The 60,948-nt window shown below is 42.4% G+C and overlaps 2 protein-coding genes across 3 annotated transcripts in view; both read left to right on the forward strand.

Moving 5' to 3' along the window:
• Nucleotides 1-8,677, forward strand: part of TAGLN3 (transgelin 3) — a 12,886-nt gene extending 4,209 nt beyond the window's left edge. For both annotated transcript variants that reach the window (XM_084802256.1, XM_084802255.1), the window contains 2 exons: nucleotides 6,908-7,010; nucleotides 8,215-8,677. In XM_084802256.1, the coding sequence (XP_084658382.1) occupies nucleotides 6,908-7,010; nucleotides 8,215-8,356 (245 nt within the window). In that variant the 3' untranslated portion in view covers nucleotides 8,357-8,677. The remainder of the gene's footprint in view (nucleotides 1-6,907; nucleotides 7,011-8,214) is intronic.
• Nucleotides 8,678-28,670: 19,993 nt separating this feature from the next.
• TMPRSS7 (transmembrane serine protease 7) lies at nucleotides 28,671-60,735 on the forward strand. The gene is made up of 17 exons (XM_084801991.1): nucleotides 28,671-28,886; nucleotides 32,519-32,649; nucleotides 34,339-34,406; nucleotides 35,466-35,659; nucleotides 37,383-37,421; nucleotides 38,341-38,569; nucleotides 40,384-40,514; nucleotides 41,757-41,869; nucleotides 43,971-44,077; nucleotides 48,086-48,222; nucleotides 49,635-49,742; nucleotides 52,790-52,900; nucleotides 53,700-53,816; nucleotides 54,651-54,822; nucleotides 56,324-56,592; nucleotides 58,870-59,006; nucleotides 60,495-60,735. Exons 2-17 carry the CDS (start codon nucleotides 32,557-32,559, stop codon nucleotides 60,663-60,665), a joined length of 2,196 nt encoding a protein of 731 aa, XP_084658117.1. The 5' UTR covers nucleotides 28,671-28,886; nucleotides 32,519-32,556; the 3' UTR covers nucleotides 60,666-60,735.
• Nucleotides 60,736-60,948: the final 213 nt, after the last annotated feature.

The following is a 60,948-nucleotide window of genomic DNA, read 5'->3' on the forward strand; positions in this document are numbered from 1 at the left end:
CTCCTGGACAGGAGGAGACTTGCTATTTTCCAGGGCCATTGTCTGAAGTGCAGGCAGGAGCTGCTCACTGCACTTTGGGGTGTAGGAGTAGAGAGCAGGTTGTTTTGAACAGAGAAGTGGGTGGGGTGGCGTTGGTGGCAGAGACCGTGGCGTGGACATGTGAGGCTTCTGGCCCTTGCTGCTGCAGCTATTTGTGATGCACGATGTGGGTGATGACTAAACTGTAATCAAAGAGCAGGGTCGGTGTGTGTTTATGCGACATGCCTGTGTGAGAATGTGCACTGTCACAGAGATAACAGGCATCAGGCAACCATCTGCATAGCCTGTCACAGTCGCTCTGACTGGGGTTGCAATTCTGCCCCCACCTTTCAGTTACTCCTGCTGATTCGGGATTCCCTGCGCCACAACTGTGGTGGCTGTGGCTGCTGTGGGTCTACCCCCTCCACTTCCTAGACACTTCCCTTCCTCCTCTGCAGGTGCTTTATGCTTGGCTGCTCTCAGTACCCCATTTCCTTTGCTTGGCATGTGCTTCCTAAGCACGACTCTGTTGGTCCACAGTAGTCCAGTGCCTTTCCAAGCTGCTTCTGTATTGCAGACCAGTAAAGCTGCAGGAGCCCAGGCTTGCCAAATGCCTTCTCGTTTAAATGTCAGTATCTCATGCAGGCATGGCCCCAGAAGCACCCATCACCCATGAACCACCCTCTGTAGATACATTGTTTGGAAGAGGCTTGGGATCGATAAAGATTCTTCCAAAAGAAACCTAGGTGACAGCTCGATCATGGAGATATTCAGATAATGCTACCAAAGCCTATTGGAGAAGGGCCAAAGTGAGCATCTTTATTGGTGATGGGGAAAGGTGAGGACCATTGAAAGGGATGGGAAGGAACTGGAGACGTTTTCTCTGTGAGGAGAAAAAGTAAATGATCTGGCAGGTTCCTTTTAGATTTGTCACAGAGGCCTGTATAGGACAGGGGTGGGGCTGTCTCAGCTCTGCCTCACAAGGAAGGATGCTACAGACAAGCCTGTAGGATCTTTGCTATGAATACTAAAGGGGTGATTGGAGAAAGGTAGCATCAATAAACCATATCTGTATGTGCATAGTAGGAAGAAATCATGCAAATGTGAGTGAGTATTCTGGTCTGAGGTCTGGTCAGAAAGACTTCAGTGAGACTATCTTGGGAGATGCCATGAAGCCCAGGCTCCCAAGTCAGAAACTAGACAAACTGGACCAAACCTATGTGCCACAACTCATCAGTTAAAAAATGTCTAAGCTTTGAATTTCTCCTGCACCAAATGGGGATAATAAAACCTATTTCATAGAATTGATCTGAGGAACAAAGGAGGTGATGTGTCAGATGTGCTCAGGTGGGTGACTGATAAATTGTAGTACAAGGAATGTCACTGGACAGCCCGTTCTAGGACTAATAAAAAGGGTGGAGACTGGAAAGACACAGATTCCTTTTTAAAAGATGGGCTTGATTAATAACCACACTTATGGGCTGATAGGGTTGCCTGGATGACCTTCACCTTCTCAGCCATTCATACTTTATCGACTTTTCCATTTAGTTGTCATTGAACTTGCCATCTTTTCCAATGATACATTGCACTGCCAGTTCCAGACCCAGTAAACCTTGGTAGAATGAAAATAGCATGGGTTTTAGAATAGATATGGCGACACCCTTCTTTCCAGTGCATCCCCGTTGTGTGACTCTGTTTATGGCTTTCAACTGCTGGGAGAGCCTTACTTCTCTTCTGTGTATTGGTCTGGCAACCTCAACCCCTAGAGGCATTGTATGGAAGAAACATGTTAAGTCTCTAGCACAATGTATGATTCCGAGTTGCCTAATCAATGTTGACTTTTCTTCTGCTTCTGTGAGCTCATCGACGATGACCTTTGGGGCCTCTTTGTATAACCACTTACTGTCAAATGTTAAGGATTCTAAAATGTCAGAGCAGACACTACTCAAAGAGCAATCAACCTGATTATTCTTCTCCACAATTGCACTGATGGAGGATAATGGATGCTTGGTTTTGTGTTGTCTGTTCCCGCCGCCTGATGATGGCTGTCTGGAGGTGTTGCTTACACGGAAGTGTAAAGCCTGGAAGTGTAGGGGACTGTCTCAGGAGGTGTCACTACATGTGCTTTGCCTCAACAGCAGATGCGGGAGACACATTTCACCTGGCCTGAGATGATTCGGGGGGTACTGCAAAGCACCTGCTAGTGACCCTGAGATACTACAAATGCCCGCTCTTCCACCTTCCTTGTCCATTGCAGCGTCCTCAGCTGAATTTACTTGGAAGGGCTGCTGGCAGTTGTATTTTTCTGAGCTTTTCTTTTCACGGTGGTCACCGAGCTCTAGCGTGCATCATAGCCACACCGTATGACTGAGAGACACATTTCTGACATGTTAAGTCTGCGACAAGGTCAAGGATTTGTATTTCTTACCAATTTTGTAGCTGCTGCTGCTTCCCCTGGCCTGAGAACCCCACCTAGAAAGCTGCTCCCTCACAGCTTCCCGTCCTTCTGGCTAGAATGCAAGCAACAACAACAACAACAACAACAAAAAGCCATAAAATCCAGAAAGAGTGCTCAGTCAACCTTCTGACAGTTCTCCCTGGACTGTAGCAATATTTTCTCAGGGAGATAGGAAATGACTTTTCTTTTACCATTGCTTTCTCTGTGGTGTATATATTAAAACAAAACAAAACAAAACAAAACAAAAAAAAAACAGCTGGTAAGAGTTACCAGACTGGATTGAGATCAATAGAAAATAGTATTTATGAAAGAAATAATTTAAGACTGGCTTTCAGTGTTAAAAGTACAAACAGAAGATAGTATCAAACATCACTTTTCCAGTTGAAGGACTTTTCCATTGCTTTTGTTCCCCCCTCCCTTTTCTTCTCATTTCCCCATACCATCAAGGCCATCTGGTTGGTATAGGTGTTATAGGTTTTATCATTTCTAAACCTTCACTGATGCAGTGTTAGCACCCAAGGCCTCCCGCTCTACAGTAGGGCTCACTCTTACTTTTGTACATCCTGTGAATTTGGACAAATGTGTATGATATAATGCAGCACTCATTCACTACCATAAAAATCCTCTGTGGCCCATCATTTTACCCTTTTGCATTATCTGTCCCAGTAATCACTGCTCTTCTTAGTGTCTCCTTGGTTTGGCTTTTTCTAGGGTGTCACTTAGCAGGACACAATGTGTGATCTGTTCAGATTCTGTTATCTCTCTTTTTTAAAAAATCAAGTCTGATACTAATTTCATGTGATGAAGAAATAGAAGAAAAGAAAAGGGCAGCCTGTTAGTACAAGCTTGGCTTCCTCACCTGTGGCACATTCCTTCTCATGTTCGGTGTCCTGCTCTTAGGTCATCACCAGAACTGTCTTCCTGATGGGATGCTTGCAAGTAGAAACTTGTCAACATCTGGACACTCTGTCTTCTAGGACTGTATGTCTTTATTTTCTTGGGTGCATAATATTGAGCAGAAGTATCTGCCAAAGGGTCCAGCATGGCTTTCAGGAAGCAACTCGATCCTAAGTTGGCAGACATCCAGCTTTGATCAAAGTGCTGCTAATGATTGGTCTTATTCCTTTGGTTTTGTGGAATATGTCTCTGAAGGAAGGAGCTAGTGCTTAACAAAATTTTATGTAATTTTTAGCGTGTGTCAGACATGATATTAAAAAAAAAATAGAACCAAAAGTTTAGAGTGAGGTTCACATATCCTTCTGACTGTGTACGAATTGTCTTGGGAGATTGCCGCAGAATGCGGATGTTTAAGGGGGCCTAGGTTACTCTGATGGTCAGGCTAGCTTGGGAGTCACCAGACAAAGCCTGTGTTTTTCAGACTGTGGATTATTTACTAAGATTGTTGTAATGTAGACTCCTGGTACTCTCCAAATCAATTTCTCATGGGAAAAACAAGCCCTCAATATTCAAAATTCATATGCTTCCTTTGGAGAAACCCCTCTCTCCCACTCTGTTCGCTGCCATAGATAAATAACAAAGCTTGGGAGGGTGCTCTGAAGCAAGCTGGATATGGCCATTTTTTTTTTTATTTTACTTTTTGCACTTGCATCATTTTGAATTAAGAAGCTTGGCTATGACTCAGCAGTTTATGACATAGTACTTTTGTTGTTTTATACCCAGCGCACTGCACAGATCTTCCTTGACCTCACTGTTCCTTAACACATTTATATATTTGACCCCTGTTGACAGGAATCAGATTCTATAAGTGGCCCCAATTCCTGACAGCTGCTCCTTCCATCTAACACAACTCACTTGGTCTCAGTTCCTACGCTGGAAAGAGGCCAGTTTGGACAAGAACTATCTTTCCCATCTCATCAGTCCAAGAATTCTGAAATTCTTCACAAAAGTCTCTACCAGAAACTATACCAGACACAATAAGAAAATGGGCTGTGAGCTGGCTAAAAGAGAAGACTTCTGGTCACTGAATTATTTATGATCTTGGTAATTAACCTGATTAGCATATAGGTTCCAAGTATTTTTTGAAGTTATTTCAGTGAATATATACCAAAATTATTTCGGACAAAAATACTCAAATAACTTATGACCATTTAGGGGATGGCGGCCTTAATCTTATGGTACCCAAGATCAATGCCCAGATTTAGATTATCTGTGTTACCAATGGCCTGACTCCTTTGGTTACCTCTGATCACTGGTTCCTGCCAAGGGACATGGTTCCCCACACATCTCAAAAAGAGGAAGAGATGGGGGACGGCAGTGAAGTGGAGTGACAGTCCAACAGGAGCTAGAGCTGGGCTCTGTTTTACCTGCTGGGTGATTTTGAGAGTGGTAACAGATCTCCCTGAGTTAGCCTTGCTGTTCCCCAAGATGGGAAGGAGTGATCCCCACTCTGTAAAGTTAAGATTGCACCTGGTAAGGCATGTAGCCCATAATTTACATTAAGTCTCTTGCTTTGCAAACTTTCTCTAGAAAATGAACATCTTAGTTTGTTCTTGTCAAATGATGCCTCGCTCCCTCAGATGTGTTGTCTTGCTCAGTCAACAGTCACTTCCTTGTCTGCTGGACTGAAAGGAGGGTGGCAGTGTTGATCCTGTGTTTCCAGGTTCCTGCATCTCTAACCTTTGCCTGTAGCTCAGTCCTTTCTGAGTTTCTGAGTGAGCACATTAGCCAGCTACTTGTAAAGAAAGCCCACATTACGGTGGAAGAAAGGTTGCAGTTTCACCTGTTGCTTCCGGGTAACGTTTATGGCTGACTTCGACACAGCCGCACATCCTGTACATACCAGATCTGCTCCTTCAACTGTCAGAACTGTATTCCTGTGCTCTGTGTAAGAACTGGGCTGATTGGCAGACTCTAGCTAAGACTTCCTGTACTTACTCATTTGGTTCTAGGTTCTCTTTAATAGCTGCCCATGTAAAAGCACACCCACCTGCTTCCCTTTGAATGTTACTACTACAAGTCTATTTTTTTTTTAAAGCAGCCTGTTCTATGGTGACAGTTGCAGAAAGGCATTTCATCTGTGGAAGAGAAAAGTTCTCCTAACAGTGATCCCTGCGTTTCTTCTCTCCAAATTCATAGTCTTTCTTATACCAGTCCCCTTCCGACCACAAAGGGGTCTCCATCCTCTGGTACCGCAGCTGTTCGCCAAGGCTGAGAGAGTCTCCCTGGCAACGTTTCTTCCATGTACCTATCAGCCATCCTCACTGGCCTCAAACTCAGGCCAGCACCAGGCTGGAGCGAGTGCTAGGGCGTGGATGGGGGAAGCCGTGTGAGGGAAAGAGAAAGGAGACTCTTTTCTGTCTTCTTGGAATACATGAATATCCTGAACAGGACTTCCTTGAAGACCATAATTGTTGATTTCATTACAGGTCATGCTCCGTTCTCTCACTCCGTGGGCCTTTCCCCCGGCAATTTTGCATTCCCTAATGGCTGAGCTGTAGGAAGCAGACCAATGAGAGCACAGATGGCGCACCGCGTCTGACAAGAGCCTTTGGACATCTGCTCTTACCTTTCTCAAGCTCTCACCGGCCCTGCCCCCTCTCTCCTTCGTGCTTTTCATTCCTGCTTTGTGCAAACCTTTGGTCTGCTTCTAAGTTGCAGCCCACGCACACAGGTAGCACCTTCTCTAGCTTGAGACTTGCCAATCATCTTAAACGAAGGAAAGGAGAGAGGGTGGAAGGAGCTGGGTGATTTGAAGGCTCAACTGCCTTCTCTATGGGGGGAATCTTGCAACCACGTCCCTACTCCTTATGCATGACTATGCCATTACTTCCGCCACCCCCCCCCAGGTTCTGCTCTCTCTCTCTCACATAGCCCAGTGATTTATCGTCTCCATTAGTGCCTTTCATGCATCACACAATACAGGGCTGTCACTTGTGACTGGAGTGCTTTCTGTGTTGATGTGCTTTTCCCATTTGCCCGTGGACCAGAGCGCAGAGTGAATACTCAATGTAATGAACATGAGTGATTTTTAGAGTCTGCTAAGCCAGATAGACTTAAAGTGAGGAGCCCCCCCGGGGTCTGGAGCAGAATTACTGCAAGCAACCAATTTCTCTGCAGTTTCCCTTTCTCTGTCCACTCATGAGGAAAGTGCTCTTCTGCAGGCCCATCACCCTGGGCCTCCTGAGCAGATCACATAGCTTGCTGAAGCCATGAAGGCCTGGCCCAAGGCCAGGGGTGGATCTGTATGTATGTGAGCTGCAAATGTTTGGACATACACTCGAATGAGAAGGGCCCTCTGGTGTAAATACAAGAGTTAACAGGGTTGGGAGTGGGTTTTACATGAGGGCCACTCAGGGAGTCTTATTGAATGTTTGCCCCTTGATTGTAGGCATGCGCAGGCTCCTATACAGCTCCTCCTCCCACAACTCATGGCCCTGACACACTTGGCTTTAATCTGTCCTTTGATTCCAGGGAAGGACATGGCAGCTGTGCAGAGGACTCTGATGGCTCTAGGCAGCGTTGCTGTTACCAAGGACGATGGCTGCTACCGGGGAGAGCCATCCTGGTTTCACAGGTAAGTCCTTCCCTGCCTCCCACAGATGGACAGAGGAAGGGCCAGATACCCTGGCTACCAGACACTGTCTCCAAAGAAGCAAACACTTCTGGTCCCACAACAGAGCCCACTGAGCAAGGAAGACTGATTCTAGCCAACATCCAACCGGAGCAGGGCTCTTGGTTTTCCTGTTAGTTCCCGGCATCCCCTCTCTCTTGTTCCTCTCCTTCTTTCATCTTTTTAATTCTCTTTTATGCATCTAATGAAGATTAAATGCATCCCTTCCTTGCTTCTCTAAAGTGTCCTGCTCTGGGTTATAAATTATATGATTATTTCAGTCTACTGAAAGGGCCTTTTGGAACCTTTTTCTTAAGTGATCTCTTGGCAGTGAGAGTAGAGACAGAGCCGTGCAGACCGAGGAGTTTGGTGGCAGATGAAAGGAAGGCTTGTAGCAGTAATTCACTTAATTCTTTTTCCTGATCCTTTTTTTTTCTCATCCTGGAGAAATATAGAAGGAACTAACTTATGTCATTTAGATGACCTTGACCTAAAATCCTCTCTGAAACTCGTTAGAGTCCTGGCCTTAGTCTTAGAATTATTAAGATGACCTATCACGATCTGTATGCTGCAAATCCAAATTTATTTACAATTCAGCTCTTTATCACAATTTGGTGTCCTCTGGACAGGAAATTGAAGTCGCTCTTTGGAAATCCCTAGATTGATTGGGCGGCAAAACAGAGATTAATCGTCAGCCCTGTGTGGGAATCAGGGAACGGGACTAATGGCGAGTGTTGTAGGAGGAGGCACCTGAAAGGGTGAGCAGGTAAAGGCTGAAGGGGAAGATGAAGAGAGAGAGAGAGAGGAGCTGAGAAGGAACTTTCCAGAAGGGCAGCCATAGATTCTCCTTCCTTCCTTCCTTCCTCCCTTCCTTCCTTCCTTCCTTCTTTCCTTCTTCCCTCTTTCTTTCTTACTTTCCTTTTTTTTCTTTTCTAGAAACTCTAAGAATCATCTTGGTTCCTAAGGGATAGGGAACTTGTGTGTACTTGTCAGCCACAACTCAGGATAACACAGAGCTCATAGTGGGTCGTAGCTCATGATAAAGTTGTAGGCCAGGGTGGAGGCTTCTGGTGTGTTTCATTGCCTCAGACAGAGCCTGTGTAACCGTAACATGAGAAGGATTTGAAACTGTCCCATGACATAATCCCATCTCACTCTTTCTGTCCAGGAAAGCCCAGCAGAATCGGAGAGGATTTTCAGAGGAGCAACTTCGCCAGGGACAGAATGTCATAGGCCTGCAGATGGGCAGTAACAAGGGTGCCTCCCAGGCGGGCATGACGGGGTATGGCATGCCCAGGCAGATCATGTAAGATGCCAGTCATTGCCCCCTGGTAGAGAGGACGAATGCTCCACACCACAGTCCGTGACAAAGAAATAGGTAGTCACCTCTCCACCTTCTCTTTCTCAAAGCCTTCTGTCCCCTGTTCTTGCAAGTGCTGCATTTCTGCCGAGAAGCCACGCTGCCCACTGCTGCCACCTTTTGTTCATTTAGAACTATGCAAAGACTCCGCTTCATCTCTCTGACCTCCTGTGCCCTAAGGTCTCTGTTTGTTTGGTTATTTATTTATTTATTTGCCAAAAAATTCTTTCCTTGACTTACAGAACAAACCTAATAAACAAATTAGTCTGTGTTCCAGAGTGTAACTTCATTCTCTGTCAGGGGCGTTGCAGATCAGAATGGTTCCTTCCTTTTCCATTCAAGGGGTAGTAGAGATGAAATTGGCATAAGCAGTATAAAATGGATTAACTATGAGGAAGCTTTTGCAAGGTTATTATGTTTTTCTTGGTGATTTCAACAGAAAATTTAGAAACAGCTTTTCCCACTATCAGTCTTAAACTTAGGAGTTCACAAACACTGCCTTTGACCTATGCATGTTCCTTTAAATTCCTACTGTGTACTTATAATGTTAGACCTTGTAAGCAAGATAAGCATCTGGGACTCTTGCATAGATACCAGGAAATAGCAAATGGATGCATGGATGGATGGATGGATGGATGGATGGATGGATGGTCTTCTCAAACAATAGTTTAAAAAACAAGCAGCTTTTTGCTTCTCTTGTATGAGTTTTTCTCATACAGGATGGATCTCTGACATATGCTAACATTTATACCACCTGCCCCCCACAAACACACATTGGCCAGGAATGATACAGTATGCGGTATTAATCTCTACCCATTGTTTGTTAGGCCCAAACCCCCAAAATTCTTGAAAATTGCTAAAGATTGACATCTGTCTAACATGAATGAATTCTCCAAGAGCCACCCCCCACCAAAATGGGGTGAAAATTAACAGAGAAAATGAGCTTCTAGACTGTCAGTTCACCCTATACTTTATAAAATGTAGTTAGTAAGATAAATACAGTATCTTTCACTATATAATTAACTAATAGCAGATTAAAAAATGAGACTGTATAATATTACCACTCTAAATATTTGGGTACTAGTTTTTCACACTGAGTTCTTTGCAGTTCTAGGTGATCCTAGAGGCTTCTGTGTAAACCTTCTTAACTACACAGGGAGCCCCTGTGGTAGGTTCATGGCTTTTATTGGGTTGTCTATGGTGTCATTTAAATGTGGCAAGTCCTTCCCCTAGCCCGACCTTGGGATTGTCAGATCAGAAAGGAAGGGAACTGAAGGATCCCCCTAAGGTGAAATAAACCTAAGAGGAAATCGCTAGAGAAAAAGTCAGTTAGGTCTCTATGTGGGCGTGGATGTAGGCAGTCTGGGAAATACTCTTCATCATGGAGGGGCAGTTGGAAGAAAGACTTGCATCTGCAGAAAGAAAACTTTCTGCTCACTCTAATTTGTACTCACAGCCAAGATAATATATGACCTCAGCGACAGTTCAGTGAAGCCAGCAGAGACTTTCTAGGGATGTGAGCACTGCTTTGTACACAGGAAGAGTCATTTAGAGTAAGGCAAGTAGATGTTCCAACAGTGGCAAGGGGAAAACATTGGAAACATAAAATGGTAGTCCATTATGAAGGAAAAAAACCCTCCATTATAGAAATTAACAAAAATAAAATGAATAAAATAAGGTATGCTAGGCTGGATGCCAAGAACAAACTAGTAAATTAGAATACCAAGAAAACGTTCCTCATGACAATTTATAAATAGATGGTAAGTTATGAAATAAATATTAAAAAATAATAGACAACAGTCATGGATTTAGAATCTCAAAAGGGAGAAAAGTCAATTAAGGAAGCAAATGTAATCAATTAGTTTATTTATTTTATTCACAGATGTTTTGCCTACATGAATATCTATACACCAGTGGCATGCCGCAGAGAAATTTTTGAAAAATAAGACTTTACCAGAGGTTTTTTTTTTTCTTCCTAGGCAAGAATTGTTTAAAAAGATTTATAGTTCAGGCACGGGTGGAGGATGAGGATACATGACCACAGCTATTCCAGGGTAGTATTGTAGAAAAATGTTTGACCATTGAAAGTAGAAAATTATGAAAGAGCACATGTGCATGTGCCATGCATGTGTGTAGGCCAGAGGACCACCTCAGACATGAGAGAAGATGTGTCACCAACTGGCCAAGTAGGCTGGATTGCTAGCTAGCTAGCTAGCATCAGGAATCTGTGTCTCTGCCTTCCCAGTGCTGGGACTGTAAGTGTACCACTACACCCACCTCTCTAAACACAGGCTGTGGGATGCAAACTCCAGTCCTCATGCTTGTGTAGAAAACACTCAACCAATGGAACTATCTCTCCAGCCCAAAGCCTTTAAGGAGGAAATGTTACTACATATAAGAAAAAGAATCATGTTCTTCTTTAACATTCTCAACATTACCTTAGGTACATAAAGTAATATTTTCTTTTTTAATTAATTTTTAATTTTTAAAATTTGTTCACTTTACATCCTGATTATAGCTGCTTCTCAACACAAAATTTTCTACCTAGATCAGTGTTTCTCAACTTTTCTAATGCTGTGACCCTTTCATGCAGCTCCTCATGTTGTGGCAACCCCAGCCATAATATTAATTGTGTTGCTACTTCATAACTGTAATTTTGCTGGTATTATAAATCATAATGTAAATATCTAATATGCAGGATATCTGAAATGCCATCCCTGTGAAAGGGTCATTTGATCCACAGATTGAGAACTACTGATCTCAACAACTTAGATTTAGAATATCACTTTAAGAATGATATTACTTATTACTATAAGATAAAGGACCATGTACATGCCAAGGCATTTGTATGGACTTCAGAGAATAGCTTTCAGGAATGGGGTCTCTTCTTCCATCATGGGTTCTGAGGGTGGCACTCAAGTGGCTGAGCTTTTGTGGCAAACACTTTACCCTCTGAGTGATCTCTGGTCTGCTCACTAATTTTTATGGTCTAGGATGAAGCACATGTTGATAAAAACTAACTTTGAAAACGTAATTAATTATTTCATTAAGAAAAAATACATTGCCAGGAATACGCTATTTGCTGTGGGAAGTGTGGGTAAATACATAAATTAGAAAAGTCCATTGTAGTTCAAATATAAAAGTACTAGCAAAAATGGAAAGAAAAGTGACAAAGCAAACAACTAAAATTCTAAAAATACTAATATAGCATGTGTGGCATAGGGGATGAAATGCAGAGAAAGGTAGATGTTCTAAGAAAAATCATATTGTTTGGAAGAAAGGTTTATGAAACTTCTGGGCAGCACTACTTAGATGGTCCAGCAGCTGAAAGCACTTGAGAGAACCAACTCCCCAGGGTTGCCCCATTACCTCCACTCACATACTGTGTCCTGTGTGCCCCTCCCCGGAACACACATGGAATAAATGTACATTTTAGGAAATTGCTTGCAAAGTATAAATTCAGAAAATCCAACTCACTTTATGAGAGTAATTTAATATTCAGAGCAAGGATGAGAGAGAGAGAGAGAGAGAGAGAGAGAGAGAGAGAGAGAGAGAGAGAGAGAGAGAGAGAGCGCTGATATTATTTGGGCTACAAAATCAATAACCATACTGGGTTAGAACCTAAACTATAAAATAAACATACATTAATCTGTACCAGTATCAGTAACGGAGTGAGTAAAACATGGAAAATAGACAGAGATAAAATTACATATTATCTAACTAACTCCAACAATATATTTTTAGGATATTCAAGGCTGAGAATCATGGCATGATTCTATGGTGGACCTACAAGCACATTAATGAAGTGTTTTGCACTTTGTACATCATGCTGCCCTCTAACTACACTTCTGGCACAGATGCTGGTAGAATTTGGACTTTAACAAAACAATTAACCTGGGCTGGAGATGTAGTGTTCTTGGTAGAGTGTTTGCCTAGCATAGGAAAGCCTCACAGTGGATTGTCAACACCATGATGGTTAGGATGCGTGCTTTCACTACTATCCTTCCCCATCTGCCTGGGTCAAGTAGGTATAATAAGATGAGAAAAGTGCTATGACCCCAAAGGCAATCCTTTCTGGGTAGACTTGAGCAAGGAGTTAATTTGTGAAATACCTGTGACTCCTATGCTTAGGTCTCATTTCATCTTGGGTTCCCACAAGGGAGGATGAAAAATCAGAATCTTGAAGCAAAGTAGAAAAGTTACTTGCTTTTAAATATCTATTTACTTATTATTTATGGTTTTGGGTTTTTGAAGACATGGTCTTATTGTCACCCAGGGTGGCCTTGAACTCACTAGGTAGTTGAGGTTGTCCTTGAGCTTTTGAGCTTCCTGCCACCACCTCTACAGTGCTGGGATTAAAGCTGTGTGGTACCACCTGTCTCTGTACCATGTGGAGAAATCTAGTTATATCTAATATACATAACATGTATGTATGTATGTATGTATGTATGTATGTATGTGTGTGTGTGTGTACATATTGCAACATTTTTCTTTGTGATGTTTGTAGGTCTACCACAGATTGATGCCATGACTCTGAGCTTTATAAGTCAACTTCTCAACCCAGGGCCGTGGTCACAGCCCTAGATTACAGAAACAGAAAAGTTTGCTTACAGCTGGTATCATCTCAAGGCTGCACAAGACTGTAGCAGGAAGGCATGGATTATTTCCTGTTGTGTTGCTAAGTTGGGCAGAAAGATGAGTGGAAGCAAAAATCTAGTGCCAGGCTGACAAACTAGGCTAAGGTTCTCCTTTCTCAAGTCACACGTGACACTGAAGCTGTCTCATGCCAATGGGAAAAAAAATAGCTCACTTTTCATAAGGTTTCTCTTCCTGCTTGCCTGTGCATCCCCTCGCTTTAGTTACCATCCATAGAAAGTTTCAGCAGTATAATATAGTCAGTGCTATTGTTAATACATCCAATGACTATGGACTCAAACTCGTTCAGTCCTTGAGACTAGAATAGTTCCTCTGACTTCAGGTCTTGTTGTCATGGTTACTGTAATGCATAAAGATTAAAGTTTAAAATATGGTCATATTTTTTCCCAGAAAATATCACATCATTTGTGTGTGCTCTATGTCTATTTCTTTTGGATATTTTGGAGGTTGATTTTTCTATTAAGTGGGTCAAGGTCAACTTCTGAAGTGCTATAGATTCTGAGTCTTCTTTCATAGAGCCTTCCTATTGTGCAAAACAAAACGAGCCAGGCAAAGGTCACTATCATTCCTCACCTAAGAGTCTTCACTTGCAAGCACCAGGAACCACTTAAAATGATAGACTCTAATTCTCTCCAATTTGTTCTCTTTCTTTCTTTCTTTTTTCATTTCTTTTCTTTTCTTTTTCCAAGACATGGTTTTTTTTCCCTGTGGACTCACTTTGTAGACCAGGCTGGCCTTGGCCTCACAGAGATTCGCCTGCCGCCCCCTCCCTGAGTGCTGGGATTATAGCCTGCACCACCACACCTGGCTGAGTCCAGTTCTTGAAAGACTATTTATTCACTTCAGTTTGAAAGAACAATTGTTTGAGTGGCTTTCAACGTATATTCAAATCCTTTTATTTATTTCATTCTTGGCTTTTCTTTTCTTTGAGATAAGTTTTCACGTAGCCTAGGCTAGGCTTGAACTCCTGATCTTCCTGCTTCCTGCTTCCTACCAACTCCTGGCATCACAGACCTATGGCATTTGTGGTACCTTGAATAAGAAAGGTCCCATAGGTTCATAGATTTGAATGCTTGGTCACGAAGGAGTGTCAGAATTCGAAAAAATTAGGAGGTGTGACGTTGTTGGAAGTTAATGTGCCACTGGGTGTGACTTTGAGGTTTTCAAAAGTCTACCGAAGAACAGAGTCTCTTGGCTTGGGATGTAGCCCTCAGCTCCTTTCCCACACCATGTCTGTCTGTGTGCTGCCAAGCTTCCCACCATGATAATAATGGACAAAACCTCTTATGCTGTAAGCAAGGCCCAATTAAATGCTTTCCTGTACCTTTTCACAGGAAAAGAATGCTGACTATGGCGGGCACTATGCCGGGCAAGCCCTTCGTTTTGCAATGCTGAGGCCTCTAGCGTGCTAAGCAAGTTCTCTAGTATAAACTATACCCCAAGCTCTCTCTCTTTTTATCTTGAGACAGAGCCGCACTCAGTTGCCCAGAAGAACCTTGGACCTTCTCTGAAGCCCAGTCAGGCCTTGAGCTTGGGATCCTCCCCCCCACCCAGGCTTCTCTAGTAGCTGCGACACAGGTCTGTACCACTAGATCCAGCTCCACGGCCAGGTTTTAAAAGAGCAATTTTTCTCCCCTTTTAGAGTGTAGACTTATTTAGCATGTGATGCATCCATTCTAATTGTAAGTGGTAGTGATTATAGGAGAGTAAACTCTAAAGAGTCATTGTGCAGTCCTCAAGTGTGTTTCCTCAGGGATGCCTCTCTGGTGGCCACTAAAACCACAAGTTAGCAGAGTGCTGAGTAGGGTTCTTTCCAACCTCCAGTGCTCACCTTTTCTCTGTGTGAGGCCAACAGGCTCTTAATTACAGCAATAGTAATGTTCACATCAGCACAGGGCTGAGCTAGCACAAGAGGCAAACAAACCAAAAATTAATTGGATTTTTTTTGTTTTGTTTTGTTTTTGAGACAGGGTTTCTCTATGTACCCTTGGCTTTCCTAGGCCCACTTTGTAGACCAAGTTGGCCTCGAACACACTGCGATCCACTTGCCTCTGCCTCCCAAGTGCTGTAATTGGATATTTTTAACACCAATCTTTTCCTTGGCGCATGGCCAGCTCAAAAATGACCTATAATACAGCCTGCACGATATGAGAATCTGAGTTAATTCTCCATGGAAAGTGAACTCGATTCCAGAAGCCTCATTGCACCCACTGTCTTATAACTTTGTAAAACCGTCTTGTAGTTTGCAATTGACGGAAGACTCCTTCTGCTCTCTGGAGTACCCTGCACACACAGTGTACTTGTGTTAGCATGTGTGATTAGATTATGGTTTCCAGACTCCCCTTTGAATGATTTAAAAGAGAGAGCTTATGTGATAGATGCCTTACTGATTTATAACCCAGCAAAATCAAAGCTTTGTTTGCCACTGAGCCTGGAACATAGTCTCAAAATAAATACCAAAACTTCTGTAGCCTTGAGCTAACATGCACAGTATCTCTTTGACTCTCTTCATCCTCATGATCTCTCAGCAGGGTGTTTCCTTCAGTGACATCCTGCCCAGAACTAAGCCTTCTCAGGAACAGGGAGCACAGATGTGTTCTTAGCATGTATGTAGCCCGTGGTATGTCCCAGCAAGATCAGAAAAGGAAGCTGATCCTTTCAACAGGAAGAGTTCTTACTACTGAACAATTTGTAGTTGCAAACCTACTGGCTGTGCTAGGCATGGCGGTACACACCTACAATCCCATCTCTCCACAAGAAGGAAGATGCCATGAGCTTGAAGCTAACCTGGGCTAATACTGAGATCCTGTCTCAGCAGGCAAACTAACACATACACAAACAGAAAAGAAAATCTATTGAAAGGATATAGTATTGCTTATGTAATCCCAGAGTTGTTGGATTTTAGAATGTTTTCAAATTTCACCACTGAAAATCAAACCGTAAGAAATGCCCCTGTACTGCCGGGCAGTGGTGGCACATGCCTTTAATCCCAGCACTCGGGGGGTGGGGGTGGGGGTGGGGGCGGGGGCAGTGGTAGGCAGATCATTGTGAGTTCGAGGACAGCCTGGTCTACAAAGTGAGTCCAGGATAGCCAAGGCTACACAGAGAAACCCTGTCTCGAAAAACCAACCAACCAACCAAACAAACAAACAAAACAAAAAAAAAAAAAAAGAAAGAGAAAAGAAAATAAATGAGCCTGTAGAGACCTCTGTTTATCCATTTTGACTATTAAAATAAAGGTCAGTAGGACAATATACCAAATTAGCATGCACACTACCAGTTTAGAGTAATTCCCACAAGTTGAACACTACCAATTTTCTAACCCTCTTTAGAATTATCCTTCTTTAAAAGTTCGTGAATATTTTAAAGATAACAATGTTAGGCCCTAACATGGCATTAGTGCACCCCAATATCCACGGGCAACTACAAAGGAATTTTCAGTGGCTCAACACCCTGCTGGAAATCCCAATCTTACTCATGCCTGCCTTATGATACATTAAATCTATGAGCAAGTCATGCTAATAGGGACCCCATGAAGAAGACAGGGTTGGTAAAAACAAAAAGGTTGGCTTGTGAGTGTGACCACAAAGCATAGCACCAGAAGAAAAATTATTGTTCCCAGAATTCCACTTGAATGCTTTAGGCCCAAGAGCTTAAGTGAAATGTGGCTAATTGATTTATCTCCCAGGACAACCCAAAGCTCTAATGTGGCTCCCAGCCTGTAAAATACTCTCAAGATAAATATGACAACTTTTATAGCCTTGAGCTACTGAGGTAAAGCCAGTTTGAAGGGCAAAGATAAATCTCATAGAGTGCACATTTGTCTAGAGCAAATATTGTCCTACTGACCTTTATTTTAATGAAACACATATTGGATGGCCTTCTGTAGGGTAAAGTTAAAATCTATTCTATTCCATATTCTTGGATCAATATTTCTTTGAGAAAACATTACATTGGTCTTGTAATGGGATGGTCTTGGCTCATATAGGTTCAAAAATGACAAATGGTCTGTGAAGAAACCCCGTCTCAGAACAAACTAGAAAGAAATAAGCTGTGGGACTTTCACTTCAGAGATGCTGTAGGTCTAATGGAGCTGTTCTCACAAAATACCTTAGCCCGGGTCATTGTGATGATGGACATCTGTTTCTTTCAGATGTGGAGATTGGGCCTTGAAGATCAATGTACCATAAGTTTTCATTCATGCTTCGCTCTCAGCTTCAAAGATGGAGCTTTATTGCTGTGTCCTCTGGAAAGGACCAAACCTTCTCTTCACATAGTGAGAGAGATGAAAGGGGCTGGAGAGCTGCCTGAAGTTTCTTTCGCATAGATTTTAATGCCATCATGAGGGAAGAGCCCTCAGGTTCTAATCACCCCATAAAGGCCCCATTCTAGTCTTTGTGTGTGTTGGGGGAGCATGTGAATTTCATACATGTCTACTATGAGATAGGACCGTATTCTCCCTCTAACTTTTCCCATATTCTTCCACAACCATGTTGCTCTCCCAACAGCATCTCTTCAATTTTTTGATAACTCATTAATTTAAATTAGTATATCCCATATGTGCATTGACTGGGACGGTGGAAAAACTACCAGTGGGAACACCCTCAAAAAGGAATAACTCCTCCCGAAGAGCTGTCAACCGCCAATGGCTTATCAGTAAGTGCTGGGGCTTGGTGAGCACGTACCCCTTCAGTGAAAGGCCCCATTTTAAAGGCTAACATATGGAGACATTTTTTTTGGTGGGGATAGGCTTGTAAGTGTTAACATGAATCTCTGAGCAATGGCACACATTCAAACTATAGCAGATATTTCTTTCTCATGAGCTACAGGTCAGACTCTGTCTATATGAGCCATATACTTTAATGATTCTGACACTCACAGCATATTTACATAATTCTGCTTTTTTTTTTTAAAAAAAAGGAGAATACATCTGAATTTGGGGTCAGACATGGTGGCACATATCTTTAATCTCAGCACTCAGCAATCAGAGGTAGGTAGATCTCTGTGAGTTTGAGTCTAGTCTGGTCTATTTGAAGTTTTAGGTTAATCAGGGCTACAGAGCAAGATTTTTTTTTATTTTAATATTTTTTCCAGAGCAAGATTGTGTGTTAAGCAAGCAATCAAACAAACAAACCTCCCAAATCTTTGACCTGTGACTATCGTGATTCCCAAACCTTATGGATGTCACAATATGATGCTGCATTCTGCATCCTGTATGCAGGGCTGGGCTCTAGGGAGTGCATGGATACAAACATGGTCTTTGCACTCAAATAGCACTTAATCTTCCTCCAGAATAAACCCACAATGAAGAGTTCTTCCAGATGCAGCTCAGAAAAACACAGATGCATCAACTCCTCTGGACAGCTTAAGGGGGTGGATTTAATACTTTCCTGCATGTATATAAATAGCCAATATTTAATGTCACTTATAATACACTGGAAAATTTAGCATGATTTTAAATTGGAATTACTCTTGTAAAGAGACATAGATATTATGTCCATCTTTCCTCCTCCAACTCCTCCTTTTGTTTTTGAGGCTGGGTTTCTCTGTGTAGCCCTGGCTGTCCTGGACTCGCTTTGTAGACCAGGCTGGCCTCGAACTCACAAATATCTGCCTGCCCCTGCCTCTTGAGTGCTGGGGTTAAAGGCATGCACCACCACACCCAGCAAAATTTTTCTTTTGGGATATTTTCCAGAGGGGAAGATTGAGGTAAGGTAAGTGAGATATTCTCGGCTACACCATTCAATTTTGAGAAGCAAATGTCTGAAACATTCCTCTGTACAGCAGAAGGAGGAAGGGCCAAGACATCAAATCTTTGGCAACATGCAAAATAACCTGTGATTAATAATTAATACAACAACTAAAATGTTCTAAGCACCCAGTACACATCAGATTCTCTGCTGCACTTTCCCCTAGCACAAGGAACATGGAGTCCGTGAGCTGGTGTAGGAGGTGTAGGTTTATCGTGAGAAGAGTCAGGCAGCAAACGCCTGCTGCACAGTCACTCCTGACTAGATGAGTGCGAAGAATGACTCTCAAGGTTTGACACCAGCCCTGTAGACAGGTTCCCTCCTCCACTGTTTTGCTAAAACACCAAGGCAGATGAGTAAGTCTGAAGCACCTTAGCTCAGAGAGAAGGGATTTGGCAGCTGTGGGTAAATGTGGGTGGATGCTAAGAGAGACTTCTAGTGAAATTCAGCATGAAAGTGGAAAACTGTCGTTTAAGTCTGAATTCTTTCCGGTCTTGTCGATCCCTTGTGGGGTCAGTTTGCAGAGCCGTCTACTCAGATGCCCTTCATGCCTAGCACCTCAACAAGCCAGAAGCCTGCTGCCCATCAGCCAGGCTACATTGAAGCCTTCTTCATGTTGGTAGGTCTGTGAACTTTACCAACCGAATTCTTTAACTCGCATGAGCACAGCAAGCATGAGGCAGCCAGGAGACCCTCTGTAAAACTAACATTTACCTGCAAGTTTGAGCAAGACTAGAAAGAGACGCCCGTGGGATGAATAAAAAGTAATTTAGTAGCTATAACACAAACCACACAGAGGCGTTGCTTGTGTTGGCTGGAACAAAGTTGAACCTATGACTTCAAAGATAAAACAAAAAAGCCCAAGAAGCTCTGTGTAACCTTAGTTAAGGCAGGCAATATATATATATTGCCTGATGGTAAGGCTGTTTATGGTATAAAAGGTTCAGTTTAATTCTGAAATGGTTCATCTTTTGGGAGGAGAGAGCAAGATGGCTACAGTTTCTGTTTGACACATCACAGGTACTGGTGTTTGGATGTCAACACCGATATCTGAACTTTGGAAGAAATAAGTAGAACATGTCCTGGGGTGCCTCTCTTACTTGCTGTTTGTAAATTATATCAAGGCTATTGAGGCCATTAAGTGAGTGCGGTTTGGATTGAGAAGTAAGCAGTTGAATAGGGTGCTGTTGAGATCCCAGCTTCCGCGTGCACTCCGTGCAATGGTTGTCCTGACAACTACACGGAGGCTGGAGTGGCAGAGTGGACATGAGCTTCCAGCAGTTCTCACTGCAAGGCTGAGCAGCACTTGACTCTTGACTGATAGTGCTGTTACTCTCCAGGCCAATGTAGCCCACAGAACACACATCCACCGTGTCCTGGAGGAGCATTTTTATTCATTTTATTGATATTTCTTTGTGCCCAGCATATTTGCAATCATGCTTCATTTCATTCTTTATGTCACAATTATTCTCATCTTCCCATCAATTTTGTATTTTCCTAGTCATTTCCTGGCATTCCTTTTTAATACAATGGCCTTTTCATGATTTACAAAATCAATACTTTTTTAGTGCAGCAGATATGCTCTTTTTATCAAGCAATAAACTAGTTCAGAACCTACTGTGAGATGAGGGTCAGTTCCAGCTCATGAAAGTGATGGCTTTCTGTGAGATTACTGCGTCCTATGGACCAGTCTGGGCCTCCAATTTTCTGGTTAAACCTGAGTCAGAGTGCCTATGAATAAGTCCACACCAATGATTGTCACTTGATCTTAGTCAAAGGGTCAATAATCCAACCACATGTGTAGACATAATTGAGTACTATTCATACAAAACCATTTAAAGAGAAAAGTAGAGCTTTGTAGTGGGACAACTAAAGCAGAACAAAAGGGCTACTAGCTCCCTGAGATTTTATTTTGCCTTTCCCCAGGAATTAATATGGCTGACCATGTGTGATTCTTCCTGACCCAGCAAAATTCACACAGAGACAGTGACAACCTAATAGTCATCAATGACTCCTGGCAAGCCACAAGAAACACAGAAAAGGAATTTGGGGGTTTCTGAGGAAGCATGGCCTTGCCAATGCCTTAATGTCAGATGTCTGGCCTCAAGGACTATGGGACAGTATGGTTCGGCAGGGGCTGTTTAAATTCCCCAACCTGGGCCAGTATGTTATGGGAGTTTAGAGAAGGGAGCGTGCTGTGAATGGTAAGAACGCAGAGTCCTGGCTCTCATCTTGCTCACTTCTCAGGTTGTGTTTGCACTGAAACGTGGGACTTAGATGATTCTTTCTTCTTCAGCAGTGTGTACATTGCTTCCTGTAAAAGTCTTATAATCTCCCAGCTCAGATTCCCTCAGTTGTCATATGAACCCAGGGTGAGAACAGCACATACCTGGACCACGTTGTGACACTCCCAAGACACTTAAGGGGGAAAGGGAAGCAATGCAAATGAACTGATGCTCATGATGCTTTCTCAGCCCGACTTCTATGCCTTCTGCCAACACCCATGAAACAAAGCTAATATGACCTATTAGCTTGTAAGTACAGTGGAACCAAATCCCAGAGGCAATAACATTCTGTCCAGGCTCTCTTTCCTTCCCTCCTATCAAGGCTATGGTAGGAAAGATAATAAGAGAGAGACATTGCCTTGTAAGAACCTGAAGTGTGGTTAGAGATTTGAATAGACATGATAATTCACCAATAAGACAATGTGAGAGATGCCGAAAAGAACCGCTTGATGAATTATTATAATCGAGGTCTCAAGTAGTAGGATGCACAGTAGAGCTTTTGAGGCAGAAACCCCTCCCCCCCCAGGAGATTGCTGTAGGCTGCAGTGCACAACGTGCGTGGGTTCTATAAGCAGGATGTGGAACATGGCTAAAGTGTGCATAGCAGTGGGAACCAGAGAGAAGCCCAGGGCCACAGGGAGGGATGCTGATGTCATCCTCCCCTATGGCTCAGGCTAATCTTCACGCCCCTTGGCATCATGCACATTGCCTTATGGTGTAATCAGGAGCTAACATCCCTCCGAGAAGAGCTATTTATGAACAGTGATATAAACCATGCATGGTAGCCCACACCTTTAATGCCAGTACTTGGGAGGTGGAGTTTGAGGCCAGCTTGGTCTATAGTGAGTTCCAGGACAGCCAGGACTACAGAGAAACCCTGTCTCCAAAAGCCAAAAACCAAACCAAACCAAATAAACAACAACAACAACAAAAAACCCCACAACAAACCCCAAAATAACAATTTTCTCATTTAAAAATATTTGACGTGTCACCAAATGGCATGCAATAAATGTATAGGCAGAAAGGATTAGGAATCAAGACCAAAAATGCATGATTTGGTGGACCTGTTAGCGTATGTGACAGAAGGATACAGTCAGGTGCTTTGGTGGCACACTAAGCAAGATCTTGAATAGCAGACTGGGGGTGGGGGCACACAGATACAAAGAGCTACTGTTTATGAAGGGAAAAAGTGCTGCTGGAGTCATTTTAGGGAGCTTTAATTTTCAGTATTGAGCACACAGGTCGGCTTCAGCATGGGTGGGGTGTGGAGGAGGAAACCCAGTTAAGGAGACAGAGTAATTCAGGTCAAATATGCTTTGTTTAAAAAAAAAAGTCCCTGGGATATGACACAAAGCGTTAAGACCACACAGTCCTTCTTGTGAGTCAAGAGGGAAAGAGAAGCTGTCAGTTCATTACAGAACATTGAGCGATGACCTGAGCAACCTTGAGATTCCTACTCCATTCCCGAGGGCTCGGCAGTGAGTGGTGATCAGATGGCAACTCTGTGTGTGCATTTATCACAGGAGGGGGAAGCGGAGCCTAAGTAGCAGAAATGCACTTCTCAGATGCTTGAAAAGCTGGCCTCTCCTGCAATCAGGCAAAGATGGAAAAATCACCTCCCGCTGCTTGGACGTCTCTATGCCAAGGTCTCTATGCCTTGCTTAAGCTGGATGCCTGACTCAGAGCTAGCTCCCAGGCTTCACTAGGTGGTAGCTTTGGGGCAGAATGGTGAAACACTTACAAGGTTTTCATAGGTTGACTTTACGCTGAGGTTAAGTTTGTGTTCTCCGTGACCCTTGCTGAACCCAGTGGAAAATATTTCTCCTTGGAGCCAGGTCCTGTGCGGAGGGACATTTACTGCTGACAAGGGACTGTCCTTCAAGCTGCTCATGTGGGAACACCAGCCTGCAGTGGACCCTTGTGTCGTCTTTCATGAAAGGCTCCGGAATTTAAGGGGCTCTTTGCCAGAACTTCAAAACAACAACAAAGAGGTCAAAGAATGCTTGCTCTCCAAGCTGCCTCCAAGCATGTCTGCCCTGTGCCTCAGCTTTCTTCACATCTCTTCAGATCTGTGGGCTATCTAATGTATTTCTTTCCCAGAGATGGTTACTTCCTCACCAGCATCTTAGCAAGAAAAATGTAGAACTTTGCATTGAAAGAACTTAATAGAGTCAATGAATCTACCCAGGCTTTGATTCCACCCTTAACATTTAGCCATGTTTGGTTTTGTCATATATCTGTTTACTCAAACTGGATTATAGTTTTTGCTTGTTCGTTTGGTTTTTAAATTGTATTTTAACTACAATTCGTCTTTCTTTCTTCCCTCCAAAGTCTCCCATATACCCCACCCCACTCTCCTTTAGACTCCTGGTCTCTCTTTTTAAAAAATTAATTGTTACTGTATACATATATGCATTTGTATATTTCTAAATATAACCTGTTGAGTACATATAATGTTACTCTTTGTACATTTTTATGGCTGACTCCTTGGCACTGGATAACCAACTGGTGTGTGCTTCCCTGGTGAGGACCACCTCCCCTTCTATCTTTACTCAGATGCTTGTAGATTTTTGTGTAAAGCTGAGGTCTTATGGACTTTCCACATGTAGTTTGTCACTCATGTTTGGGTAGTCATGCTGGGGAGCAGCAGGTGTAAATTCTGACATTACTAGGAGATACACTTTTGCAGCAAACTCTCTGGTCCTCTGGCTCTTACAGACTTTCTGCCCCGCCCCCTTTCCATAAGGTTCCTTGAGCCTTAGGCGTGGGAGTGTTTTGTAGATGTACCTCTATCTAAACATTGAAATTGTCTTTGCTAAAACCAAAAATCAAATAATACAATGAACCAGTAAATGGTTATGGGAAAATGAGAACATTTTATTCAGCTCTGCATACATTAAATGTTGCCCACAAACCATTACATATAAAAGCAGCTCAATGTCTACATAACTGCATCGAAGTTTAAATACAAATTAACACCGAGTGGTCACATGGAAGGCAGAGGTGAAATAATTTAAATTCCACTTCCCAGGCTTTCCAGTCACCATGATTATGGTTGTTCCAAATCTTCTGTTTAAATCTGGGACTGTGCAATCCTTCAGGAGTAGATGGAGACAAACATTAGGCTCCATGTCAGCTGTAATGATTCCAGCAGTTAAAGAACTTGCCTTTGACCTGGGCAACTTCTGGAGTGATGATTAAAAAGCAGCCCATGGTGGGATATATTGTTTTTACCTTTGGTATACACATTGTAGCATCATATTATTTAATTGTCACTTCTCCTTCTTGGTCACGTCAAAGAGAAAAAACAGAGTATTCATTATTTTCATGTTGCTGTGATAAAACACCAAGACTCAAAGTGACTTGTGCAGATGAAATAGTTTCTGGTAGTTCATAGGTCTGGAGGGAGAGCCCACAAAGGCAGAGAAGGCATGGCAGCTTCTGTGGCTAGAGCAGGAAACAAAGCGATCGCATCTTCAAACCCAAACATGAAGCAGAGTGAGCGAAGTGGAAGTGAGGCAAGGCTATGTGCTCTCAAAGCCCACCCCAGTGATACAACCCCTCCAATGAGGCTAGGATGCCTAAAGGTGCCATCCCTAATCAAACAGCACCACCTCCAGGTGTTCAAATACCTTATCCTATGGGGGACATTCCTCATTCAAGCCACAGCAAGCAGGAACGCGTTACAGCCTATGAAGTCTGATTGTATGAGGCATCATTGCCACAAGGGAAAGAGACCACAACAGAACTGAGCTCAATTGCAGGCACAGAAAAGACAGTTGAGGACTTAGAGCTAATGAGCAGGTAGCATTAAGACAATGGAAAATGCATTAACAGTAAAGGGAATCCCTGATGACTGACCTAACAGGATTCTTGCTCAAGGCAGGCCAAGACTTACAGAAGTGTAGAGAATGAATGTAGCTAAATATCAAAAGATGTCCTACATCCATCACATGGGAATGTCCACTGAATCACCTTAGCAGGCCATTTCAACAACTGGGATAAGCCAGCTGAGGAAAGGATCCATGGAGAAAGTCTAGTTAAACAAAGAGCTCAGAGGAGCCTGACTAAACTTGGGTCAGAAATAGTCTTCACTAGGGATCACTGCCCAGCTTAAGATGGGTATTTTACCTATATCAATAGAATATGAGTCTATTTTAGAAAAAAGCAGAATACAGCAGAGAGAACCATCAAAAAAGGCTAATTTTAAAACTTCCAGTTCTTTTACATTATAAAGCCTAAAGCATCTTCTTGATGCCCAGATGTCTCAGACAATGGTGTGTTAACTTGTGTGAGTTTCCCCAGCAACAGAAGGGATTCTGACCTTACCTCCCAGGATTACGCTTCCCATCCTTGGATCCAATTCATACTTCTGTGGTAGAGATAGGGATAGGAGCTTCACACCAGAAAGGCTCCTGGGTTTTCTTAGGAGCCAAGACTAAAGGAAGAGAGATAGAGGAAACACTGATGGGCAGTAGATTTCTACGAGTTGGAGAGCTGAGGGCACCACTAGAGTGGCTTCCTTCAGGAGCCTGCAAGAGATATTAGCCAGGCAGCAATGTAATGACCCCTAACCCCTTTCTTTGGAAAAAGGGTCTTCAAATGTAGTTGAGGGGATATCTTCAAAGTTTGATCCTTCAGTTTCTATCTCCCAAGTTCTATGATTCAGAAGTGTGTTAGCCTGCCCAGTTTAATTGCTTGCTTTCTCTATTGTACAATTAGTAATGACTTCTTGGCATTAGCAGAATAAACCCTCTGATACTCTGAGCAAATGAGGCTGCTCTTCTAGACTTAGAAAGGATTGAGGAAGGCACACATGAAGAGACAAAGCAGGGTGACCATTCTGAAGTGACTTTTAAGATAAGGACACAGAAAAAGACAATTGGAAAATGGAAGCTTGCTTGCCTCAATCTTAATGGCATTTGTCACTATATTTGGACTGTTGGGAGGGAACTGAGGCCTTGGTTTTATCATATGTTGTATTCAGAAACCTTCCATGGTTGGAGAAACACTGAGTGTCAGGTCCCTTTAACTTCCCAGTGAAGCAAGGAGACAGCTTCAGTTTCTGAGCTGGACCCAGGGAGGTAAGCTGACTCCATTCCCCTGTAAGCTAGCTGAACGGAGTGGCTGCCTCTCAATTCTTCTCAGGCGAGTATGTGAGGAAGTGAGTGGACACTGGCCTGCTGGCATCTCTGCGTGGTGGTCACACACAGAAGTCCGAAAATGGACAAAGAAAATGGTGAGGCTTCTTGCAAGTCCTCGGACCTCAAAGTAAGTACAGGGTGGGGAGCCTAAATGCTTACTTGAACACTGTGTACTGTTAGTGAAATGAGTCCACATGGCTGCAAAAAATAAAGACAAAAATAATACCTTTTTTTTTTTTACAGTACTTAATGGATTTTGTGAATGTGAGCTTGTTTTAAAGGCGTGTAGTTGGTAATTGCTTAGTACTGTTTTTAGAAAACTCCAGGGGAATTATACTGATCGCTACGTAAATTCCACTTTAAAATTTAATCAGTAGCACTAACTGAAACTGCCTAGAGTGTGCTCTGGTACTTAAAGATCTGGCTTGAGCCTTGGTATTCTACATGTGTTGGCACTTCTGTACTTTTCTTTTACTCCTTTGGAGTTAGGCTTAAAAAGCATCTTGACACCACACTGAAATCATCCCACACTGGTTTATTTTCTTTCCAAAAGAACAAACGCACCACATCAGGAAGTGACATGAAATGATGTCTGTCTAGTTCACTTTTACCAGGAGAGAAGGTAGAAGCAGCTTCTCCTTCCAAGGGTTGACAAGGATGTTTGGCAAAAAGAACGAGAGCATCGTGAATAATGCAAAGCGTACTTGGCCCCATATTATCCCATTAACTGGCAGGATTAAAGACTGGAAGGCATGGCGTTTTGAGAGGAAGAACCAGGAAGAGGGTGAGAAGAAGAGAAAGCAGTAGGAGAGCTATCGAGAGGCTGCATCTTCGTCATTACTATTTTCTTTTCTGGGTTGCTGCCTTTAAAAGGATGTGTGTTTAAAAGTTATTTCGTCACTGGAGTTTAGTTACCCTGACATGTATAAATCTCTTTGTCTAGGAAGCTAAACTCTTACTTGTATTATTAAAGAATTCACAGCATCAGATGACAGAAGGTAGAGGAGGAAAGAAAGAGGAGGAGGGAAGCAGTTCAATAATGTATTTTTCTTCCTTTCAAGCAATAGAATGCACACAAACCAAGGGTTTTTTTTTTTAACCAGCTAATGAGTCATCTACGTCATTTTCTTGCTTTTGTTTAAGATTATTCTTTTATTTATGATTGGGAAACTGAGTCACCAGTCAGCTGAGTAGCTGTCAATGAGAAAACAACCCTGTTGGTGTTCTACCCTGCAAGCCAGCAAGAAAACCCCCACACTTCTTTAGTTGTTTTCCCTAGGCCATCAGGAGTCCAGAAGTTACAATGAGGAAATCAGTATTTCTATGAGAAACTCACTTGTATTCTTATTTTCAATCTTACCACCAGACAGAAATAATGAGAGTACAAGAGAAAAGCAGAATGCTACAAAGCATTGAAAAGCCATAAACAGCTGAGCATAGTGGCACACTCATGTAACTCCAACACCCAGGGCACTGAGGCCGGAGAATTATGAGTTCAAGGGCAGTTTGAGCCTACAAAGTTAGGTCTTTTGTCATGAAACAAATGCCCCCAAGCCAGTCCCTTCTGGCTCAAGTTAAAATTGAGCAAACATCCCAGAGAAATAGACAAAGAAGGCCGTGTCAACCCAGGCATCCTTTTCTCACTTCCAACCTTCAGATCCGTCTGCTTGCCTCTATGCAGCCAGACCTCTGCTCCACAGTGTCATTCAATAGGGTTGAAGTGCTGGGGAAAGGATCTGGGAGGTAGGCTCTGTGGCTGGCACACCATCTATTCTTTTCTTCTCTTTTTACATTGAAAAGAATGTGTGTGAGTGTGTACGTGTGCATATGGGCATGTGTGTGTGTGTGTGTATGTGTGTGTGTGTGTGTGTGTGTGTGTGTGTGTGTGTGTGTGTGTGTATGGCCACAGGATAACTCTCAAGGAATTGTTCTCTCCTTCTATCTTTGTGGGTTTAACACAGTGGTTCTCACTCTGTGGGTATCGACCCATGTGTGGCCCAATGACCCTTTCACAGGGATGACCTAAGACTGTCAAGAAATACAAACATTTATTTACATCACAATTGACAACAGTAGTAAAATTACAATTATGAAGTGGAAATAAAAAATAATCTTATGGTTTAATACGGTTCCTCACCACAACATGAGGAACTGTATTAAAGGGTTGCAGCATTAGGAGGGTTGGGAACCACTGGTTTAGGAAAATCGAACTCAGGTCATCAGGCTTGGTAGCCAGCGTTTTTACTCGCTGAGCTACTTTGCCAGCCCTAATGTTTAGATTGTCTAAGCTTTATATTGTAGCTGACTAGAAGCCACTTATTTCACTTACACAGATAGCCTGAAGGACAGGCCTTGTAGCACCAGCGTCTCCTGTATGAGGCACTCCGCTCATGTTTGTAATCACGTCTAACTGATAATTTCTCTTTTCTCTGAAAAGATATCCAACATCTCCATTCAGGTGGTCAGTGTCCCTGGGAAGTCACCAGGGAGAAGGCCACCTCGAAGACCCATTGGCAAACCTAGGCCTCGCAAGCAGCCCAAGAAGAGGGCTCCCTTTTGGAATGTTCAAAATAAGATCATTCTCTTCACGGTGTTTTTGTTTATCCTGGCACTCACAGCCTGGACACTTCTGTGGCTCTATATCAGTAAGTTGAATTCTAAGTTTCCTTGGGGGGCAGGTGAATCCTGCACAAATCAGCAGGCCTAAGCGGTCTCTGGGCTCTTCTGGTAGATTTTCTCTCTTTCCCAGATGGACACACTGCTTTGAAAAATGGAGTTGAGATTTTAAGGGGAAAGCCATCAGAATTGTCCACCGTTTCTTCTTGGCCATCACTTTCTTCCCATGGGTGAACAAAAGGAGGGGGAGGGAGGAAGGATGGGAAGGGAGAAGCTGAAGAGGATGCCCAGGGGAAGCTGACTCACTCACAAATGTAGCGCATTTGTAGCTGAAAGAAATTAATGGAACACTAAATGGATTCATTTCCGCATTCTGCCAACAGACTGTTACTAGGCAACCTTAAAATTCTATCTCCCTGAACCCTCCTTTCATATAAACACCTTTGTCTCCCGGTTATGTTTTTGCCACTGTAACTATGCTTTTGTCAGTCTGATTGATCCTTTGGGGATTGTGTGACAACTTGGCTCTTTTTTACACAGCACTTAGAAATTCAACCTGGTAACTGTAGCGTTGGTTGACTTGCGTAGACATCCTCATGTGTGTAATACATTCGGTACAAAATACACTTAATGGCACATAAGTAAAATACATACATGTGGGTCCTAGACTCTCGTTTCTGATATTCTTATAACTTCCTAAGTGATAGTAGGTGAGAACATATTCTGTTACAATATTTTATCAAGGTCTAGTTCTATGTTGCTGAAACAGAGCTTCTAAGAATATTGCTTTTTTTTTTTTTTTTTGGCTTTGTAATACTGATAAGATGATTGGTACCAGGAAGTGCCTAGAAGGACTGAGGAACTAATTTGTTATCGCTAAGCCGTACCTTTCAATTCTAGACCATATTGGAAAGAAGAGAGAGGCTAGAGCCTGGTTTGTAGAAGCAGCATGCATTGCTTAGAGGTACACTCCCTGTAGTTGGCCTTTGAGGCCAGAGCATCACTATGGGAATGAGGCAGTGACTCTGTATAGCTACATGAGGTCTTGGATACCCCATTTCTATCTGCAGAGAATTGGAGAGTTGCTTGGTAAGGAAAGAAAACCCACCCGTTTGGTGTCAGAAATGCTCTGAGTAGAGAAGCAGCTTGCCTAGATCTGCTCTCAAGGATATTAGAATGTGATTGTAAGGCAAGAGAATTCTAGGCAAAGAATCTGTAAATGTTCTTGAGCAGTTTAGGTCACTCACTTGTCCTTATACATTGATCCTTAATAATCTGTTTGGCATAATCTAAGTACAAAGACAATCTTCAGAATATTTACTGATGCATTTTCTATTTTTGAAAAGCCCACAAGTGGGCTACCCAAGAAGGGTGTGGGTTATGTTTACATCCTCAAGTGATTATTTTGTAGTTATTGGAGAAGGGCACCTAATGAGCTTAGAGATGGAATTGAGAAATTGCCTCCAGAATGGGCTCCTGGAAGGTCACGTGATGCATTGTGGGAGTGCCAATGTGATTTGACCTCTGTGGTGGGCATTTGTAAACCAGATACCATTTCTCAGTCCAAGGCAATTACAGACTGGCAGGGGAAGTTAAGAAAATGGGCAGTGAAGTCAACACCTTTCATATGAACACAGAGCACTTAGATGTCATGGTTTCCTGGTACCCCAACTGGCATATTTGCAAGAACCTATAATTAAAGTTTTACATTATACAGAAGTTGGGTATTTATATGAGAACCAGAAAGGGTCAGTGAATGGAAACAGAGACGTAGGGAACAAAAAAACCCCCTTATTTAATAAGTAAGATGTTTAATAGAAAACAGGTTAGTCTTGACATATACAATTAAGTCACAGAGGGTGGCCATTAGAGGTGAGGTAGACAGTTAATCAGGGAGACCAGCAAGTTCCTTGTGCACTGGGCTGAGCTAAAAGTATTCTGTAAATATAACTGGATTCAACGCTAAATTGACTATCTTTGCAATCCTCTTGTTCTGCCCCTGGAGTACATACTGATCAGAGAATGATGTGTGAGATTCTTAAAAAAAAAAATAGTTACCTACCTACCTACCTACCTACCTACCTACCTACCTACCTAAAGAGTGTCTCCCTGGAAGAACAAAGCCAAAAGCAATGACTAGTTTTAAGTGTGAGATTTAGTGAGACACTAAAAGGATGAAGATGATCTGCCAAGGTCAAGGACTTAATAATGATCAAATACCAACAAACAGAAGACCTCCCCAGATGCCCCCCAAACAGGCTTTCTGTTTTTCCCCTGTGTTCCCCATCCTTACACAGCCTCACTTCTTTGCTTTGGCCTAAGTGACCCCAAATAGACCATATAAAAGAGTTGATTTCTATCACTCCTATAGATTCCATCTGTTAGGTCCAACCATCTTTTATTTAGCCTCACAAGATGGTAGGCCTTTTGCCAGAAAGGGGATATTTTTTCTATTTATGCTACCCCTCCCTCTTTTCCCTCCTCACCAAATGTCTTGAGGCCCAAAGGTAAGCCAAGAGCTTACTATATTGGGAGCTGAGGTAAAGCAGTGGTTTATTGTGCATTCCCCCAGAGAGCTTGAGGGGGTACTGCCACAGAGAAGGAGGCAAAGCCACGGGAGAAGCCTGGCAGGGGAGCACATGACTGCAGTACCAGCTCTTGAGAGACAGAGGCAGAAGAGTCAGAGTTCAAGGACAGCCTGGGCTGGCCCTGTGTGGCATTCTTGAAAGACTAAGGCATGGGAGGATAGCTCAGTGGAGAGTGCTTGACTTCCATGTGCAAGGCTGTGAGTTTGATTCCAAGTATTGCAGTAAATGCATGAGCAGAGAAATATATATTGAAACATATCCATGGGAAGCTTCAGGAGAGGAGAGAAGCCATCTTAGAAATGAAGAGGAGACTGTGGTCGGTGCTATACACAGTGCCTGTCTACTGTATGTTCAAGCTCTAGTATTGTGAGGGGGTGCAGAAGGGATAGACTCCAATTCTCCCAGCTCCGCCCTCTTTCTCCTTGGACCCTGAGTCCATGCAGATGCAGCCAGCCTTGTCTCTGTCCATCTGTCAGCAGCAAAGTTCATGCCAGGAAGCCTAGTCTTACTGTTCCCAGAGCAGATTTGAGTAGGAGTGACCCCATGCTGAGGCAAAGGCCACACTGGTAAGGAGAACGGCTCCATCTGTTTCCCAGAATGGCAGCATAGCCTCACCACACTACTGAGTATTAGGCACACGAGTCAGCCACGAGCTCAGTGGAGGCTCCAAAGGGTCAGGGGGTTTCTTCTCTCTTTCCCCATCATGCCACCTGTACCCCAGACTGTGATGGCACACACTTCTTATCATTTCACAGTTCGCAGACATGTAATGCACGAAAACTGTATATGTTTTTAACCTCCCACTAGAGTCCAAGGAATGTAGCTTTACCTTCAAGTGTTGCTTTCGAGTATTTACCAGTGGCAGCCGAGATGAATAGTGTGTGGATTAAGAGCTACAGTGATTTGTTGCTGATGAAAGAGATGCCACTCAGTCCATTTTGAGTTTTACAGGTTACAATGCACTAAGATATGTATCTTCCTAAGATGAAATCATTTTAAGAGACTCCTGCCAACATGCATCAGACATTGCTTGGCTTTCCAACCTCCTCATTGCCTTCTCTCTTGTTTTGCAGGTAAGACAGAGAGCAAAGATGCCTTTTATTTTGTTGGAATGTTCCGCATCACCAACATTGAGTTTCTTCCTGAGTACCGGCAGAAGGAGTCTAGGGAATTTCTCTCCATGGCAAAGACAGTACAGCAAGTGGTGAGGCTGAGGGTGCAGGAGCAGGAGGGAGGAGCCTGAGGGAGCAAGCGATGGAGTGGGAGGAGCTTCCTAATTGTCCTGGCTCTGTGGGTTCAGGAAATAGAAGGCCGGGTACAAAAATAAAGCTGTCAGAGGGAAGCACGAACTTTAGTTCATCTGTGCTTTAAAGTGTAAATGCATTTCCTCCCTCTATTTAGTCCGTCTTCACTGTAGGATAAAACCACATTCAGATGGCTCTTTCAACTATAGTTTTTCTCCTCTGAAGAGTAAGGAATATCACATCATCTTTAAAAGATCTCTGTCCCCTCCCCCTGCTGCCTCCCAGGTCTGAAGTTAAAACACACTGACTAATTTTGTGATTTCTACATATCTATTTCTGCATTGCACCAGCCATCTCTTCACTTAAAAAAAAACTGTGCTTTTTATTCAAATAATGAATAATATAAAAATTACTAACATTCAGACAAGTATTAAGATCATCAGTTTTTCAATGTCATTTCCAGAGACAAAGCTTTGATTTTTATCCGTAAGGACACGAGGGATTGCAATATTGGAGTATTAGTAGTTACTTTTACAGTGTGATGTTTTTCTCTTAACATTGCATTTCATGCTTCCTATGAATGCAAATATTCTTTTAAAAGTAAGTGTTAATACTCTCAAAGTTAACAAATTCCTTTTTATTGAACATTTAAGGAGCTTTCTAGTTTGGTTTTTTTTTACATTATACATAACACAAAATCAAAACAGTCATAAATTATGCATATCCCCGACTGCTTTCCCAGATGCTTCCCTAAAAGCATCTAGAAGAGAAAGTCCATTCAGAGCTCCAGGCCCAGAGTGGTAAGAGGAAGGTTTCTACAGAGGCTGCCAGGGACCTCACTGCAGTGAGATATGAGGAGGGGTTTGGGGAATGACAGCACTGTTCGGGTAGCTTCTTACTGACTGCCAATATCTACAGAAGGAAATCCTTCACCTTGAATATAGGTACAACAGTTATGCCTAAAACCATGTTTACTTGGTAGGCTAGGAGAAACTAAACTAAACAAAACCAACAGAGGCCCAGCAGATATAGGTAATGTTTTGTTGTTGTTGCATCATTATAATATTTTTTTCATACTCTTTTCCACAGTATTATAGCATTTTTAAGATGGGGGCATTTTGGTGGGTGTTTTTTTCTTTAGAGATGGAGAAGAGAACGAGTTTATCTTGAGGATAAAAGAGGGTTGTGGGAATTGGAAAAGGTCTCCTTTGAGAGCCAATTCTGTTTTGGACCAGCTGGCCTGGGGACTGTTGGTCTGACTATGGGCACCTCGCTCCACCTTGTGGCTAATATTGGAATTTGTCACTGGGAATAAGCAGATCTGACACCATAGATAAATATGAGTTTGATTTATTAACTATGAAGAAAACTAGTGTTAGGAATGAGAAGAACCCAGAAGTTAAAGTTGATGACAGACTTCCAAGACAGAAAGAAACGAGTGAGAGTAACTGACAATTCTTCACAGCAGAATAAAAGTGTTCCAAGAATTGCTTCAGAAGTAAGGACTTAATTAAACTCAAGAGATAATGTCTGGGTTTGGCATTAGGATCCTTCAGTTTGAGGCTTTCTTTCTCCACTACTGGCTGTTGGCGTGTGGTCCCAAGAAAACCAAGTTCGAAAGGATTAAGATATAATCTCTTTATTTTCAGGTAAACCTTGTTTATACAACATCTGCTTTCTCCAAATTTTATAAGCAGTCTGTGGTGGCAGACGTCAGGTAAGGTCTGTCCCGTGTTCTGGGATTCTTACCATCCTTGCTATAACCTCTACTGAAGGCCCTGGAGGGGTGGAGACTGGCCCCACTCAGAAATATTGTGTTGGGTGGTGAACACCCCATGAGCAAAGCTAATGGCCCAGCCGTCTGCCAGGCTGTCACACCAAGTCTGTCTGCCCTCCTCCACCCAGATGGAACCCCAATTTCAGCCACACTGGGGAAAATGGCCACGAACATGGTCACCATGGTGGGTGGCTGGTAGAGACAAGAAAAAGGCACAGACCACTACTTTTCAAAATATGTCCGATAAAAGACTGCCCACTAGAGATTGCTTGAGAAGGAAAAAAATGAATCTTATTGTAAAATAATAATAATTTGTTTAGGGAGAATTTTGATCCATGTAGCATTATCACATTTCTCCCATATCGCAAGGACAGCTTCAGGGACTCATAACCACCAGGGGCACAGTAAAGAGACCGAGAAGCCTTGGAGGGATCAACATGTTTAGCTTCCTTAACTTACATCTCCAAAGTTATTTACTACGGAGCGCCATCATATATTTCTAACATGAAGCATGTCATATTTGCACAACTAGGAGTGTGGACTCAAGGGCAGCTTAAAAAGAAAACTGGGCAGTGTTCCTAGCTCCACCTCATATTAGCTGTGCGATCTTTGAACTGTTTGTCCTCGCTGTTCTTGCCGGCAGAACTAGGTTATCAGAGGATTGATTGGACAAGGCAGATTCAACACTGGGCAGAACTAAACTAACTGCCATTGTTAGCGGTAGGCAGGGACTCCTGGCTGATACTGTCAGGGGAATTTCTGTGGAGATGCAGCTATGTGCAGTGATGCTTCCAGACTTGAATCCAACACAGTGACTAGAACCCACACAGAATGTTGCTTTCTCTTTCCAAACCTTAGAGCAGGGCCAAAGACAACCTAAGGAAGGGCGTTAAGTCCATTTGAAGGATGTGCCCAGTGGCCTTGAATGTGCCAGTTTCTACGGTCCTGGGTACGTCTACTTTCTAAGATGTACTCTTTCTCTCCTTTTTTCTATTGTAGTAGTAACAACAAAGGTGGTCTTCTAGTCCATTTTTGGATTGTGTTTGTCATGCCCCACGCCAAGGGCCACATCTTTTGTGAGGACTGTGTGGCGGCCATCTTGAAGGACTCCATCCAAACCAGCATCATAAACCGCACCTCTGTGGGGAGCTTGCAGGGTCTGGCTGTGGACATGGACTCTGTGGTACTAAACGGTGACTGTTGGGTAATTCTCCTTTAAGCATTCCTTGAGTATCACTTCTGACACACTATCAGAGTTATCATTGTAATAGAGACGTTTCTACGACCCCAGGAGCTGCACATTAGAGCTATCATTGGTGAAGGGACTTCTTAACGTTATACACAGTATGGTGGAAAAGTAGAGCTGTGGGCAAATGTATACAAAATTATATTCATTAAAGTGCGTTCCTTCATCTTATTAAAGTGTTTATTAAGCTGAGGCACCTTCAGACCTAAGTCCCTAAGGAAGAAAGTTCTAGAACAGAAGACTTTTTACTGAAGTTTAGCTTATCTTTTCCTCTGTACTATTGTTGCTCCTGGGGACTGAAGTTTAGTTTGGTCCCTGGACATAGTGATAAAGATTTGAAGGCTTTCCAGGGCAAAGCAAAGAGGGAGAATAGAAGAAAGGTCCTAAGTGTTCACCTAAGGGAAAGTACTGCATAGCATGAAAAGATGAGGTGAGCGCTCAAGGAAGGAAGAAGGGAACTGGCTGTCATGAGTCTTTTATTAAAATTATATTTTAAGTTGTGTGTGCTTCTGTATGCCACAGAGCATATGTGTAGGTCAGAGGTCACCTTGTGGGAGCTGACGCTCTCCTGTAAGGATCAGGATTGATACCAAGAGCCTTCACCTGTTAAAACATTTTGGTGCCTCCTGGGTCTTCATTTATTGAGACTTTTGAGGTTAAGGTGAAGTCAAGGTGACACAGATTTTTGTGTATGAAAATGAAAAATCAAAATTCACCCTTCGAGGCCTTTGCACATGTGTATTTAGTATGGAAAACACTGCCACAAAGGTTGTGTCATACACCTGCATCATGTGCCAGTGAATGTGCCAGATGCCTGCTTTTTGAACCTGTAGGTCTACTGCCATTTGTGGAATTTTATGTTGCAGTAGCTTGTAGCAGGACACACATGAGGCATAAGAATTAAGATGTGTGTTTGGACAGGATGAAAATAGGTAACCATATATTACTATTTAAACATTGTGTTGATGTAACTTTTATCATCATCATCATCATCATCATCATCATCTTTGAGGTCAGTTAGAAGCTGGTTAGAGGTTTCATACTATCTCATAAAAGGCCAACATTTAAAATCTGCCTCCACAGCCCTATTGCCCGATGCCTTGCCTTCACCAATGCTCTCAAACAGGTTGTGCCTTGGACCCGTGGAAACACAATGTCACCATTTGTCCTGACAGTGAAACACTGTATTACGCAGAATTTCTGCAGCTTTCTTTTGATATAAATTTTGCATGTATAAGTATCAATTACACACACACACACACACACACACACACACACACACACACAATATACAATAGATGGTTGATATTTGATTTGAATGAATGAAAAACTTCTAGTGAAAACTTTGACACTATGTTTACTATTTCAGTTTTAGGACTAATTACTATTGTGCATAGGGTTGCTTTTGTACCCTCAAGTTGTTTAAAATTTGTAACTATGAATTCATGGAAGCAAATAAAATAGTATGTTGGATTCTCATAGATCCTTATGGCTGTCATCTCCTGGGTGTTCTATTTTATCTTTAAATGCCTAGATAGGTCTGTTCCTCACTGGACAGTACATCCCGTAGCAGATGTGTTTGATTCTTTTAAAGAAGGACTAAAAACAGTTTTTCTAAACAAATGAACTTCTGGAATTAACACTCTCTTTTCTATTTTGTTTCAATGCAGCTGGGCTCCGGTCAGATTACTCTTCAACCATAGGACCTGGTAAATGCACACATTTCTTTTTTACTCCTCATTAGGATACACATATATAGCTTCTTAAAAAGTGCTGTAATTTGTTAATGCTCTTTTCGTTTCAAGTGACAGCAATGTAAGTGACTTTAGCACATGATTGGCTTATATGTTAAGCAGCTGAGACAAATATGGATTATGCTGGCATCAGGCATAGTCAAAACCAAGTTCTAAAATGAGATACTGGCTGAAACATACATCTCTCTCTTCTTATATTGAGACTTTGCTCTCAGGTGTAGCTTCCATTGTGGTAGCAAACCAAGCTTAGTCTTGATCATTTCCTCAGCCATAGTGGAAAACTCCTGCACACAGACCTCATGGAAGTTCCTGTAGGACTTCTGAGCTGAATCCCATATGCAGATTACCTGATGGATCCATTCCTGAACCAATGTCTTTGACTATTTGGCTTGTCTGGTCATGTGTCTGATTATAAAATCAGAGGTGAATTTAACCCCAACTAAACTATGGGGCTAAGTAGAGGCAGTTTCTCAAAGTAATAGGTTCTGTCCCCAAAAGAGAGGAACATGGAGTTTATACTGGGGAAAACAGATGTCCTCCATACGGCAGCTTTAGCTCACTACTCTTTTATAAAGATATCTAGAGAGGCCCTGGAGAGAGAGAGAGAGAGAGAGAGAGAGAGAGAGAGAGAGAGAGAGAGAGAGAGACAGAGAGAGACAGAGAGAGACAGAGAGAGAGACAGTGAGACAAAGAGACACAGAGACACAGAGAGAGACACAGAGAGAGACAGAGAGAGAGACAGTGAGAGAGACAGAGAGACAAAGAGACACAGAGACACAGAGAGAGACACAGAGAGAGACAGAGAGAGAGACAGAGACAGACAGAGAGACAGAGAGACAAAGAGGAGAGACTAAGGGAGACTCTTTCTCCACAGACAGAGGCTGCTCCCAGTACTTCTATGCAGATCACCTGTCCCTCCGGTACCCTCTGGAAATTTCTGCAACCTCAGGACAGCTAATGTGTCACTTCAAGCTGGTGGCGGTAGTGGGTTATCTGATTCGTCTCTCAATTGAGGCGATCCAATTGGAGGCCGACAACTGTGTCACCGACTCCCTGACTGTTTATGACTCCCTCTTGCCAATCCGGAGTGCCACCCTGTACAGGTAAGATGCAGGCTCTCTAGCTGCCTGGTGGAAAAGCTTTTCAGGCTCTCCATTTTACAATTCCTTTGCTTACAAAAATGAAGTGTATATATCGTGACAAGGGCTGACCCTGGTAACCTTGACGCTTTAATGCCTTTTCATTATCTGTCAGATTTTGTGTTTGTTCATGTATAGTAAATAAGACCCTGAAAGTCCACATAGCAAAGACTTTGGGCATCAGACATTTTATGTGACTTGACTTTAACTATGAATAGAGTAACAGCTATTGTATCAATAAAGCATGAGGACAAATATCCTATGATGATGAGATCACATTAAATGAATAAAACTTTTTTTAGTTACAAAGATAGCATGTATTCATTTTAGAGAGAAATGAGACCAGAGAAAATAGTAGCAATTACTTTACAATTTCATTCTTCAGCAAATTTCTGTTACATTTTACATAAATGTATTCATTTATATTATATTTATTAAATATACAAGTACTTCCTTGTACCTTAAGTTTAAAACTTAATAGTAAATTTCTTTCTTTTATTTTTTAAAGATTTTATTTACTTTTGGCATATACATTTATATTATTACACATAAATAAAAAACTACATACAGTAAGGAGAACCATGAAACAATCAGGAATTATATAAATGTTGCATTCAAGGTGTTTTGGCTATTCATGGCTACTTAATATTCAGTAAGATAATAATGGCAATCAAGCTTTATTTAGGTACCCTGTTAAAAGAATATGTGAATTATCTTCTTTTTTGAATAGTATTTACATGTATCACAGTGCTTTATATGGGTGCATATACATTTATATTTTGGTGAGAAATGTATATGCAATGAAAACTAAGTTCACTCATGCCTCCTCTCAGTGATAGTTAGCTTCTTCTCATCCTTCTAGAAACTTGGAGCTATTATCTCACTTTGATCCTTACTTCAGAGCAATGAAGCAGCATCTGTACAAGTGCTGAAAGAACACTGGAACTTACATAGACTTAATTGCTTGATGGTCTAGCATCTTTCACCCACCTGATCCATGGAGCTAAGGCATTATATATTGGAATTAGTGGGTTTTTCTATGCCCAGTCTAGTTCCCACATAATGAGATGGAGACCTGTTACATTTATTAATAAGCTTCATGTACCATGACTGGGCAGATATCTATTTTAAGTTGACCAAGCTAACCTAGCCTACTTCCCAGCCATGTGCCCCATGCTACTTGCCATTAAGTGTTGCTATGGCCTCTCCTGCTCCATCTTTGTCCTTATGGCGATCCCTCCATGGTGACCTCATCCTCATGGCCTGGTGACCTTCCACCTATTATCCTCTCTGTCCAGTCACAGGCTCTTCAGCTTCTTTATTGGTTAATCAGAGATAATCAAGGAGTAATTTTCACACAACATTGAGACAGGAGATTTCTCAATATCAATGACAATAGAGAATCTGTTAGTATTTAGCCCACTGCAGATTCAGCAATTAATAATCAAATGCACAGAGACACATCTTAATACAATGTGAGCAAAGGTCACCTCTACAATTATACGTGATCACTATAGCCTGTTTGCTGTCAAGAAGAGTCCAAGGATGGCCATCTGAGAAAATACCTTTGCAGCCATTACTAGGCAAATGTGTTTGCATTTCTTCTAGCTCTATTCCATCTATAGTGAGTGCCCTATGTCTACTCACCGATGAAGGTCTGACTAGATGAGGCTAACACAGAAGAACTGAATGATGTCTCTGGAAATGTGTGGGATGCTGTAGTATGAAGACCCGTTCATGAAATAACCAGTTATTCATGTGTTGTTATCTGGTTGCAGGATCTGTGAGCCCACAAGAACATTAATGTCTTTTGTTTCTACAAATAACCTCATGTTGGTGACACTGAAGTCTCCTTATGTACGGAGGCTGTCAGGGATACGGGCATATTTTGAAGTCATTCCTGAACAAAGTAAGTCTTTTACGGTTTATACAAGCAAGTCACTTGTAATCCTTGCTAAGATGCTTTAGTCTTTCTATGCCGGGTCTGTGTTGTACTATTAGTTGTGCCAGTCAAGTTGTACTGGGCAAGGACTCTGACTCAGACGAAAGGCACTGTAGTGAATTCAGTAAAGAACTGTTAACATAAAGATGTTGATTAAGTAACTCAAGAGGGCAAAGGAGAATTGAACGTGTGTTTGGAAGAGCAAAAAGAAGATTGGAACTAGTGTGATTAGGAGCTTGGAGGAAGAGGTATGTGGCTGCCTGCTCCTGGTTCCTCCAACTCCAGAACCATGTGTAAAGAAAAGAGTCACAGGCTACAGGTTCGTAGCTAAATTGAGGATTGCAGAACAAATATAGAATATGAGAAAAACGTGTTAGCTGTATAAACTGATGACATAACTACCCCATGGTATGGTTAAATGGAAGGCTTTTGTGTGTGTGTGTGTGTGTGTGTGTGTGTGTGTGTGTGTGTGTGTGAGAGAGAGAGAGACAGAGAGAGAGACAGAGAGAGAGAGAGAGAGAGAGACAGAGACAGAGACAGAGACAGAGACAGAGACAGAGACAGAGACAGAGACAGAGACACAGAGAGACAGACACACAGACAGATAGACACACAGACACACAGACACACAGAGAGAGAGACAGAGAGACATACTGAGAAAAGAAGGATTATAAAGAGAACGAGGAGCTAGGGGAAAGGAAGTCAGTGAGTTGGAGAGAGTGTAGGGTAGGGGAAAAGATGAGAAGGTCTAGGATGCTAACATGGACACAGAAATGTGTAACAGGTACCTGTGAGCCTGAGGGAGCCTGAAGGCCAGCGTCCACTTTGGTATACTAATAGACACCACGGACAGCCATTTGTCCCTCCTGCCAGTGATGAGAGAAATAGCTTCTTTTGATAGAGGGAAACAAGCTTCACAGGTTCCTGAGGAATGCTGGCTTTTCCCTCACCTCCAGAAATCCTTCTATAGTCCAGGCTGAGCCCATCTCTGGATAGCTGGACTGCCCTTTGTGGTTTTGGGAACTGGAGTTTCCTTCGAATCTATCATTAGCCAAGTATCTGTTTGGTATTATTTCTTTGAAAGAGATAAAAATTCAAAAATACGCCAGCTCATTAGTCAAGCAAATATGTGTGTGTGGAGAAATGCATGCAGCCATGCCCTCAGAACCGCGTCATGCTGGACCCTGCTGTGTGGATACCTTCTTTCAGAGTGTGAACACACGATATTGGTCAAGGAAATCAACAGCTTTGAAGGAAAAATTTCAAGTCCGTATTACCCAAGCTACTATCCCCCGAAATGCAAGTGCACCTGGAAATTTCAGGTAACCTAGATCTTCTCAATATCTTGGTGGGGGGGGGGGAATTACTCTATTTTAGTAAAATTTAATTTTTAAATTTTTACCACTTTTAATTTTTTTCTGAGAGTAATATCACCTAATGTTAGGAGATATAAACCTTATTGAAATATATTATCTAGGAAGTGAAATTTTTTCATAGTCTATATCCTCTGCTGTCAAGTTACCTACTTACTACTCTCAGGTGATTTGACCTTATTTCTCCAATTTATTTTGTTTTTATTTATTTTTAAAATGTAAAGGTATTGTTACAGGATCAAAGAATTATTTTATTAGACATAGTGCTACTTCATACTGGAAATTAATAAAATAATAAATTTGATTGGATTACTTACATTCAGTTTGTAAGTAACCCAAAATATATTATGAAATGTATACATCTACTTCTGTTTTTTTTTTTAAGGCATTGGTCTTAAAGCTACTTTTTTCTTTTACTTGAATAGCATATAGAAACAGAAAATGTCACCATTGCTCACTCAATACACATTCCTATAATCATTAGTGTGTAGCATCATAATTGGATTGTATATAAACATTGAATATATAGTTTGAATTCACCAATATGTCACTGGATGGTAACTGTGGGCCTGGAACTAAAGCAGTAAAATAGAGTAGAAATCTGAGACTGAAAAAAAAAAATTAATAAAGTTTGGCTTTCATGTAGTGTACCTTCCAGTAGGGGGAGACAGGCAACATGCTAACAAGCTACAGGTACAGTAAGTCCTCCCTACTTGTGGATTTCACATCTGGGATTCAGTTCATGGCTTGATAGAGCGTGCACCTGTATTGAACATATACAGATCATGTTATTGACATTATTTCCTAAACAACACAGTATAACTACATTTTACAAAATTATTGCATGGTTCTAGCTATTATGAACAAGATGGATACTTACAGGAAGTGTAGGCTATACAAGTACTATGCGTTTTATGTAAGGACCTTGAGGACCCCAAGGGAAGGAACGTAACATGTTTGATGACTTGTATATAGTTATGCAAATTTAGGACTTGAAATTATTTTATTATTTTAGCTAAATCTGATGATTGAGTCAATGTTCTGGGGACAACTATCTTTAAGTTATTTGTTGTTAATGGTATAGCCATTTACAAAATAAGTAGCTAGATCCTTGCCGTCTTCCAGATTTTCAGGGTTTAAGGTCTCAGGTGACCAGAGGGGTGGGCAGACAAGAGGGTAAGAGGGGATAAATGAAAGGGCTAAGGAAGGAGGAAGGAGAAATACCATGTTCTTCCTCTTCAATCCCTCCAAGACACAGATGTCTTCTTGAGTTTGTTCAACAAGCAGAATAGGGAATGCACTTTTCCCTAAAATTGTCACATGGTTGAAATTCCTTCGACTCTATAATAACCCAGAGACTTAAAAGGAAAACCCATAAACACTGTTGTTGTGATTTTTAGTCAAGGTGTAAATAAGAATGTTGGCCTACTTTTTATTTTATTAGGGGTTGAGGGATGAGGGATGAGAGGAAAAATCTTTACAGAGAAAGGGCATACCGTGCCAGTAAGGGGGTGAGGAATAATAGAAGGGACACAGAGAACATGAGAGCGAGGTCCATCAGCCTTCAGCAGGATAACTGTGAGCCATGTCCGTCCCCTCCCCACACCACAGAGGAGACATATGCATGGATTGGGAGGAAGTCAACTCGTTCCTGCTTCGGTGAAGGAAATATGCAGGCACATTTGCCATAGAAATTCCCAATGGTTATTTGAGATAATTTTCTATTCTTCTTATAAAATAATACAATAGGGGACACTATGGCTTTTCCAAATGTCTTTCACTCTCCGCTTGCATTATCCTTCCCCTCACCACCATTTTCTCCGCATCATAGCACCTGTTTCTTAACATCCTCCTTTCTAGAGTTCCCTCTGCCCCCGCCCCCACACACACTATGCTCTATCCCACAAGAGCTACATAACACACACAGTAGAAATTCCGTAAGGCAACAAGGCAAAAGAATGAGTCAGTCCTGCACAAGCAAGGGTGTTGAAACTTGACATATGTTCTCCTACCGAGCCACTTTCCTGACTTGATGTTTGCTTTTTCACAGACTTCCCTGTCAACTCTTGGCATAGCCCTGAAATTCTACAACTATTCCATAGCTAAGAAGAGTATGAAGGGCTGTGAGCACGGATGGTGGGAAATTAATGAGCACATGTAAGTGGTTTCTTTGCGTGTGAGGAATCGTAGGGAAGGTTCCCTGTCCTCTAGGAGTCTGCCATTTACTGACAGTGAGAAGCTAAGGAGGGAGGAGTTCAGAGCTCTATGTGTAGCCAGGGAGCACCTGTCGGGGCAGCAGAATTCAGATCCGCAGCCCTACACCTTCTTTATGCTGCAAGATTCTATTCTGCATCTCACAAATGTATTTGCTAACTGAGGTGTTCAAATCCTGGAGCCACTGGGAAAAACAGCAAGGGGATGCTCTGGAGGTTCAAAAATAAGACACTGCTAGCTAGTTTTGCATTGTGGAGGAGGCCAAGCTGACCTGGGTATAGCATAAGACTGGAAAACACATGATCAGAAAGAGTCTGAGACATATAGAGGCCTGGGATTCCCGAATCTACCACATAGGTCCTATCATTGTGTCTCCTAACTTGTTCCTTAGGGATCATGGTTGTTCATTTGTTTCTAAAACTATAATCACCATTCAACAACATGGCTGTGATTTGCCTTGGCAAGAGACTAGCTTCTCAATTCACTTTCAAAGATGCATCCTATGATAGTAGTAGCTTTGCCAGCTACTTCTTTTTTTCTTTTTTTAAAAATATTTTTTATTAATTTATGCATATTACATCTCAATTGTTAGCTCATTCCTTGTATCCTCCCATTCCTCCCTCCCTCCCACTATCCCCCTACTCCCCTCCCCTATGACTGTGACTGAGGGGGACCTCCTCCCCCTGTATATGCTCATAGGGTATCAAGTCTCTCCTTGGTAGCCTGCTATCCTTCCCCTGAGTGCCACCAGGCTTCCCCATCCAGGGGACATGGTCAAATATGGGGCGCCAGAGTTCATGTGAAAGTCAGACCCCACTCTCCATTCAACTGTGGAGAATGTCCTGTCCATTGGCTGGATCTGGGTCGGGGTTCGAAGTTTAGCCAGCTACTTCTTTTCTCTGTGTTATTTTCTGAACAAAACCTTCTCTTCCTACAAGCCCCACTTCCTCCTTCCTTCTTTTTTCTTTTTAAGATTGTGTGTGTGTGTGTGTGTGTGCGCGCGCGCACGTGCACATGTGTGTACATGTGTGCACGTGAACACATGTATGTGTATTGCATACATGTGAGCGCACTTGTATGTATGTGTGTGCATACTCATGCAGACATCATGAGGGTTGATTTCAGTTATCTTTCTCTATCACTCTCTGCTTTTTGAGACCGTGTTTCACTGAACTGTTTTTTGTTTGTTTGTTTTTGTTTTGTTTGTTTATTGCCAGTTCACCCGCTTTTGTTTGTTTTGTTTTGTTTGTCTGTTTATCGCTAGGCTGTCTAGCTAGCAAGCATCAGTGATTCTCTTCCCTGCACATCCCCACTGCTGAGGTTACAGATGTGTCTAACATCTGGCTTTTTATGTAGTTGACGGGGATCCAAACTCCAGTGTTGATAATTGCACAGCAAGCACGTACCCACCAAGCCATCTGCTCATCTCTCCAAGAGGTTTTTCTGAACAAGGCATTTCTTCATTTGTTTAGAGATTGTCTGCAAAATAGTCATGGCTCTATTTTCACTAGAAGAGACTTATCTGAATTTCATTACTAAAATGCCATCTGTACTCATTGTGGAAATACAGCTTGAGTCAAGTATCTGTTTTATTTATTTATTTACTTATTTATTTATTGGTTTTGTTCTGTTCTGTTTTGTTTTTTAAAACAATTTTTTTGTTATCCTTGGTTGTCCTAAAAACCTACTATATAGATCAGGCTGGCCTTGAACTCACAGAGATCTGCCTGCCTCTCCAGTGGTAGGATTAAAAGTATGTGCCATCATGGGCCTGGCTTCAAGTATCTGCTATATAAGTTCAAATTCCTGCCTTGCCTGCCATCTAGTAGCTTATTAAATAGGAAAAACATTTAATCCTTTTGCTTACAGTTATTTTTAAACTTGTTTTTGTTAGCGTTCAATGAAATGATGTCAACGCTATGTCAGAAGTGTGCATGCCTTTAATTCTAACATTCCAAAGGCAGGTGGAGCTCTGTGAGTGCTGGAATTGCCTGCTCTGCCTAGAAAATTCCAGGCCAGATATGGCTATATAGCAAGACTTCCTCATCTTAAAAAAATAAAATAAAATAAAAAATGAAAACAAAACAATGTGCCCTTAAAACTTTAAGAACACTGCATTTGATGTATAGCAGAAGCAGACATCCTGAGCTTGCACACTTACAGAATGAAAATGAGAGAGGGCTCCCTCCCTCCTCATAACTAACAATCATGACCCGGGTTATTTTGCTTCAAGTAGAAGAGTCTCCTCATAACCAATACCAGGAAAGCCTCGGCCCCAAATACTTCTCTCCAAAGCAGAGATTCTTCCTGCAGTCCCCTCACAGCTGAAGTCCTATCAGACTCATCTGGTTCTGTTTGTCCCCTCAGGATTTCAGTCCCCAGCTCTTTCTGTACTAGAAAAAAAAAAGTTCTGCTCTAAGCCATCAAAATGGAGCTAAGAAGTGGGGCAAAGGAATGTGAACTATAACAGAGAAGAAAAAAACCAAACAAGACCTAATGGCGATGGGCAAAAATCCAAGGTTCTTCCTGAAACATCAGATAACATAGTCTGGGATATTTGTGTTCAGGGCAGCTGGATGTGGTAGTGGAATCTTAGACAAGTGAATAATGGCCTTTGTAGAACTTCAGCAAATGAGGCCTTTTGCTGTCTTAGAAAGTTCTAGAGTCTAGTGCTATGCCAACTTGTATGACTCTGGCTCAGTGAAAAGTATCTTTACTGTCTGAACTTTAACACAATGCTTTGCTTCTTTGTGGTTACCGTTCCTTGCCTTGTATGCATGTAGAGAATGTAAAATGACTCTTCCTGGGTTTCTTCAGCCTTTCACTTTTTATACTTCCATCCCACAAACTTCCATCATGCTCTGTAACATACTAATCATCACCGAGAAGAGCTCACCTTTGCAAGAAAATTCCAGATGTCACTTTGAGACACATATAACACAATGGGCGTGTTTTCAGAGTACACAACCATCCTCAGCACAACATCTCTTCGGTGTGCTCTAGTAGCTGGCTATCCACTCTCACTTCTTGAATTTCAGCCAACTGCCAAAGGCTTCTGAGTAACACAGGAATGCTCTTTTGTTTTCTCTAAGCTTTGAGAGAGTAATGGCTAGCACTCCTGAGTGCCAGTCTTGCATCCATGGGACACAAGCAGTTCCCAAATGCTTTGGGAGTCTAGAGTGCTTGGCATTCACAGGTACCAAGAGAGGATGTGATCATCCTCTCAATTCTTAGGTCAGCAGTTTCCCAGAGAGACTTGACAGGTTTCACACTGGAACAGCCTCGCCTGCATGGAGCAGTAAACTAACTTATCTTGCTGTGAAATAATATTCTGCTCTCCATTAGCTACAATGCTCACATAGTGAGAATTATTACCCAGAGTGACATTTACTCAAAAGGACACTGGGAACCCTGCTGGCGTGATAGGTTGGGAAGTAAAGAAAAAGTCAAGGTGGCAACTACTGTGGGGACATGCTACTTCTTTGAAACGTTGCCAAGGACAAGCCCTGCCGTGCAGATCAGATTTCAATTTAGATGGAATTAATGTTGTTGTCTTTTGTCTCACCTGTGGGTGGAGTTATTTGCATATTGTCAGCCTGAGCTCACAGATTCTATTCTGTTGTACAGAGGGGTTCATGGATAAAAGCAAGGCCGCTATTGTTACACATTTTCGACAGTAAAAATATTCAAACTAGGAGCATCCGATCCATTGTTCTACTCGCCCTCTTAGTAAAGAAAGCAACAGGTCAACAGTACTGTGCTAGGAGAAAACTCAGGCAAAATTATCACCCCTCAGTCCCACAACACACACTAGCTGTTGTTCTTAGCTCTACTAAAGCCATCTCTGCTTAGACAGCTTGAATGACCGGAGCATCAGTGATGCCCACTGGCAATAGAACACAGTCTATGGGTCCTCAAGCCATGTGTCCTCCCCAACTCTTGTCTTCTCAGGTACTGCGGCTCCTACATGGATCACGAGACCATTTTCCGAGTGCCCAGCCCCCTGGTCCACATCCAGCTCCAGTGCAGCTCCAGGCTTTCAGACAAGCCTCTTTTGGTAGAATATGGCAGTTACAACATCAGTCAACGTATGTTTGGCATTCACTTCTTAGAAACCCTAATGAAGCCTGAGTGATAAAGCAAGGCTAACCCTTCTTTGTTTCAGGCCTCGAGAATTTAAGGAATTAATATTGCCTCATTGTTGTTATTTACTATTATATATTTGTCTTTTAAAATAGGTAAATAATATACACTAAAATAATAAAAGGCATATCAAATTATATATTAGTGATATATTATAAGTTATAGAAAAATAACGTTTTGATATTATTGGCTTATAGTTGAAATACCAATTCCTCATGTGATTTCTAAAATATAAGAAAAGCCCATATTTTGGTCTTTCTTTCATTTTTTATTTTCTTCCCCTACCTTCTTTTTCTTTTTCTTTTTCTTCTTCTTATTCTTCTTTTTTTTTTCCCTTTGAGACAAATTCTAACTGTGTATCCCTGGCTAGCCTATGTATAGCAGGCTGGCGTTGAATTTGTGTCAACCCTCTAGCCTTAGCCTCCACAGTATTGGGATAATAGATATGTGACATGATACTCATCTTGGTGTTTTTGGTTTTGTTTTTTGGTTTTGGGTTTTTTTTTTCTTTCTTTTGTGCTAGTCATACTTCCTTGTGACAACTAGGGAGACCTAGTTAGTTGAGAGGGTTCAAACATCAGCTTCCAGAAAGTTGAACTTTATATAGGAAACCACAGAACATAGTCAGGAAGCGGTCCTTTAAAAAGACAGTGTTCGAGGAAGGTTGTTGCAGCTGCATGGTGTAGATAATGACTTGGAGACATTTTAGGCCCTTTGGGAAGGTGACACAGTGCAGAGACCATGGGGGTGTGACTTGAGACAAAGCTTCTCTCCACTTTGTTTCCCTCTACCAACTCCCAGCTCACGTGCTTCTAGATTCACGGTGCGACATTCTGATAGTCAGAGTGTTTGAATTTCCACGGGGGCACAGGAGAAGCAAAGCATCTTAATTGCTAAATGTTTCACACACCGTGATGATGCTCCAGCCAGCCATCGACTCTGTCCACGGCCACTGAGACAGTAGCTGGGCTGACTATGGGTCCTCCTTTGTTCTTTCACACAAGAGGAAAGAGGACTTATTATTTCTATAATATCCATCATGTGCTCAGGCTCAATGGCTTGATCTTTGGTGAATAACCTGGGTAAGTGGGAAGGAGCGATTGGCAGTGAGGGAGAAGGCAGGAGAAGTCCGGGCCTTTGAGACCAGGCACTGGTCTTCTTATGTTCAACTTCTGAGGCATTGATTTGTTTTTATTCTTTGCTTAGTGAGATTCTGCATAAAGATTTGATTAGATGGAGAAACTGTATCATTTTTCCCATTTTCCTACCAATTAATGCTTTTGAATTCTTTGCTAAGGTAGTCTGATGACTTTTTGGACCACAGTTAAGATTTTCTATGTTTTTATTTTGCCGGTAGCTTGTCCTGTTGGATCTTTCAGATGCTCCTCAGGTTTGTGCGTCCCTCAGGCCCAGCGCTGTGATGGAGTAAATGACTGTTTTGATGAAAGTGATGAACTTTTCTGTGGTAGGTGTAATATGACTTCATTATGAATAAATAACTTATTGGAATCATTGGTGCTGCTGGTTGACACCAGTGTTTGTAGTGCTGTGTGTCTGTCACTAGCTATCCCAAAACTCAATGGCTTAATTAGCTCAACTGCTTATTCTTGATCACACATTCATGAGTTGCACAGGCTCTGCTTAGCTGGGTGGCTCAGATTCAATCACTGGCCACTCTGTACTGAGATCCTTTGAGGCTGGGATGGGAGCTGTTTTTTATGGCGCCATCTTTCATTGAGCCAAGGTACTAGTAGTAACAAAAGCAAGAACAAGTGAGCGGAAACATGTGGCGCCCCATAAGGGCTGGCCTTTCAAGGCTTCCATCATAATCTGTTGCTCAGAATATGGCTGAACCAACAGTCAAGAGGGAGGGAGATTTGCTTTGCATACTTTGGGGTCTTGAGAATGGAAGTATCAGATGGTCTGATCCCAAGGAGTCATGTCTTGTGGCTAATGACCTAGTCCACCACAACCCTGTGTGGAAGCACAGGTCCTTTACTTTGTGGAGCTCAGAATCTGCAAGAAGTAAGTTTAAAGTGGTTGCTTATGGAACACAGGCGTGGTGAACACACTGGCCAGCTTAGGTTAGCTTTTTAAATCTTTTCTGTTATAGTTACTTCTTTTTTTTTTTTTAATTGAAAAAAAGTTTTTCCATGCAATATATTCTGATTAAGGTTCCCCTCCCCCAGTTACTCTCAGTTCCTTGCCACCTGTCCACCCAGCCAACTCTACCTTCCTTCTTTCCTTCTATTTGGAAAACAAGTTACCAGCCAAACAAAAGGGAATTTTAAAATGAAAACACACACACACACACACACACACACACACACACACACACACACACACACGGTGGTGGTGGCAGTGGGGAACAAAACGTGAAAAATTATGAAATTGGAAATCATAATATGCAAGCAAAAGACCAGTAAGATAAAAAAAGGAATGGGGTTCCACTTTTCTGAGGAGTAAGGGAGAGAAGAGAGAGTTAAGAGGGAGGCCAGGTGGGACTGGGAGGAAAAGAGGGAGGGAGCTATGATCAGGATGTAAAGTGAATAAATAATAAATAAACAACAAATCTGTTTCAAAAATAGAAAATGTCAAGCAAAGCAATGGGAGACAAAGTTTACAAAAATACCATGGAGTTTCTTTTGTGTTGTTCATGTACTGCTGGGCATCAGGCCTGCCCTTTAAGTGTGGTTAATGTCCTCAGTGAGAATCCACTGGAGGAAATTAAGTTTTCCTGTGCAAGCATATGTTAATTGGAGATAGCTTCTTGGTTAGTTCGCGTTCCCCCTTTTCAGCACTGGGATTGGGTCTGGCTTTAACCTATGGAGGCCCTGTGCATGCTGCCACAGCCTCTGTGAGTTCACAGGCACATGAGTCCTGCTCTGTCTAGGAGACACTGTTTCCTTAGAGGCCTCTGGCTCTGACAGTCTTTCTTCCTCCTCTTCTGTATATACAACGGCACCATGCTGGGAATGGGCAAGGATGGATACAGGATATTCCTGGTCTAGATGGAGAATTTATGTCTTTATTTTTCACTGTTATTTGCAACCTATTTCTGAGTTCACTGGACAAGAGCAAGATTGTTTAAGGACAATATAGTATTGTGGCAACATTATTTTTCAGTTTAAATGCTCTTGCAACAGACATGGTATGTAATCTTTCCATGTCCTTGGAGAAATATCACATTTAATATGCTACAGCTATATAAAATTATATTCATAAAATGACCTGTGCCTCTACAACTCTCTCTCTCTCTCTCTCTCTCTCTCTCTCTCTCTCTCTCTCTCTCTCTGTGTGTGTGTGTGTGTGTGTGTGTGTGTGTGTGTTTTCCTGGGATCAAGCTTAGTGCTTTGCATGTTTTAAGCATGTACTTTAACACTACATTACAACCCTAACTCCTTTGTACCCTTTTATATTGACAAAACCAAATAAAACCTTAATTTATGGCCCATTAGCAGTCTAAATCTATGATATTTTATATTTAAAGAAAATACATTTTGGCAATTTTAGTGATTGAAGAGTTCTTAGGTCATTACTGTTCTTTGCTCTAATGTCCCAGATGAAAGCCGTTGCCATTATTTTGTATAAGGGGGTGAGTGCTAAGTAAGACAAGAAATATCCTGGCAAACCAGGCAAAGACTAAAACTGACAAATTTCACAATCTAGAAATCACAGAGAAACTATCCTTTCTAAAGATGCTTGCTGGTACCCTGTGCCTGCTGTAGCTGTGAAGTTAGTTCAAGAAGAAGGTCAAAGAAGAAACAGAGATGCTTAGGATATTTATCTATCAGACTAAAACAATTGTCAAATGGTTTCAAACATGGACCACAAGTCTGATACCCTTTAAGATCTCACCTTCATTAATTCACCAAGCTTTTTGTGAGCACCTAGTATTTTTTGTTAGGAACCCAAGGTAGAAAGATGAATGAGATAAAAATCTCCCATTTCTGTCCACTGCATTTTCCTAAGGAGGGTAGACGAGAGAGAGAGAGAGAGAGAGAGAGAGAGAGAGAGAGAGAGAGAGAGAGAGAGAGAGAGAGAGAGAGGGAGGGAGGGAGAGAAGGTTACTTATGACAGGCATGGTGGAGCACATCTTTAATCCCAGCACTCAGAAGGCAGAGGCAGGTGGATCTTTGAGTTCAGAGTCATCCTGGTCTGCATAGTGAGTCCCAGGCCAGCTAGTATTACACAGTAACATCTTGTCTCAAAAATAAAACAAAATATGATTATTTATGATGCAGTGAGTTGAAGTTACATAAACCACCAGATTTAAACACACTTCCATGATAGCAAACCAAGATCTGACAAGCCCTTTGGGAAGGAATTATGCGAAAGTAAGGAATTATACTAAGCATCTTTCTTCCAGGGATATGCCATTTCAAGGAAAATACACTCTATCACTCTATTGTGTTTTTGATGTTAAGGTTTATACCTTTAGAGGGGCACTGTTGGTCGTCAGAGAGCCCAGCTGATGCCCCGTGTTCATGACCTTTCTGTATTTCATCACAGTGACTGCCAAACCTGCCTGCAACACCAGCATCTTCCGGCAGCATGGCCCTCTGGTCTGTGATGGCTTCCGGGACTGTGAGGACGGCCAGGATGAGCAGAACTGCACTCGGAGTGAGGAGGATGCCCAGGGCTCTGTCCTTCTGTTAGAACCCCTGTGATCCAGACAGCTCTGCGGCACTCAGAGAGAGTCGATTGCCCCCGTTGCCACAGACCATTCCCAGTTTTATCCCTGATATCTCTTGTTCTGAAAATCCTCCCCATTCTAGAAAACAATGAGATACTTGTTTCCAGTGAGATACGGTAGGTGGGGTGGAATTGGATGTGCGCCTGCGCAAATACTGGCACATTTTTGTGGTTTTTGTGCTAGCTGCAGGTTGGAGAATGAAGGGTGTGTCATAGAGGAGTTTGCCAGACACTGTGAGGACACCTACTAATATCACCGCAGAAAGTAAACCTCACAGGCTATGAACAAATGCATTGGAATTCACAGCATTTACTCATTATTTTCTCCCTAACCACCTAAAAGGACTGACTGCATGTAGTGTGGCTTTTGATAGTGTCTTTTTTTTTCCCCCATGGAGAATAATAGGAAGAGGCCATGACCCAAGGCCATTGATATGGCCAACTCTCGATATGGCCGACTCTTTTGTGCTGTGTTCCCCATAGCTATGAGGAGAGGGTTAGAGTGGATTCTCACCTGTAAGCCATTTGCCTGCCTTCCAGTGCATCTGCTTAAGTGAAGGAAATCATCCCCATAGGGTGTCTCCACTTTCCTCTGCCAGCTTTTCCCAGAGCAGAAAATAGGGACCCTGCGACCAACACAATATTTGCAGAGTTCTATGTCATTCCCTCAAATCTGCTATTGACCAGAAACAAGAACAAAACAATGCTTCTTTTCTCTCATTTTCAGGCATCCCATGCACCAACAGGACCTTTAAATGTGGCAATGACATTTGCTTCAGGAAACAAAATGCGCAATGTGATGGTATAGTGGATTGTCCCGACGGAAGTGATGAAGAGGGCTGCAGTGCGTACAAATGGCTTCTTCTGACCTGTGTGTTCCCTTCTACTTGGCCCGCTGTCCATGTTCGTTGCCTCTGAGTATTATTTCTTAGATGGAGGCTGCTCAGGACCTAGGAAATAATACTTGTTGGTGAACAGGCTCTGACATTGTTCCAAAGAAATAAAAACCCTCGACTTTGTTCCATCTTTCTTTGTGAGAGTAGGTGTTAACACATAAGATGTTTTCTCGTAATCCCAATCAAGAAAGAATTCACCTTTGTATAAAGCAATGCATCCCGGTGGATGACTTTTAGTTATGACTCTCAATAAGAGCAATATCGGGATTCTTTCTGTCATATGATCTCCTTAGTCACGTGGCCTTTCATTAATCAGCCTTATCGATGCCATTTATACTGAAAAGCAACAGCTCTGATGATTATTAGGCTTTTAGTAGAAGTCTACATGTCTTGGACTTACAGATTCTTCCCCAAATACCTTTTCTCAAATAAGCACAACTCCAAAGATATTTTCAGTTCTTTTATATTCAGAATGTACTATCTCCTTTCCGCATACTTAACACCATGGGCTGCTGTTATGTCAGCCCAGCTGTTACTACAGCACCTCCCTCCCTGGTATGCTTCAGTTGTGTAGACTCCAAGTCAGGGCATGCTCTCAGCAGCAAAGGAGTGGTGATGTGTTGCAGCCGGTTCCAGACCTATAGGTTTCCTCTCTGCTAGATAAGCAAGAGAATTCCAGCAGTTGACTTGATGAGTCAGTTCCCAACCCAGCCACAAATGTGATCAAATTTCCAGTTCCTAAAGTTCTGCCTTTAACTCATATGATCCTTCTTCTCCTAAAGGCTGCAGCAGGAGTTCTTCCTTCCTCCATCGCATCGTTGGAGGTTCTGACTCCCAGGAAGGGACCTGGCCATGGCAGGTCAGCCTCCACTTTGTTGGATCAGCCTACTGTGGTGCTTCAGTCATCTCTAGGGAGTGGCTTCTCTCTGCAGCCCATTGTTTCCATGGAAACAGGTAGACCATCCCAATCCTTACCTTTGAGACCATACATCTGACCTCCAGTTGTGGGAAGGAGCTTCTTCTTGGAAATGATCAATTTGGTTGGGCTCATTTATGTCTTTGAGTGGGGTAAGCAGTTGTATGCCATTTTTGTTTTAAGGTAACACACACACACACACACACACACACACATATGTGTGTATATATATATATATATATATATATATATATATATATATATATATATATATAAGCATCAAGTCTGGATATGCTTTTATTAGGCTGAGAAAATGGAACCTGGATTTCAAATCATAGAGGCAAACCCAAGTCAGTGTATGGACTGTGGACAAAGGCAGAATTGGAGGATGGTTGGAGAGCAGGTTACTCCATGCTTACTCCTGCCAATCTCAAGAATGAGAGTTCCGGGATTTGGACACGTCTCCACCTCACTCTAGCTCCATGCCAGGTTCCCTGGTGGCACAGTCCACATGCCTCACAAGCAGGGATCCCAGGAAGCCAGGACTGGCACCAGAAGTGCTGTTTGCCTTTGCCAATGGGGTTATTATGGAATTACAGATAAAGGCTTAACTTAAAAAATAACCTCACTTAAACAATAAACCTGTCTGAAACCTACTGGGTCTGAGGTGAAACAAAACATCAGCTATCCTAAAATTCTAAATAGAGTTTTGCTGTGAGGTTACACAATTTGAGTTGCTTTTCCTGGAACTTACAGGGCTGATGTTAATTGCTAAAGTGGATTTACCCAATAAGTAGAATAACTGCTCCAAATATAATCTTTTCCTTGGATTCTCTGAGTCTGTGGTTCACTCAGCAGGTTAATGTGTATTTTCTGAGAACCATGGCCTTATCTTCTTCCAAAGCTTCCACGTTCTCGGCCCTATTTTTTCTGGTTGCTATGGTGATTCTGTGAGAGATGAAAACCTTATGTGGGAGCTCCAAGGCCCTCTCTCATGAATTGGGCAAGGCCTGAACAACCGCTACATTGATTTGTAAGAATTCTGATAGTTTGCAGAAAAGCCACTCATTAATGGCTTGCTTATCGCATTTTAAGGTCTAGTCTGTTGACATTTGCATGTGTTAAAAGGGCTCCAAACAATACCTTTACTACCCTTGTGTATCACATTATAACATTAGCATAAATAAAAAAGAGTATAACAAACATTAGCATAAATAAAAAGAGTATAGCAAATTCATTGTAGTCACCATATTTTTATCCAGTATGTAGTTCATGAGATATCAGAAAGCTCTTAAGGTATTTCCTCAAAATACTGTTGAGAGAATTTCTACAATACAGCTATAACGTGCCACTATTACAACAGTGCACTCCATTGCCGTGTCTCACAAGGAGACAAGGAAAGCTTGTGGTTCCTGCCATGTCACTGGACACAGCCATGGGCTAGGGCAGGTCCTCCTTTCCCACTCTCATGGCTCTGTAGGGCACTTGCTTTCAAACGCAAATGATTCATAACTCTGTGCTTCATTCCTTTGCTACCAGGCTGTCTGACCCCACTCCATGGACTGCTCACCTTGGGATGTATGTGCAGGGGAACGCCAAGTTTATCTCTCCAGTGAGAAGGATTGTGGTCCATGAATACTACAACAGCCAGACCTTTGACTATGACATTGCTTTGCTACAGCTCAGTATAGCCTGGCCTGAAACCCTGAAGCAGCTCATTCAGCCAATATGTATTCCCCCAGCTGGCCAGAAAGTGCGCAGTGGGGAGAAGTGCTGGGTGACCGGCTGGGGGCGAAGGCATGAAGCAGGTGTGTATGAGTGAATGGTCATGTGTCTGCCCTACAAAGGAAAGGCATCCCTGCTGATCTAGGTTTGGGCTTTCCAAGAGGTGATTTGCATATGCAGTGTCAGTGAGGAGAAAGTCTAGTGAAAGGGGGTATATCATCTGTGTCTTGTGATCTTTTTTACCTGCTCTAAAACAAGCAGGATGTGTGTGTGTGTGTGTGTGTGTGTGTGTGTGTGTGTGTGAGAGAGAGAGAGAGAGAGAGAGAGAGAGAGAGAGAGAGAGAGACAGAGAGACAGAGAGAGACAGAGAGAGACAGAGAGACAGAGAGAGAGAGACAGAGAAAGAAAGAAAGAGACAGAGAGGGAGAGAGACAGACAGACAGAGAGACACAGAGAGAGAGACACAGAGAGAGACACACACACAGAGACAGAGGGAGGGATGAGCAAGGCAGGATTGGTCAATATGGGCTTCCTTTAAAGAAGCTAGGCATCCCACTATAGGAGAAAAATTCCTTTTTATTTTTAGCAACCCTTGTCATCTAAAGAAGTGATTCATTTTTTAAAAGGAGAGAGCCGCACATATGGGCACCCAAATGTGCCAACTCAGACTACTGTCTGGAAGGTTGTGTAAGTGTGCCTCACACCAGGATTATTGGCCAAGGGATGGGCGTGGCTGAAAAACCCAGCCAAGACCCATCTCCTCAGACTGAAAGTTCTGACACAGGTATCAAAGCACCGTAGAACTAGTCCACAGGGTTGGGGCAGGAGGGGAGGGAGGAGGGATTACTGTTTGCAGTTATCTATATAGCCAGAAAAGGGACCTTTTTCAGGATGTAAAGGTCAGGCTGTGTGCTCAGGAAGCCTCTTTGTCAAGTTTGCCAGAATTTTCCCTGGCCCACGGTTGTACAACGGTGAGAAGACTCGGAAGCCGCCTGAATGCTTCCCCAAGGGTTTGTGTCCATTTGTCCCTCCCGGGATCTTAGATCCCTTTGATGTCCTTTCCAATGTGGCAGCTTCTCAGGTTCTCACTGCCCCTTATGGGCATGTGGAAATATTGGTATTCACCATCAAATGGAGTTTGCTGAGGTCTAAGGGTCCCAAGGAGGGAAGGCAGCTGTTTGCACATGTGTAACTGGGCTTATGTGTTATCATGCCTGAAGGTTTCATTATCTTGTTGTCTTCGTTTGCTTTTCTTTTCTTTTTTTAAAGATTTATTTATTTAGGCATACAATGCTCTGGCTGCATGTACACCTGCAAGCCAGAAGAGGGCATCAGATTACATTATAGATGGTTGTGAGCCACCATGTGGTTGCTGGGAATTGAACTCAGGACCTCTGCAGGAGCAGTCGGTGCCCTTAACCTCTGAGCCATCTCTCCAGCCCCCTTAGTTTGCTTTCCTATTGCTGTGAAAAACACAATGACCAAAGGCAGCTAGGAAAAGAGAGGGTTTATCTCACTGTTGCTCACAGTCCACAGAAGTCAGAGCAAGAACTCAAGGCAGGAGCCTGGAGACGGAAACTGAAAATAGAGACAATGGAGGGCTGCTGCTTACTGGCCAGCTGCTCAGACTTTCTCTCAGGACCACCTGTCCAGGGATGATATTGCTTACAGCATCTGAGCCCCACCCTCCAATCAATCTTCAATTAAGGAAACGCCCCACAGACTTGCCCACAAGTCAATCTGATGGGGAGCATTTTTTTCAATTGAGGTTTCCTCTTCACAGATGACTCTGTTTTTGCCAACACTTTCATCATCTGTCACTACAGGAAGAGACCACCCAACTCATTGAAGAGACGCTTTCTTGATGAGCTTCAGTGTATAAGTATAGGTTTTGGACTTGCTATAGCCAGGCAAGTTAGAAAGGAAGTGAAGAAACTGTAGAAAAATAAGTTAGTTTTTATGGCTCCTTATAGATCCTCATAACAGTTATGAGTCTCCTTTGAGGAGCCCTCCTGAAGTATTAACAGTGGTACCAACAGTTGCTGACTCACAGGCCCCACCCCACAGGACACAGTGACACAGGTGTGAAAGTACAGTGGCCCAGTGGCTCAATGGATAAAAGTGATGAAGTCAGACCGCTGACTGTGTCCTGCTGTTTCTTGCTGGTTGTGTGCCATTGGGCAAGGCATTGGTCTTGTAAGTCTTCGCTTCACTGGAAGCAAAATGGGGCTAATAGAATTCATCTCTGAGAATCGCTCTGAGGCTGAAAGGAGATAATCCAAGCTGATTGCTCAAGTGAAACCTGGAAGGAATGTAGTCCTTCCCATCACCAGGGCATCTACTCCCAACGTGTCTTGCAGATAGCAAAGGCTCCCCCGCTTTGCAGCAAGCAGAGGTAGAACTCATAGATCAAACCGTCTGTGTTTCCACCTACGGCATCATCACTTCTCGGATGCTCTGTGCAGGGGTTATGACTGGCAAGAGCGATGCCTGCAAAGTAAGTCTTTCCTCCTTTCCCTCACCTAACACGCCGGGCCTCCCATACATGCTTTCACGTTTCATCTGCACAATACTGAGGCTATCTAGGGGAGGCCTAGTCTTTCCTTTATCTGGGTTGCCCAGATACTACTTATGGTTTAGTTGCCTAAGTTCTCAAGGGAACATTGAGAAAGGGTTTTAAAGAGCACCCAGCAACACATAGACACATACAGCATTGTTACCTGTTCCCTTAGCACTAAACCTATAGGGTTAGTGTACCTGTTAATCTGATGCATAGCCTGAGTGAAGGAAACAGATGGAGCACACTCTTGTAGGCCCCATGTTGCCCCGGAAGAGGTAGGGGTAGTTGTAGGTAATATTCTGGGGGACATTACTCCATCTCTTTCATTCCAGTCTGTGAATATCCCTCTACGATCTACAAAGAGCAAAAGGGTGATTCAGAGTACAAAGGGGAAGTTGGGGCCTTTCCCTCATCTTGCCAACTTTAGCTGCAATGCCAACGCTTTATCTTATAATGATACTTCCTATCTTTTGAGCTCTTAGTTGGTAGCAAGTACTAGGCAAGATCCTCATATAGATTCATTCACATCATCATTTTATCCTCATTCTATAGAAGGTAAATAGAGCCCCTCCCCGCTGACACCCAAAGTTACATAGCCAGTAGATGTGATGGGAGCCCTTTCCTTTCTTATACTGAAATTAATGTATTTCACATGCTTACTACAGCCAACCAACTACCTAGCTGTGTTCTACACAAACACCAAGGTTTGGGGATTAAATGAGACTCACAGAGCTAGTTCAACATCAATCATAAAGACCCAGTTTCCCTATTTGTCAGAGTTTGCCTAATGAGATGTGAAGCTACTGACCTGAGATACAGGGGCATTTCTGCAGCAATTCCTCAGCTTCACTTCTAAGCTGTAACTTTATCCATCCTCCAAACTATGCACACAAAACCCAGATATTCTACTTTAAGAGTCATGCCATAGGACTTGTTTAAGCCTTAAAGTATTGCAGCATTTGCTCTGTGGAGCTGAGATGTCAAAATTCTCAGATGAAAACAGTTGGCAGCCAGTGGCTCGTAGGGTTGTTTCAGTGCCCCTGGCTGGCTAAGTCTTTTCTTTTTTTTTCGCCCTTGAGTCAGTGAGCCAACTGCTGAAGCCAAATGGTCCATAGATGGAAGTCAATCTTCCAAGATAACTGTGATGTTGTTATGATGATGAAATGACCTCCAGAAGTGCGAGGCATATAGCTAACACTAACTAGACATTAGTTCCTACTATTACTGCTACTTTCATCACTACCACAAATATTAGTACTTGATTCTTGGGGGGAATTTGTGAGGATTGATTTCTCCTGCATAGTGATTAGACAAGCAAAACCGTGTCAAGATGAGACTTTTAAACACAATCTATTAGACACACAAGTGATGGGCTTGGTGCTCATGAGGCGGATGTCATCATGTTTACATTATCTTTCTGTGTAGGGAGATTCAGGTGGACCTTTGTCATGTAGAAGAAAGAGTGATGGAAAATGGATTCTGACTGGCATTGTCAGCTGGGGACATGGGTGTGGAAGACCAAACTTTCCTGGTGTTTACACAAGGGTGTCAAGCTTTGTTCCCTGGATTCATAAGTACGTCCCTTCTCTTTTGTAACCGTACCAGTTGGGTTTTTAACTGTGACTTACATGATAGATTCTTGAAAAAGAATGTAAATATTATTAATAAAATTAACCATTTTTCAAATGAAAATGTCATATTGAGCGCATCTAATATTCATTGCAAGGAAGGGAAATTAATATGTATTCTGATTCCCCAAGGATATAATGATGTTCATCCTAAGGTATCAAAATGTCATTAACTCGTGATGGAAGAAAACTAATGTCACAAACCAAGTCTCTAAAATAAAGTGAGAACTGAGACAGACAGGGGTCCTTCC

Source organism: Acomys minous (assembly GCF_964271855.1).
Source record: "Acomys minous genome assembly, chromosome: 11".
Taxonomy (NCBI): Eukaryota; Metazoa; Chordata; class Mammalia; order Rodentia; family Muridae; genus Acomys; species Acomys minous.

What these genes read in the sequence shown, in the direction of transcription:
- TMPRSS7 (XM_084801991.1), top strand. Translation starts at nt 32,557, where the DNA reads ATGTTCCGCATCACCAACATTGAGTTTCTTCCTGAGTACCGGCAGAAG. An exon ending in AGTGCACCTGGAAATTTCAG is followed by an intron (nt 41,870 to 43,970) that starts GTAACCTAGATC and finishes GCTTTTTCACAG; the next exon opens with ACTTCCCTGTCAACTCTTGG. An exon ending in AAGTGATGAACTTTTCTGTG is followed by an intron (nt 49,743 to 52,789) that starts GTAGGTGTAATA and finishes ATTTCATCACAG; the next exon opens with TGACTGCCAAACCTGCCTGC.